The sequence below is a fragment of the Strongylocentrotus purpuratus genome, unplaced genomic scaffold, assembly GCF_000002235.5.
Source record: "Strongylocentrotus purpuratus isolate Spur 01 unplaced genomic scaffold, Spur_5.0 spur5_scaffold_1, whole genome shotgun sequence".
In the NCBI taxonomy this organism is placed as follows: domain Eukaryota; kingdom Metazoa; phylum Echinodermata; class Echinoidea; order Camarodonta; family Strongylocentrotidae; genus Strongylocentrotus; species Strongylocentrotus purpuratus.
This window is the reverse complement of record NW_022145594.1, coordinates 45,156,365-45,228,453: the sequence shown is the minus strand read 5'-3', so window position 1 is coordinate 45,228,453 and position 72,089 is coordinate 45,156,365. Positions and strand designations below refer to the sequence as shown.

At 35.8% G+C, this 72,089-nt stretch overlaps 2 protein-coding genes across 2 annotated transcripts; both read left to right on the top strand.

Moving 5' to 3' along the window:
- Window positions 1-1,824: 1,824 nt before the first annotated feature.
- Window positions 1,825-16,341, top strand: LOC575248 (tyrosine kinase receptor Cad96Ca-like). Its single transcript, XM_030978832.1, has 13 exons — window positions 1,825-1,918; window positions 3,029-3,340; window positions 4,185-4,295; window positions 9,031-9,106; window positions 11,453-11,523; window positions 11,850-12,020; window positions 12,490-12,594; window positions 13,025-13,206; window positions 13,476-13,580; window positions 13,991-14,096; window positions 14,766-14,862; window positions 15,596-15,695; window positions 16,282-16,341. Exons 1-13 carry the CDS (start codon window positions 1,825-1,827, stop codon window positions 16,339-16,341), a joined length of 1,590 nt encoding a protein of 529 aa, XP_030834692.1.
- Window positions 16,342-23,016: 6,675 nt separating this feature from the next.
- Window positions 23,017-51,219, top strand: LOC100892684 (fibroblast growth factor receptor 2). Its single transcript, XM_030978831.1, has 13 exons — window positions 23,017-23,110; window positions 24,854-25,165; window positions 27,683-27,955; window positions 45,044-45,074; window positions 45,634-45,704; window positions 47,107-47,277; window positions 47,832-47,936; window positions 48,250-48,431; window positions 48,710-48,814; window positions 49,044-49,149; window positions 49,850-49,946; window positions 50,357-50,456; window positions 50,668-51,219. The coding sequence occupies exons 1-13, from the start codon at window positions 23,017-23,019 to the stop codon at window positions 50,725-50,727; spliced, it is 1,707 nt and encodes a 568-aa protein (XP_030834691.1). The 3' UTR covers window positions 50,728-51,219.
- The last annotated feature ends 20,870 nt before the right edge of the window (window positions 51,220-72,089 follow it).

Here is a 72,089-nt window from a genome sequence, read left to right as displayed (position 1 = left end):
AAATGTGCAATTTCAACTTTCAATTGAAAATTCCGACATGATCCCAACGTCTGATCAAAAAACAAAGTACACCGTTTTTTTTAGCCCATGGTCTCAGCTATAACATACCAAAATTTGGGATGAAATAGAGCACGAATAAGCGAGATAGTGCTCAAAGATTAATGCCATGTAGATTCACGATGTGAACGAAATTCACCTTCCATAGACAATACACGCAAATGAAGAAAATTCTGACATGTCGCCTTCAATTGAAATTTTCACCATGATGACGTCATCAAAATGAAAAACAATGGACACTGATCTTGTAGAGAATTGTCTCAGCTACAACATATCTAAGTTTGGAAGTAAATTATTTAAAATTTACAGAGATACAATCAATTTTCTATATATATGATGACGTCATCATATGCAAATTCGTTTTTTGAGTTCCAAGGCCATTATGATGATGTCACGATATATATAATGGCCAAATGAGACCTAAAATCATATTTCCAACTCATATTCTATCCAAATATGAGAAAAAATTGGGGGTTTTGTGGACTTCCTAAAGAGCTATAATGGATTTTGTATAGGCATGTTTTTGCCCATATATGCTATGTATTACAAGATCACGCACGTACGGACATGTATTTTAAACGGACGCTAATTCCGTCAATAATGGTCATGAAAAGCTAAACATGGTATCAAATTGTTCGGAAAAAGATAAGGAATACCCTCGTCAAAAGGACGTACTGGAAAATTATGCTTCGTTTGGCCGCTACGAACGAAAACGCGCAAAAATGCGTGTTTTGCGTGATTTTTATGAAATGCTTAAAATGGCCTGAAACGTATCCAAAATGAATTTGAGGCGATTTGGAGTATTTTGAAATTTGCGCGCGCACGGACGCGCGGACGTACGCGCACGCGCGCAGTTTTTGACCTGAAATTGACCGGACTGATATTGACCTTGATCATGGTAAATATGAATGAGAAATGACTTTCAGTTATGAAGTTATGATCATTTGAGATTTTCCAAAAAAAACACAAAATGGCGCCTGGATGACGTCATGAAGACTTGATGACCTTGAAAAGGTTACTGTCACGTCTCATGACAATGACCTATGACTGTGCCAAAATTGAAAGAAATTGACCGGACGGATCTTGAGTTATCCTGTGAACAAAAAAGTGGAAGAAATACAAATAAAGAAATAAAGAAAGAAAATTCTGACGAAAACAATAGGTAGTCTGTCGAAGACAGACCACCTAATAATAATAAAGGCAATTTTAACAAAAATATAAGGTGGTCTGTATTAGATACAGCCCACCTGATTAACGTGATTTGAAGGGAAAATAGTCATTTCAGCTCACATCATCTATGCAAGAGTTGATAGTTATAACGGAAATTCCATTTTTATGAACAATGAAATGTGACACCGTTCTGGTAACGTCATTTAATAGTAGGAGTTTCCAAAGAAATTATGAATTCAGAAGGGGCATAATTTTAAACCTTCTTCGCTTTCCGAAACCTGCATGTGAAACTGGTTTGCTGCTTTAAATCGCCCCTTTTGTAACGAATAGTTCAATTACCTATCTTTATTTCTTCAGATCACAAAATTCTCAAACGGCCAATCTGTGACTCTGACAGGTCCTCCTGCAATAGAGCAAGAGAGTGATACAGTTTACATCTGTACTGGAGGACCATCACCATACGTGTTTTTATGGCAAGACTTTTCAGAGGTGGCTTCTGGTTCTAATATTTTCCTTGCCGGGGAAGTGGCTTACGATCCCTTGGTAAATCCAAAATATGTCAATTTTAATGTAGCAGAAAATGGGGATACATCCACTATGACAATCACTAACACTCGGATTGAAGATGAAGGACAATATAGATGTACTGAAGGACCAGGAAACTTTGATAACGCAGAACTTACGGTAGAAGGTGGGTCATAGAATTCTTATAACAATCTGTTTTACTGAATGTTAATGTAGTTTCCATGGTATAAGAGTTATAAGAAAACAGCTGTTAGTTTAATTTGGAGTGTATAATGTATGCCATGATAATAAAATCCTATTTTCTGTCTCTGCGATGTATGTCACTCTTCATTCCGAGTTTTTGGCTACATCCCTGTACATGTACAAATGTCAATGACTAATACATAATTCATGTGCAGGAACTACTTGGCCGCATTCGTTTCTCAATCAGGCACAAAAGAAAAGGAACATATACATTGAAGGCCTACATGTGTGATATGTACATGTACGTGTATGTAACCATCAGCAAAGCAGATTGTTAGCAGCGACAGCCATATTAGTATTTAAAAAAAATCCACATACTTGGTGATCCATTTTGAGATATGTTATTATTTTAGGCCCGTAATCAAGAGGAAAAAAAGTAAGATTATCAATATTTTTGAGATCCTACATATCTCTTTACAAAGGGCATACTTGTATACTTGTATACTTCTATACCAAAGTTGTTCAGTCACAGTACTTACACACAGCATGGATATGTTGCGTTACGTACCAACTATGCGAAACTACTTAAAACCAGAAACCATTCTTGTGCATGATATTATGATGAAATGTTTGTGAATTTCATGAGTGGTTCATTTCGGGAAAGTTTCATGTTGGAAATTAGTTGAATCCCAGTAAATCTAAGACTAAAAGTCTGCAATGCGCAAACAAATTCTTGCCGTGAAAATGTCTTGTCATTCAGAACTCGCAAAAGTGTCTCCCAGGGGAATAGTCTAGAAAGGCCTAAGCATGTCTACATGTTAAGAGATGGCTAGATCAATACATATGTTTTATTATTACCGAAGTTGTCATTACACAATGGGTTAGAGGGGGGGGGGGGGGGGGGAGTAATTTACCCTGAAGTACACATGGGGATGGGGTGCACATCTTCACCTGTTTTGTAGCATTTTTAAGTCAGATTTATTAACACAATTCAATGAAAGGTTAATGCCTTTAAATCTCATTGTCACACTTGAATGTTCCAAATTTGTTACTTATAACACCTTTAATATGTGTTAATTCTTTTGATTTGCAGTCGAATCGGCACGGACACTTGAGGTAGAAAGTACAATAAACGGCACCATTGACATGTACGAAGCAACATGTGAAGCTGTAGGAGGTAGACCAAATGAAACAATCGCATGGATGTTAGGTGATGGTCCTTCACCTTGTAATGATACAGTAGAAACGCCCATTCCAGCTGGATCAGGTCTATCTAGTAAGGAGAGTGTCTGCACATTTCAAGCTACCAGTCAGAACAATAATGGTCAAACATTGAAATGTGACATCAGCGGTCATCTAGTACCTGACCTCAATGGAGAAGAAACAACTATTCTTCCTATACATAGTAAGTTTAGCGACTTTACACTCTTTTTTTACACTTTGCATAATCGAACCTTTGTACTGAACATAATAATAAATTATATATTTATAAAGGAATGAGATCAATAATATTATAGCTAAATTGTTTGTAGTAAGTCATAGAAACGATTACTTTTACATACCAATATTGCCTCTCTGGGGCCAGAAGGATGTGCATTCGATGTAAAATGATATAAGGTAAGACATTTCTGACTCCACACAGACAATGTCAATACTTCCTCTTAGGATAAGTACTCGTCCATTTAGGAAGCTTTATTTTTAATAGCCAATTACCGTGCAACAGATTATGTACTTTGATTGTACAAGTTCAGAGGTATTTCCTTCACTACTCTACCCTCTCCTTCCCCATCTTCAAATATATATCCCTACAAATGCGGTGATAACATTGGACATTGCTGGCAGCAAGCTGAAAGATACATTGTTGGCTCAAGTATGAATTTTCGGTGAACTATTCTCATTTTGATTTTGGATGTTCTTTTCTTCTCCATCTTACATGTAGTTATGCGAAGTTGTGTATTGTGAAGGAGCAAATTTATATTTGATTTTTTTTACAATCGCTCTCCAAATGGATACATCTTCTTAATGATTGTTAATGATTATAGTTATTAGATCAGTGCATATTTTAATATTCCATGTTTAATTAAATTCAGGTGCCCCCTGTGCTGATATTTTAACGGTGCGATTCCAGTTCCTTGATCCAGGCCTCAGAGTATTATGTGACATTTCTGATGCGAACCAACCTAATCCACGCATAAGGAACTACTACATATTCTCTAATGGTATTCTGATACATCAATCTTCAACGGGAGAAAACTTCGTGGATGCTCTAGAATCAGAATTAGACCTCTATACGGAGTTCAAATGTGTAGCAGGGAATTATCTTGGAAATACAACAACAACAACAAGATATGACCCAATCGGTAAGTCATTCTGCTTGTAGATGGTGTGATAGGTGGACCTTTTTCTTTTTCTCATGTTTTTCTTTTCCCTTTTTCCATGAGTTGTTTCTTAGGGAATGATGTGTCATAAGAGGTGCATTTGCTACCATGGTACACCGTAAATTTGTTAAATCCATTTAGTCTGTATTAATGTATTACACTTTAAGTGATAAAACAATTAAAGGTTTCATTACAGCAATAATCACTTTTCAAAAGGGAAATAGTGCAGCAAGTTCCAACTTGTATCTTGTAAATGACAACTTATATCAACTTGATTTTCATGGTCTGTCTTTATGCACGCAAATAGTCATTTTACCCTTATCTAATAAATTTGCCCCTTTTTAATTCTAAATAATGATATTCAATCTCATTTAGAACTAAAAACAACCAAAGTATTACACCTCTTTCACTTAGGAGAATCTACACCTAGTACTCCAGCAAGTACAACAGAACCCCCAAGTGGTAATTCTGTCTTTTTATTTAGAGGAATATAATATATATATTTGTGTGTAACAGATATAACTTTTTTTATTACTGTATTGTCGTTTTGTATTGTGAGTATAAGTCCTAACCGAAATGCTAACATTTAGGTGCATGAATGGTGTGAAAGAGTATTATAAACTACTATTTGTACCCCAGAAATAAGAAGTGTAGTAATAGAAGCGATGGTAGGAGAAGTGTTAATATAGTGTTAGTACTGTAGTAGTAGTAGTAGTAGTAGTAGTAGTAGAAGGAGGAGTAATAGTAGTAGTGTTTGAAGTAGTAGTAGTAGTAGTAGTGGTACTACTAGTAGTAGTAGTGGTAGAAGTAGTAGTTGTAGTAGTAGTAGTAGTAGTTGTAGTAGTAGGAGTAGTAGCAGTTGTGGTGGGTGTTGTAGTAGTAGTAGTAGTGGTAGTAGTAGGAGTAGTAGGAGTTGTGGTGGGGGTAGTAGTAGTAGTAGTAGTAGTAGTAGTAGTAGTAGAAGTAGTAGTGAGAGTAGTAGTAGTAGTAGTAGTAGTAGTAGTGAGAGTAGTAGTAGTAGTAGAAGTAGTAGTAGTAGTGGTAGTAGTAGAAGTAGTAGTAGTAGTAGTAGTAGAAATAGTATTAGTCGTAGTAGTAGTAGTAGTAGTAGTAGGAGGAGTAATAGAAGTAGTGATTGTGGTGGTGGTGGTGGTGGTAGTAGTAGTAGTAGTAGTAGTTGTAGTAGTAGTAGTGAGAGTAGTAGTAGTAGTAGAAGTAGTAGTAGTAGTGGTAGTAGTAGAAGTAGTAGTAGTAGTAGTAGTACACTCCAAAAAAAAAAGTGCTCAATTTAGCACTTAAAGATTCAATTTTAGCACTTTTTAGGAGCTCGCATAGTGACTGCACTCGAAGTGCTGAGTTAGCACTTGCACCCGGGCTACTTTGCTAGCACCCAAAGGAGCTGACTGTTGTGCTAAATTTAGCACTTAAAGATTCAATTTTAGCACTTTTTAGGAGCTCGCATAGTGACTGCACTCGAAGTGCTGAGTTAGCACTTGCACCCGGGCTACTTTGCTAGCACCCAAAGGAGCTGACTGTTGTGCACTTAAAGTGCCAAGTTTTGCTCTCTTTTGGGTGCTAGCAGAATAGCCCTTGTGCAAAAAGTGCTAACTCATGCGTTGTTTGACATGCCCCATCTACATTTGGTATGTGGTCAAGGTGGATGTCCTTCGTCATTTACCACTTTCAACTCTTACAGGAAACATATTAAACCAACATCCACAAGAAGAACCTGAACCTGAAGTTGTACAGGGTATGGAGGGTCTAGTTGATGCTGATTTGGGTGTTGCTGTTGGTGAAGTGCATAATCCTGCAGCAGATGATGCATTTGATGATGATGATGATAGGATAGGCCTACTACAAGAACAAGATGGAGCAATGCATAATGACAGTACAAGACACTATGAATATGACAGACAATGAAAGCGGACAAAATATACAGTTCCTTAGGTAGACAAAGGAACATCCCTTCACTGCTATTATGTAAAAATGTGTAGAACAGGTGTCACATGCATATTCACCTGTTCTACACATTTTACATAATAGCAGTCAAGGGATGTTCCTTTGTCTACCTGAGGAACTGTATATTTTGTCCGCTTTCATTGTCTGTCATGTTCATAGTGAGACCAGCTGCATTTTTCATTGGTTCTCTTTTATCAAACACCAACATGACCCATGCTTTGTGGTAGGGTCCATGCTATGACAAACAGAGTGTTATCTGCTGCAACAGCTTTGAATACTGATGTTGTTGACAGTTTAAGGAGCAAAGTTATTCAGACTTTTGAGGCCTTGGGTATTGACCTGGAGAATGAAGAATGTAAGAATCTCTTAGCTGAATTTGATTCAAAAACAAATATTCACAAGGTAACAGCTATTATACTAACCGACCAATCAGATCAGGTTATGCAGTCAGCACTCGATGTTAAGTGCTGCATATTGTTATAGCACTCGTTTTCTGCACTCAAATATTCAGCACGTTTCGGTTTCCTTGTTAAAGTTAACCCGTCAAGTGCTGATTTTGGCACTTCAAGTGCAGAATCTCACTCAGCACCCAACATTTAGCACCTCAGTTTTTTGCGTGTAGTAGTAGTAGAAATAGTATTAATCGTATTAGTAGTAGTAGTAGTAGTAGTAGGAGGAGTAATAGAAGTAGTGATTGTGGTGGTGGTGGTAGTAGTAGTAGTAGTAGTAGTAGTAAAAGTAGTAGTTGTAGTAGTGGTAGTAGTAGTAGTAGTAGTAGTAGTAGTAGTAGTAGTAGTAGTAGTAGAAGTAGTAGTAGGAGGAGGAGGAGGAGTAATAGTAGAAGTGTTTGAAGTAGTAGGAATTGTGTTGGTGGTGGTGGTGGTAGTAGTAGTAGTAGTAGTAGTAGTAGTATTAGTAGTAGTAGTGGTAGGAGTAGTAGGAGTTGTGGTGAGGGTAGTACTCCAGCAAGTACACCAGAATCAACAAGCGGTAATGTTTTTATTCTAGTTAGAGGAATAGGAATATTGTTTTGTAATGTAACAGATATTACTTCTTTGATTAGTTGATTATCGTTTTGTATTGTGTGTATACGTCGTAACTGAAATACTAACATTTAGGTGCATGAATTGTGTGAAAGAGTATTATGTATTTCATAAACAACTTGTACCCCAGATATACGAAGTGTAGTAATAGTAGTAGTAGTAGTAGTATTATTAGTGGTGGTGGTAGTAGTAGTAGCAGTAGTAGTAGTAGTAGTAGTAGTAGTAGTAGTAGTAGTAGTAGTAGTAGTAGTAATAGTAGTAGTAGTAGGAGTTGTGGTAGTAGTATCAATAGTAATAGTATTATGGATAGTAGTAGTAGTAATAGTAGTAGGAATAGTAGTAGTATTAGTAATAGTAGTAGTGGTAGTAATAGTAGTAGTAGTAGTAGTAGTAGCAGTAGCAGTAGTAGTAGTATTAGTAGTAGTAGTAGTAGTAGTAGTAGTAGTAGAAGGAGGAGTAGTAGTAGTAGTAATAGTAGTAGTATAAATAGTAGTAGTAGTACTAGTAGGTATTTGTGGTAGTAGTACTAGTAGGACAAAGAGGAGGAACAGGAGTAGGAGGAGTAGTAGTAGGAAGAGGAGTAGAAGTGGTGATGTAGGTAGGAGTAGTCATTTTAATGATAATAATAATAATAATAATAATGATAATGATAATAATACCATTAAGATACTAATAATAATAATGAAAATAAGAACAATATCAAGATATTTTAATTTTATTTTACTTATCATGTAACCATTATTTTGTTTGAACCCATTTGTTAACCATATACAATTTATTTATCTTCTATCTGTATCGGAATACTTCTATACTAAAGGAACGACTACAGAAACTTCAGAAGGTGAATGTGTTTCCTTACATTCGAAATATATGTATCCCCTACGGTTTTGTATACCCGCAATAACAATTATCTAATTAGCAGAATTCTATTATGATGTAATTTGATAAATTCTTAAAATGCACAATTCTAGGCTGCTTCTCTTTCCTTTCCTCGTTTAAATGAAATAATAAGGAAAAAGGATGTAAAAAGTAAATTAAATATGGTTTTTATTTGAAATACATGTTGTTTTTGTTTTTTGATATGAGACATGTCAATGAATACCTGATTTAATATTTTTGTGAAACAAGATGATACAAGACCCTATTTTTTAAAATATATTTTGGGACCAAGGAGGAGAAGGTTGTCAAAAACAACTATTCTGCATATTAACCTGCATGCAATACATTTCCCCCCTTTGTAGGCTTCCTTCCCGAATTCGTTGATTCGCTCTATCAACGCCGGTGCGTACATGTATGTATTCATGAAAAACTGAATACACTGTGTGTAAATATTGATTTGGAAACTCTTTTGTGTATTTTCCAAAGTCTAGAATACACATAATGTCGTGGCGAGGCTTAATTGTTATCAAATACCGAGTCATAGACTACTTATCGAGTTTGTCTGATTCTTTTTCCCTCCGAAGTTCCTTTTTCAATTGTGTGTTTTGGTTTGGGATTTCCCCCTATTGGGTACAATGTATTATAGGTGCTAAATTATTATTTGATTCAATACGAATAGGGAACCTTTTGCTGGTTATATGATGAGTGAAGTAACATCAATCACGAAATGAAGGGGGCAGTTAGGATTCGTTTGCTCTCTGTTTTGATTATTCTTGCATTAACAAAACCAAAAAATCTTATTAATTGTGTTTACTTGATATTCCTAATCGTAACAGGGCCATCTCCTGTTCCATGTGACTGCAATGGTCTGAGTTCTGGTGCCTCTGCAGGCATCGCTGTCTTAGCCATCCTGTTAGTTGTGTCTGTCATCATCAACATCATTCAATTCATTGTGTGGAGAAGACAAGCGACAATATCAGGTTTACACCTAAGCTACCCCCCCCCCCACGAATGCTCTACTTGTGTTTGAACCAGATCCCACCATCTAGATAACAATGAGTATAACTATATTTTCATACAGTTGACATCATTTCCCTATAGTATGAAACATTTTTAGTTAAAAAGAGTCTGGAGTTTGATAGGGGAATAGCCCTCGAACTAGTCCTAGAATTAAAACCCACACAACTATATTTTTCTTAACGGAAAGGTTACCTTCCAACAAATATTGGCAGACTTCGACACCATCGATTGACAATTAGAATAGTTCATGGAAATAAAAATAAAATTACCCCTAAAACATACCTTATATTGATTTGTTCTAGAAACCTGATTATAGGTGCACATCAATAATATCACTTATCAGGTTTGCATATAAATGATGTTTATTCTTCAACTTGTATTAATGATTTACTTAGCTTTCTGTATAATAAATAACGCCAGAATGTATTAAAGGGATCGTTTAACAATGTTAAATCTGAGATACACGGCCCTACGTGTTATCAGTGTCTGTGATATGGTGTAATATTGAAGCCCTAAAAAAAAATTGCGCTTCAAAATGATCAAGAAGTGCCTCAAAAAAGTTAAAATCTTTGAGTGACCGGTTTTACCATACTCGTTTTCCCCCATAGACTGTAGTTCTATGAAAACCGTCAGGCGAACGGTTTTCAAAATTTGTAATTCCAATCATAAATATCTTGATAATCAGACAAGCGATCGGCTTGTAAAAGTCATGGGGTTCCTGACTGACCTAAAGGTTTATAATTATCATTGCATCATGAGCTAAATCCAGAATTTTGTTTCAGAATCTGAGACAAAGTTACCGGATCCCTTTAACAAACAATGCATAGGAATGAAAACTTGTTATACTTCCACAGAAAATCATTCAGAAAAAAGAATGAGGTGCGTAGTAGTCATAGCGACTGCATTACTTTCTCATGGAAATGAATATAAATGTAATGATTTGATTCTACTGTATAATTTTATGGAAGGTTTTTAAGGCAGTTCTTGGCTTTTCACATACATATTCGACTAAGTAAATTCTGATTATGAAATGTGTAAAGAATTTAATCATCAATGATAACCTAATAATGATCAGGATATCCTGAGCAAGCTGACGAAACTAATTGCATGGGCTATCACGAAAAGCCGATTCACGTTATTTGCTTGTATTTACTCTTCATTAACTTAATATTGAACATAATACTGAAAATTGATAGAGAAGTGTTTTTTTTGTGATAATGTATCTATCATCTCCTGAATGTATTGACCCATTCCATATCAATACCTCAGGATAATGCTCATCTACTTGAGACTAAAGTTTACTTCCTTGTTGATAATTGTGCGATATACCTCTTTTGTGCACAGAAAATTTATCAAGATTTCTATATTTGCTTCTTCCTTTTCTGTTTCTTTTTACATGTTTTGAAGAGTCACAGAAAACCAATTCAAGGTTGGTACATAGCAGTTCGTAATATTGATCAGAATATATATATATATATATATATATATTGATATCGACCACACAAACACATGCGTGCGTATGGGTGGGCGCCCACGCTCACGCATGCACACACCTACACATTTCTGGTTTTAATCGAGGACTCATATGTGCACATCAGTACACACACTGCAGTGGCGGATCCATTTTACATTTTACATTTTTGAACGTTAATTTTACTTTTTTTTTAGATGCCCCCCCCCCTGGCGCTCAAGGGGGGGGGGGGCAATTTTTAAAATTTTCGAGGGCCAAAAAAGAAAAAAGGGCTCACTACCCCCCCCCCCCTCCTCCCCCTCCCACTGAGCGAAATATTGGCCGGCGGCACGATTTTCATATTTCAGCACAATAAATTTCAAATTGATTTCAAATTTGGGCCCCCACCCCTAAGAAATCCTGGATCCGCGCCTGACACACAGGTATATATTCAAATACCCACCATCATCACACACATATACACCAATATTCGGATGAAGTGAAATATGAGAAGCCAACACAAGTATGGGTGATATCATTTATTATATGTTTACATGTCAGATATGTTAAAAAGTAAAGTGAAACTCGAGTTTGTACTTCTATTAAACTCTCAACTGAAAATGATTAGCCATATAATACATACACCGAACAAAACTGCTCTGATACATGATTTCGACTATTTTGAAATTAGTACTGTCAGATGGCTATGAGATGGCGCTGTACAATAAACAGGACAATATCTATATAAATGCCTTTTTAAGAAACATCTCACTATTTGTTTTTCACAGAGAAGAACGACACGTATCTCATGAGGCAAACGACAGCATGGCGTATGAAATGATTCAGAACGGAGATAAAGGTGAGAAAATGTGTAAAATCATCCCAATGTTTATAATGAAGAATGCTACAAAGAAAAATCATGAAGTAAAATTATCAAAAATTAACAAAAATAAGTAAAGATACTTATGGCTTTGTACGTGGGAAAAAAAACATAGAAAAAGCTCTCATAATCATAGAAACGCACGTTTTTATCCAGGGGATGCTCAAGGCGCCTACAAAGTTCTATTATTACTCTGGCTTTAGCCCAGTTCCCCGAATGTGCGAAAAGTATTCAGGGAAATATTATACGTGTTTAATCATTCAAGTATTAGAAGCCTCGTTATAATATTTATTTATGTTTTATAGCATACACATCCCTCAAACTCGGTCCATCCCACTCTCCCATCATTGCTCCTGAAAACATGACGTTCTTTACCAGACTCGGTTCGATCGGACGGGTTGACTTCGGCGGGGTATGGAAGGGAGAACTCCGCTCTAAACAAAGTCAAGTAGACGTCGATATCAGGCAGATTCCAGGTGGGGTGTTGCCAACCACACCCTATAACAAAATAACGAGTTTTAAAGACTGACAGGCAAATCGCTTTAATGAATATCAATGTAGCCAAAAATAACTTGGAACATTACCAGATGTTGTGTTATTATTGATAAGCAGAGATGCCCTCAGCTTTCTAGAAAGTTTTTATTTTAGTAGGACCAAAACAAACGTACAAAGTAACACATCGGTTTAAAAGTACACCATGTATTATGTGTGTATATATATATGAATAAATATATATATTTATTTATATTTATGTTTTGAATTTATAAATATAAATATATATATATGTATAAGTATAAATATATTGTATTCACTTGTCTGCACTGTTTTCACTCGATCTTAATAACAAATGAATGATTAACTTGTTCTGCAACGACTTTAACCCACCACTCCCTTCGAAATTGAAAGCAAATGTGGTATTTATATATAGGATGTATCTTTTCTTAGATCAAGTGACCAAATCAAAGAACGTTTCTGAAGCTGTCAAGGTCCTTTCTGAGCTACCGGATCACCCGAATGTTGTCAAGTGCATGGGATATTGTCAAGAACAAGGTAAAAACACCTCCTCCCGCAATTACATTTCTTTTTTTTGGTCTGCTCAATTTAATACATATTAATATGATCATTAGCATTTTTGTCCGAATTATTTCGAACGACCTTTGAAAAAGTCACTATAGCTAACTTAGAAGGGCGTGACGTTTAGAGCAATTCTCGCAATCAGTTGAATAAGAGTTATACACAGTCCAGTAAAATTAATGATTAATGTAGAGGATTTTCCTGAACATAGAGTGGAGATTGTGCACACAATGTGTGCGGCAAGTATGAAATCTAATGACCGGGGTAATGGTATATCTGTAAAGCGCTTAGAGACATTTGAATTATAGAAGCTGAATATTATATAACATGATGTCTAATGAAACATAATGTTATATATCAGTTTCATACATTATTTCTTTAAATGAACAAATTTCCCATAATGCAGGTAGCATTCTGTATGAGTTCATCTCTGGAGGTACCCTACTCACCCATCTACAGACCACAGGGGTGCAATCCCAACCCACATACGGCAATCTCAAACCAGAGAGGGTTCGCATCGATGAAGGTAGTCTACTCAACCTGGCTTGGCAAATTGCAAAAGGGATGCAGTATCTTGCATCAAAGAAGGTAACCTGATTTCATGACTTGCAATAGAAGAGAATTAACAAAGGAAAGGGGGAAGGGAGGGGGAGAGGACAGAGAGGATACAAGAAGGATGAGAATTAAAAAAGCGGAAGAAGAAAGTGGAAGAATAGGAGAGGAGGAAGCCAGTATTGTACGAGGTTGGTTATGGTGATCAAAGGTGAATTAAAAACATCCAGATTATGTTATTGTAGTTTTTATTTATTTATTTATTTATTGTTGTCATTATTTCATCTCTTTTTTTGTTTACAAAGATCATCCATGAAACTCTCTGCGCTCACAATGTGTTACTAGCTGATAGAAAGCAATGCAAGCTATCAGATTGTGGACTATCTTCATCAACGTTTAGCGGCAGAGGTGTGAGTATATCAACTTTTTTAATGATTATAATTATCATCAGTATAGATATGGATGGCACATCTTTAATTATGACCACAATATATTTAATCGACAGAATATATCGAGAAATCTTGAAACTACTAAAAAGTGATCATGGAATTATGTGTTTCATGATTAATCACGTAAATGATTTAGCCCATAATGGTATATTTATTCACCCCGATCAGCAATTTTACTGACCGTGGTGTTTGTATAATTTTGGACATATGCAATATTGTTTTATTATGCATTTTCAAATCTGCTTGTAAATTGTCAACAATTCAGCCATTGGCTGTTAATTATGATTTGTTTTAAACCATGAACAAATGGTTATAAATTTTAATTCAAAACACAATTGTAAACCTTTTTTTAAATATTTTCAACATCTCAGAAACCAACACGATGGAGTTCGCCTGAAACCATGGTTACTGGTGACCCATCAACAGAAGGAGATAGCTGGTCTTTTGGTATCGTCTTGTGGGAAATTGTGACATTAGGTAAAAAAATAAAGTTATTATCGCATATAATTTTGTGTACCATCTCAAAGACCCTAAAGTCATTCACGTAAGAAGCCCTTTTAAGCGTTACAGCTGTTCTTCATCAGGGCCCTGCAATTATTATTACCCTTGCAATATTATTCCCAGGTGGGGTGGAGTGGGTGGAGGTGGCAAATATGAATTAATGTCTTGCCAAAGGAAGTAAGTGCCGAGTTGGGATTCAAACCCTTAAACCTCGGATTTAGAGTCAAGAGAACGAGACACTATACCACGACCTCTCCACTTCACGTGTATCATATGGTGTTATAAAGAAAAGTGAAGTAAATTCTTGCACTTAAATGATAAAGATAGACCATGACTAATACTTGTATGATGCATTGTAGAGGTGAAGAATTCAAGCCACTTATTCCACTCTATACGACTCACCAATAATATTTACGATTTTTTATTTTATTTATTATTATTCAAATACAGGTTGCAGATATGAATAAAATTTAGTCTAAATTTGTCAACTTTCATTCCGCTTGTACTATCAAGGGTCGATGAAAAATTGTATATATATATATATGATAGATACATATCATTTCTCTCCACAGCTTTGGATGTCAAATATTCGTTTATTGAAACAAATGTTTTATTTCTTTAATTATTTTTCTTCGATTCTTTCAGGGGCGAGGCCATACCCTAAAATGACCTTTGACACTGTCCAAAAAGAGGTTGCCAATGGTTACCAGATGCCACGCCCTCGCCATTGTGGACAAGAAGTGTAAATATTACTCTTTCAAGCGAATTGTTCTGTAAATGTCATAATTTGACTCACTCGATGCAATATTTATATTTCCTATATTTCATGATGATGTTTTGTATCAAATGCAGATATGTTTCCAAACAATAAGAAACACGATTACACTTGATTCTGCAATCTTTCCTTTGAATCTGATTCTGAAGCTGAAAATAATACGTCTAAACACTCAACAGAGAAATGATAGAATGATAAAAACCATGAATAACATAAGATAAGGTGATAGAAGGAAAAACAAAGAATAACATAAAGAATGGTAGGAACAAAGTGATAGGAAAAAAACAAAGAATAAAATAAAGAATGGTAGAAACAAAGTGATAGGATAAAAACAAAGAATAACATGAGAGAAGGTGATATAGGAAGATACAAAGAATAACATAAGGAAAGACAGAAAGAGAAAGTGAAAGAAGGATAAAAAACAAAGAATAACATAAGAGAAGGTGATTGAAGAAAGAAACAAAGAATAACATAAGGAAAGACACAAAGAGAAAGTGATAGAATGATAAAAACAATAAGGTGTAGTAAAACGACTCGGACTGGTTGCGCACATAAAATAATGAAACAATAGTGATGAAACTGCTGTTGCACATGAACTTTGAATTTGTCGGAATTTTGTATTTGTCTTTGTATTAGATTCATTTAGGTATTTTTTATTAAATTTATATTAGATAAGGATCGTCTCTTTCATATTTTTCAGGTATTCGGTCATGTCAGGTTGTTGGGAGAAGGAAGCTACAAATCGGAGTAACTTTGATCAGATCCTCAAGAGTTTGGAAAGGATTCTAAAAAAGACTCACGTAAGATGTACTTAAATTACCCTCTTCTTACATGTCTAATGCAGAATTAAGTTTATTTATTACATATTAATTTATATAACTCTGCTACTATATTAACTTCGGTCCAACAAGTATTATGAAAATGACCTTAAATCCTAACCCAGTAATGATCTTTAAAGCTTCTTTTACTTAGATTTTTTTTTATTACACCATTAATTTATTCATTTACCATTTCCTTCACATTCATATTCGTATGTTTCATATTCATCTATATTATTTAATATATATACTGTATAAATATAATCCTTTTTTAAAATATATTTTCAATAGAATTATGAAGAAGAAAAAAAAATCCCGTTTGGATTTTTTTCTTCTTATTTTTCATCATAGAAACTACAATGTGAGAGTCCTTGTAGCAGCTGTACTTTATTCCTTAAATTCTTTCAACGTATAAAAAACAGCTGGGCTAAAGCTCGTGTAGTAATACACTTTCTACCTTGTACGCATCTTGAGCGTCCCCTGATGGGAAAATGGACGCGATTTAAATGCAATAATAATAATAATTATTAAATATTACTATTATCTTAATTACTTTTAATTTTCATAGAATTACCTGTCTCTCAATGACTTGGATGAAGGATTGTATGCGTCTACACTGGATATGTGAAATTGACTTGTTCGGATGTGCAGCGGTCCTACAATACATTTACATCTTGTACACTGTACAATGGTTGGATCCGAGCTGACTGGGACTATGGAGATAGTATAGGGACATTAGAGGGACTAACTAGTATTAAACTTAGCCAAGAATGATGAATCAGGCTAGATCGCATCAAGTATATGTCTGTTTGAAAATTATTTTTTCTTTCAAGATCATTTGGTAGAGATTTGTAAAATAGTTACTTAAAAAGGATAAGTTTACAATGTCTAGAGGTGCAGCTATTCTAGAAGACATGAAATTTGCGAATATCAAGGTTATAGTTACCGATCTCAAACATACAGCAGCACATTCTCATGATTTCTTGTCGATTTTTCTTCTTCTTCTAATTAACCTTGCAACGTTTGCCAATGTTTGTGTTATTTCATAGTATTGTTGTATGTGGATGACCACTTACCTCTCCTTTCTTTTTTCATGTCATCAACCCCCCTCTCTATCTCTCTCTCTCTCTCTCTCCCTCTCTTTTCCTCTGTTTCCCGTCTACCTTTCTTCCCCCCCTCTCTCTCAATCCATCTATCACTATCTCTCTCCACTATTCGCCCCTCCTCTTTCTTTTTCGGTCATCCTTTACATCACACTATACTATACTAGTTTGAACCTTCATCTTTACATTTAAAACGTACTACTCACTTAATAGTAGTATCATTTTACTGACTAGGGCTATCAAAAGTCTAGCATAATTATTTAAGATTTATTGAATAAGATATTGCTGATGCCAAACGTGTAATTGGCAGTTATTGAGATAACTAAATCCGATAAATGAGATGATTCTATTTAGGTTTCATTGGTCTGTTTTTAAATAATCAAGGGTTATTAAAAATGGTTGATTTGAATGTTCTGTTACAAAGTTTTATATTAAAGTGGATATTGCACTACTTCTCCCACGAAAACTCAAAGTGGAAAAAGATAATTGATGGTTTCTATAAAAAAGTGGGCAATTTACAATATTTGTTAAATAGTAAATGTACAAAAGATGATATGAAGTTTTGTTTAAAGAATATAAAAATGCCCTAATATTACAAGAATATGGTATATACTTGGTTTGACTTTAAAAAGATAGTAGAAAGTAAGACGCCAATTGATTTACAATGTACTAATGTTCGAAGTGAAAACATATGGTTTAACTCAAATATAAGAGATCATAACAAAAATGTATTATTTATTAGAAAATGGTTCGATGTAGGCCTTTTGAAAATTAATGATGTCGTAACAAACTCTAGATTTATGTCTTTGAGAGAAATTGAAGAAAGACTTGAGAAAAAACATGCTTCTTTGCTTCAAGAATATTACATCATAGTAAATGAGATTCCCAAAGTTTGGAAACAGAATATGTTAAGACAGGTACATGTATATGACGCGAAACAAGAAGAAAATGAAGGTGTTATGAAAAATGTTTTAATGAATGTTAACACTAAACGACAGTCGAAGTATTTTTACTCTACGTTGTCTATTCATTCAATTGTTAGACCTCAAATCAAAGAGAAATGGGAGGAAATGTTAAATAGTACAGAACAAATTGTCTGGAAAAGTCATATGGTCATTTAATTTACAAGCTATGATGAAAGAAAACAAAATATCAGAATTCAATGTTAAGTTATTACACAACTTATTACCAAATAGGTATAATTTATTCAAATGGAAATTGTGTAACAATCCCTTATATTTATATGATGATCAGTTACACGACAATCTCCATTTATTTGTAAAATGCAAGCACACAAGATTGTTTTGGTTAAAATTTGGAGACATGATTCGAAAACTTTACAATGTTAATTTTTCTTTTGACAAGTTCGTTTTAATCGAAGGTTATAACTTGAAATACAAAATATTTAAAAGTTTAAATTTTCTTATCATATATGCAAAATACGCAGTTTATTGGACATTTATGCAAGCAGAAAATCGCAAACCCATGTTTCATGAAGACTCTATTCTTTGTATTTTCAAAAGATTAATCCACAACCGATTAAATATCGAAAGGAACTGTAAAACAAAAAAGCTATGCATTTTTGAAAACACTGTTATTCAAGAAAACGAAACATGTTTTATTTGAACTATGTTAAGATGCTACGATGTTATTTCAATTGATTGTGTATGATTATTTGATTTGTTCAAAAGCATATATTTATCAATAAATTCATTTTACAAAAAAGAAGGAAAAAAAAGGGTTATTGTCTTTACATACTTATTTTATGGATAACGTAACACAAAATGCACACTAATTGATACAAGTTGAATACATAACCTGAATAAGAATGAGGGCATATGGAATTTATGTAGGAGCTTACAAAAAGCTGGTTTATCATAATCCCGCACTACACAGGAGAACATTTGAAACGCGGTAAGAGGCATGAATATAATGGAAGAGGCCCTATCAAGAAGAACAAAAAAAGTTATAAACGGAATGGAAGAGAGAGAGAAAGAGAGTCGGACGAGCGATGAGGGAGTTGTTTAATTCTATATTAAAGGTGAAATTCAAAGAAAATCACAAATATGTCAACTAATGTATCACTAGAAACTGGTAAGCTAACAGATGGCCATCGTACAAGTTTTAGGTCAACTACATATCGGGTGATTTATAAAAAAAAAATATATAACCACCTCCATAGCAGCTGAGAGATTCGCCAGAAAAATAACGATGTTTTAATGTCGTCACAATATGTACCGATACTGCCCAAGCAGACGACATCCCGTAAAGAATGAACATAATTGCAAAGCTATTATTTGTCAAATTATAATGACTTTATATAAATATAATGGCATGTCAAACCATTCAAAATGGGATATGACCCGATTGTGATAACTACAGTCTTTTGCTTGAAAATACACAGGATAGGGGTTAATTAACAATCAAGGAAATCAGACTTTCAAATTGAAAAAAACCCGGAATGATATTAAGGACGGCATTTGTTCCCTCTTGAAACGCCAAACATACCGCGGTGTGTGCAGCTGAATATACAATGGCGTGTTATTTTGTTTACAAGCGACAGATTCCTTTATTTTTGTATCGCTGCATTTGTCATCAAAATAAAACCATGCGCGGGGTTTAGAGTGAGGCAATATATATATACATTTAGCCTGACGGTAGTGAAGTAAGAGAAATGTGTGAGATGTCATGGAACATCGTCTGCTTGTGCAAATCATGTCCATACTGTGATCTCACACATCTCAGCAGCGTTCGGAGAGCTCTTCAGGTGCTATGCCGGGGCTGTATTTAAGCGTTTTGTAATTTATAATAATCATTACTTCGAATGTTTCCAAGCATTGAAAACCTTGTCGAATCAAGGTTTCAACTTTGCAATAATGAAAATAAAGTTAGTTTTTAGTTTTTAAAATCAATGAATATCTACTTCAACATTTTATAATTTATTTGTATTATTTTACAATAATACACCGTTCAGCAGTTTTTGGTCTGTCCCGTCAAATGGTGAAATCAAGAAAAAGAGAGATGTAGGAAAGATTCTTTCTCTTCCAAAAATGAACAAGCGAGAGCAACGTGAAAGAAGATAATACAACCTCGTTCTACTCGCGTTCCATCTAATCTCGGGTGCACAACCCCTCCCCCAACCCAATCATGTACCTAAAGAACGGACCTACACTGCTACTCAGGGTGATCCATAAAAGAAAACGCTTACTAGTCATAATTTGGGGCAAATATGATTGGTTCCAGGAGAAGGGGAATGTTTTTATAAGAAAAATGATACCACATTTGCCAAAATTGGTTGAGTAATGACAAGTTACAGTACGTCCTACTAACAAAGTTTGGTGCATGGGGTAGTTGAGGTGAAATCGACCCTGCTTTGCGATCTGTCAAGGGGGCTCTGAGTGCTTCACCCGACAGCTATAGTCGGACTGGCAATATTTTAGGAAATGAGTTATGTGGATTAGGTATTTACATCGGATTATTTATGTAAAATTCATGAACTTAAATTAGCCTCTATCATTTATGAAGGAGGTAATTGATTTAGTCCACGAGAGAAGAGCGGTAAAAAAAAGAAAATCAGTTTTATATACTGTTGCTCAACATCAACGGTCTTATTTACCCAAAGTAGTCACATCAGTAGGCCTGTTATTACCATGATTCCTTCATTCTATAATGTGTAGTTATTGAAAAAGTATAGCTCTATACCGCCCTCAGTGTTAATACATCCTCAAACAGTATCGGTCTGCTTCCGCGGCATGTACGCTCAGCAGCATTGGTAGATAAGGCAGTTGGCTGTCCAGAATGTAACATATCTCCAGCAAGCATCGAGTATATCCGTTGAAGTGAATAATAAACCTATGTTGCTGTGATCCGTTTGTGTAAGCTCAAGACAGGCTACAGGTGAGTAAACATAGCTAAAATAATTTCAATCCATCAAATCAAACATTTTGTAACTCTTTGGACTCTGAATCGATAACGCATAATTTTTTCTTTATAATTGATAGTAAATTCTTCTATAAGAGAAAACAAAACATGTCTAAAACGGAAACATTACAGTGATTTCTTTAACAAAATGAAGCAGCCATACAGATTCAGATGGTTGATGTTGGGTCCAACATTATATTTTTCAGTTATAGTTTACATTACATTATATATAGACCTATAATAATTGTATTTGCTTAATATATAGCGCCTAACATTTACTTTATCAGAAGTCTCTAAGCGCTCTACAATAATGCAGCATAATTACCCTGGCTTTAGCAGAGCAGCTGTCACGCGCTCTGTAATTTCAAGGAATAAATTACTACCAGGTACCCAATTACATCACCTTGGTTGAGTGTGGCAAATGTAGATCAATGTCTTGCCAAAGGACATTAGTGCCGCGGCGGGACTCGAACCGCGGACCTTGTGATCGACAGTCCGGTGACCTATCCACTCGACCACGACACCTCAAGAAGGCCCTATAACATTTGGATGTTGATTAACTTTCAGTGCGGGTCTTGATTGTATTGAACTTCCACTTTAGCTTTATAGGCTAATGAACGTCTGAGCACTTCGTTTACATTCCTGTCTTATTAACCCACCTAACAAACAAATCGTATGATTGGTCATTTGCAGAAGTCGACTAGCCAGCTCTAAAATGGATATCCAACTTATGAGAGCCATTTTGCACTTTATTGGATTTTTAATGCTGGTAAGTTGTTTGCGAAATTGCGATTTGAAAACAATACAAAATATTATTACCAATCAACTATAGACACATGCATACAGAGTATGTATGGTTTCATAGCGCTCACTTCTGGCACAATGCCATACTATGGCGCTCCGTTATTATTACCCAGGCTTTCACACGGCTGCCATAATACAGCGCTCGCACATTTTAAGGAACTAATTCCTGCCAGGTACCCATTTAATCTCACTGGGTGGCGTGTGGCAAACGTGGATTAATGTCTTGCCAAAATTGGAATTTTCATTGTAGAAAATGTAGGAATTGAATAGGACATCACACGTATCCACCAGGTGGTGCTCAAGGCGCTTATATAAACGTTTTAAATGTCATCACAAAATTACTCTGAAAGTGCTTACAATAAAACATAACTAAGTAACTTTAAGGAGAAAACCGAGTCATTATTTGTCTATTTTTTTCTTGTGAAGTCTTATAATCATAAAACAGATAAATAAAGTATTAACATTGACGTATGAGGAGGTGGCTGGGAGGGGCTGCATGCAGTCCCGATAAGATTTGTAAAATACCAATATTCGTGTAATATAACTGGCACCTCACGTTCGGACACCTCGTTGCCTTTATACGGGCAGTGATATTTCCACATCAGTAATTAATTTTGATACCTTATGTAGTGCGTTTTGATGAGTAAAACAAAATAATAAGTTCCATAACAAAGTAAGTGTTACTATGATTATTCTTCTGCTCAAATTAGAAGATTGAGCAGGAGACATTAATCCTCTAGGAAACAAAACAAAACTCGCACAATACTGCCAAGATATATATTTTTTCTGTTCGAAAGTCTCCCGGCAGGTTATTCAAAGGGTAAAACAGAATATAAATGGACTCTTTGTAAATAAATGGAATTCATGAGCAAACGTCTTCTTTATTAAATTAACATATTCAAATATTGGTTCTTTGGAAACTATAAGCGGTAATGACGTAAAACAAGAAAAACAAATTAACGTGATTTGAAGTGAAAATAGTCATTTCAGCTCACATCATCTATGCAAGAGTTGATAGTTATAACGAAAATTCAATTTTTATGAACAATGAAATGTGAAACCATTCTGGTAACCTCATTTAATAGTAGGAGTTTCCAACGAAATTATGAATTCAGAAGGGGCATAATTTTAAATCTTCTTCGCTTTCCGAAACCTGCATGTGAAACTGGTTTGCTGCATTAAATCACCCCTTTAGTAACGAATATTTCAATAACCTATCTTTATTCCTTCAGATCACAGAATTCTCGAACGGCCAAACCGTGACTCTGACAGGTCCTCCTGCCGGTGCAATAGAGCAAAGGACTGATACAGTTTACACCTGTACTGGAGGACCATCGCCATATGTGTTTTTATGGCAAGACTTTTCATTGGGTACAGGTCTTAATATCTTCCTTGCCGGGGAAGTGGCTTACGATCCCTTGGTATTGCCAAAATATATCAATTTTGATGTAGCAGAAAATGGGGATACATCCACTATGACAATCACTTCTACTCTGATTGAAGATGAAGGACAATATAGATGTACTGAAGGAGCAGGAAACTTTGATGAGGCAGAACTTACAGTAGAAGGTGGGTCATACAAATCTTTGAACAATCTGTTTTACTGAATGTTAATATAGTTTCCATGGCATAAGAGTTATAAGAAAACATCTGTTAGTTTAAATTGGAGTGTATAATGTACGCCATGATAATACAATCCTATTTTCTGTCTCTGCGATGTATGTCACTCTTCATTCAGAGTTTTTGGCTACATCACTGTACATGTACAAATCTCAATGACTAATGCATAATTCATGTGCAGGCACTAATTAGCCGCATTCGTTTCGCAATCAGGCACAAAAGAAAAGGAACAAAACAAAACAAATATTCTACTATTTTACCAGGGTGAGCATATACATGTACATTGAAGGCCTACATGTGTGATACATAAATGTACGTGTAACCATCATCAAAGCAGATTGTTAGCAGCGACAGCCATATTAGTAAAACAAGTCCGCATACTTGGTGATTCATTTTGAGATATGTTATTATTTTAGGCCTATAACCAAGAGAAAGAAACTGAGATTATCAATATTTTTGAGATCCTACATATCTCTTTACAAATGGCATACTTGTATAGCTTCACTCAAATCTATTTTGCTATACCAAATTTGTGCAGTCACAGTGCCTACAAACAGCATGGATATGTTGCGTTACGTACCAACTATGCGAAACTACTTAAAACCAGAAAACATTCTTGTGCATGATACGATGAAAAGTTTGTAAATTTCATAAGTGGTTCATTTCGGGAAAGTTTCATGTTGCGAATTAGTTGAATCACAGTAAATCTAAGACTAAAAGTTTGCGATGCGCAAACAAATTCTTGCCATGAAAATGTCTTGTCATTCAGAACTCGCAAAAGTGTTTGGTTTTTATAGTAGCCTTATATTTCAAGTATCTACATCCCTTCTCCTAGGGAAATAGTCTAGAAAAGTCTAAGCATGTCTACATGTTAAAGGTACTATGTCCCATTTGCAGGCCAAAAAAATGAAAAAGTTAAATTCCAACTGCATTTGAAAGATAATACTAATTTAGAACTGCCCTAAAAAAGGTGAGGCTTGAAAATGTCTTCAAGTGGGAAAATAACGACTATTAGTTGTCAAATCGACTTTAGGGCTTTAGAGCCCAAAAGTAATAGTCTTGATTTTCAGACAATTGTACCGAATGGTCTTACGTTTTATGCTGCGCAAAGATTCAATCAGTTTAATCTTGGCCATCACAAGAAGTGGGTTATTGATGTAGACAAATGCTCATGTACCCTTTACAACTCTTTTCATGTATGTTATTACCAAAGAAGAAAAAAAGCCAGTCAGTCACTCAATAGTGTCTGACAGTGAAGTCTAGCAAGTAAACGGGTTTCCTTGCATAATTTGAATATGAGGACACTGCTAACGTTTAAATTTCACAGATAGGACATACATGACATATTCATAATTCCTGCAATGTTCTACAGCATTTGAGGTTGGCTGCAAAAGGGACATAGTACCTTTAAGAGATGGCTAGATCAATACATTTATGTTTTATTATCACCGAAGTTGTCATTACACAATGGGTTAGAGGGGGGGGGGGGGGGGGGTGGGAGTAATTTACCCTGAAGTACACATGGGGATTGGGGTGCACATCTTCACCTGTTTTGTAGCATTTTCAAGTCAGATTTATTAACACAATTCAATGATAGGTAAAGGCCTTTAAATTTCATCGTCACGATTTAGTAATGTTCCAAATTTGTTACTTATAACACCTTTAAATTGTGTTCATTCTTTTGATTTGCAGTCGAATCGACACGGTCACTGTCAGTAGAAAGTACAACAGAGAACAACAGTGACATGTACGTAGCAACATGTGAAGCTGTAGGAGGTAGACCAGATGAAACAATCACATGGATGTTAGATGATGGTCCTTCACCTTGTGATAATCCAGTAGAAACGCCTATTCCAGCTGGATCAGGTCTATCTAGTAAGGAGAGTGTCTGCACATTTCAAGCTACCAGTCAGAACAATAATGGTCAAACAGTGAAATGTGTCATCAGCGGTCATCTAGTACCTGACCTCAATGGAGAAGAAACAATTACTCTTCCTATGCATAGTAAGTTTAGTGACTTAACACTGTTTATGATAACACTTTGCATATTTGCAATGACGAACCTTCGTCATTGCCTTGTTTTCGTTCACATTCTGCCCCATTAATCTTCTCCTCCTTATAATTATATTCCTCGTCAGAAAATCGCATTCGTTTTACACATGGTGCTTGTGATTCCTCGTTCGGTGCTTTCCTTATGTTCTTTTCCTTTCGAATTTCATAGGCATCATCTCTAGCATCTCATCAAGGTCACCTACTTTTTCGATTTTCGAAATCAGTCATGCATGACCGTCCAGGCGCCATTTTGTCCGTTTCTGGTCCATTTTAAGGCCTTTCTTTCTTCCTTCCTATCTCCACTATCCTAGATCCTACAAACTTCTAACAAATTCCTCTAGAAAATCAAAGAGATGTTCTTTCATCTGCGACATATGACTTGACCTTCAAAATGCCATCTTCGTACTCAAAATTTAAATCTGAAACTGACTCCGTCAAAAATCTCTCAAATTCTTGAAAAATGAACCCCTAAAAATCTAAAACTGCCATAACTTTCTCATATAAATTCCGTTTTGTATTTAAATCTCACAGTATCTTTATCTCATAATTGCACATAGCCATGCCAAATTTCACGCTCTAATGGCTTTGCAAAACATAAATAGCGCCCTCTAAAGTTCTGGGAATTGGCTTTCTTTCTATGGCCGTATCTCCATTATGGCTTGGCAAATCCGTACCCTTTTTTGGATTTAGATACTTGAAGATATGCCCTTTCCAGCCATATACAAAATTATATACCCTTACACTGACTGACTTTGAGAAAAATGCCCTCCAAATTCGCCATTTTCAAGAAAATTCAAAAATAACTTAAACTTGCTCTAAAATGGCGATCTTTATACCTACACCAATGAAACTTGGCACACATATGTATCCATATACGTGACAACTGTCTGCCAAGTTTAATAAATTGTAATGCCCTCGTTGCAAAGTTATCGCCAAAAATGATGAATTTGCTATGCATTACGTAATAGCGCCTTTAATGCGTGCAGTACATTGCGTGCAGATGACAATGGTGTCAAACTGACCGCAATGAAGTGCCCTTTCAAATGATACCAAGTATGGTATATGTTTACACAGAAAATTGTGAGTAAATCGCATTTGAACAAGGGTCACTATACGAATTCCGCCCGATTATAACACTTATCGGCCATGACGTCATTTTTTCAGACTACTTTTCGCCCCCTAAACATCCTTTTTTTTCCTTGAAAATTTGCAATGACATTCCGAGATGCAATACGCAGGGCACCTCTTGGCCGGATTTTTGAAATTGGTCAAGGGGGCCATTTAAGACGCCATTTTGTCCTTTAAATCTATTTTACATCACATGTTTCGATAGGATTATCATATAAAAAAAGAGAGTAGTTTACAATAACGACCATGAAATTCTCTTTCCAATGATACCATATACGGCCCATAAAGAGACATAAAGAGAGAGAGAAAAAACAATTTAACTCCGGTCATAATACAGATCCTGTACGTTTTCCGCCCATGCATTACACGCATTGTCTATGGGGGCAAATCGGGTTCACGCTTTTGACCCCTAGAACGATCTTGATTGCAATGACGAACATGCAACTAATCCCATTTGTTTTTGCACGTAGTGCTTGCGAGCCCTTTCTAGGTTCTTTCCCCTATCCCAATTTCTTTCAAACATCGTAGGCATAGTCACTACCATCCCATCAAGGTCACTATTGAGGCCTTTCTTTCGCCCTACCTGTCTCCAATATTACAGAAGCTAAAGACTTCGTACAAATTGCTCTGGATAGTCCGAGAGAAGCTCTTTCGTTCGACACGTAGAAACACGGCGTCATTGCACGCATATCGTTGTGACACGATTGCATTTCTAGTTGAAATTTGTTACTGAACAGAATAATAAACTATTGAAATAAAATTGAGATAAACTATAGCAAAATTGTTTGTAGTAATTTATAGAAACGATTACTCTTACATACATGTACCAGTATTGTCTGTTTGGAGCCAGAAGAATGTTCATTCGATATATAATGTTAAATGTTAAGACCTTTTTGCTCCACACGACAATGTTAATAATTCTTCTCAGTATAACTTGGATTTATTCATCAATTTAGGAAACTTTATTTTTAATAGCCAATTGCCGTGCAACAGATTGTGTACCTCTAACAATTTAAGTTTCAATGTAATATTGACAAGATTGAACAAGTTCAGATGTATTTCTTTCACTACTCTACCCTCTCTTTCCCAAACCTCAAATATATATCCCCACATATGTGGTGATAACATTGGACATTGTAAAGGCAGCAAGCTAAAAGATAGATTGTTGGCTTAAGTATACATTTTTCGGTGAACTATTCTTAAAATTTGTTTTATGTGAAGGAGCAAATTTTAAATTTTTACAGTCGCTCTCCGAATGGATACATTTTTCTAAATAATTGTGAATAATTATAGTTATCTCATCAGTGCATAATTTAATGTTCCATGTTTACTTTAATTCAGGTGAGCCCAGTGCTGGTATTTTAACGGTTGGATTCCAGTTCCTTGATCCAGGCCTCAGAGTGTCATGTGACATTGATGTTGCAGACCAACCTGTGCCAAGCACGAGGAACTTTTATATACTCTCCAATGATACTCTGATACATCAATCCTCAACGGGTGTCAACTTTGTGGTTGTTCCAGAATCAGAATTCGACCTCTATACAGAGTTTACTTGCGTAGCAGGGAATTATCTTGGAAATGTGACAAGTCTACCAAGAAGTTTTGACCCAACCAGTAAGTGATAGTGCTTATACATGTACATGTACTTGAAGCTGTAATTGACTTTTTGATACAGTACGAAATGCATGATATACATCTATAACATATTTCCGGTATTAGTTTGATCTTTTTCAATTATTTATTTTCTTTAAAAAAATATTTGTACACTGTCTAGTGATACGTAAATGCATTTAAAAAAAGATTCCGAGGCCATGTGCCCTCTCGTTAAGGTGTTCTGTGTTAAAGGTAATACAAAGTTTTGGTTTGGGGTCATGAATTTGGTTCAAATGAACATATTGGAAGCATATACGATCCTACAATATTCAGTGATCGTTGTCGCGGTCGAAATCTAGTCTAAAGTTATGAAATTGTAAATATTAAACTCTTCATTTTGTTAAGCTCCCTCTCAAGGTCAAAGTAATAATTAAGCTATAAAACAATGTTTCTTGACTAAAATCGACCGATTAGCTATTTCCGTTTGGAAATTATATATCACAACTACATACTCTGAGATGTTTATGGTCGCAGCTAGCATTGTATGGCCGTAAGCGCTATTTGAAATTTAACAAAATTTACCGGGAGCACCGGTAAATCTGTATATTCAATTTTTCTCGAAAGCAGAAGTATTTTAATGGCAATTTTTTTTAGTGCTTATAATACATCAACATGGGCATCCAAATATATCAAAAATTGTAAGGAATCACTATCCACCATATTTTCAAAATTTCCTTTAACTTTGTTTTACTTTTAACGTGCTGTAAAGCCCCGCCAATTTTCTTTGCTCATTCATTAATTGCATTCATATTTTCAACTGTGGATGTGTGTGTGTGGTTGTGTGTTCAATTCTACATACAAGTATGATCTCAAATAAAAGTGAAATTTACTGTACAATTTAATTTGTCCTAGAAACAACATGGCTTTGAAAATCTAATGTCTGGGCCCTGTTTCATAAAACTTGATATCAATAACAAGTTACAAGCTACTGTTATAAGCTACTGAAATCATGGCATGTGATTAGCTGAGAGCAAATTTGTCATAGAAATTTAGCAGTTGTTACAGATAACAAGTTTTATGAAACGGGCCCCAGAATCCATTTCTGCCAGATTTTAGTAAAAAACGTTAGTATTACACGCATAAATAAGGGTACATAACCGAAAACCTATTTCTGGGATGAAAAGAGCATACACCCTTGAGCGATGACACTTTTTCCTTTTGGGATTGAAAAAACTGCCCATTCTGAGTGAGAGGAAAATAACATAATTTGATGATTAGTTTTTCGCCTTATGTGCCCATTAAACTAAATATGCATCCTCATAGGTTGCCATATTTTAAAGAATGGTGTACGTTCCCTGCCCCCTCCCCAATTCTCTCTATCTCTCTCAACTTCAATCTTTTTAGCAAACCACATCTCAAAAGATTCCCTCTGCACTTTTACAAGTTTTTAATGTGTTTTGGCTTCTCAACAGTATCGTTCCGTTACATTCGATTCTGATCCTTAAATGAATGTAATGAATGCTTACAGTTACATTACAGTCACAATATGCACTTTTAATAATGATAACGTAAAGGCCATTACTGGAAATGTATTTTCCAAGGAAGTAGTATATGTAATTGATTTTTTCAAGGGGGGGGGGGGGGTAGGTTCTCAAAAAACATACATATACACAAACTGAAGGGTGGGGGGTTAACTCCAACCCCAACCCCCCCCCCCCACACCTGCGTACGCGCCTGTGTTTACATACCAAACACGGATTAATGAATTAGGGAATCGTCATTCAATCAATTTCAACATAATTTTTCACAAAATGAAAAGCAAGACAGATTTGAAAATTTACCTCCAAATGCATGAACGTTTAGAGTAATCTTTTTTTAAGCAAGGGTTCGTTTCTTGATGTAAATTGTAAGAGAGAAATTCTTATGGTGACTTAATGACGAATTATCTACATTTCAATCTGTTCTTTAAATGTTCTGCTCAGGGCTACAGGCAGACCCAGTTCAAGGTAATTTTGAAAGAAATTTTTTCAAATTTTACTTAAATTACTGTCTATACATGCACGTATATTCTTGAATTGAATTAGCATGCTTGTCAGACTTGCCTACATTTTACTTTTGAATGTAGTTTTAAAACCATACACTTACAATAACAGTATTTTCCTTAGTATCATATCTCAACACAAAAAATACATACACGAATGCATCATGCACGTGCATCCATAGGACAGAGGTTCCCAATTTAAACTTGTCGGCCCGAATTCACAAAGGAGGTTTGTCGACAAACCTTGGTTTTCGTACGTCATATGACGCGTTTTACGCGTTTTTTACAAACCTGGTTTGTAAAGAACAAAAGGAGGTTTGAGCTCAAACCTTGGTCTGAGCTCAAACCTTGCTTTGTGAATTCGGGCCGTCGTGTTTGGTTAGCCTTAAGAGTCAAACACAATACAGATTTGTATACATGTAGCTGATGAATTGTATGATTTGAAGATTTTGTTTTCTCCAGCTTTCCCCTTTGTCAGTCCAAATTCGGGTGTGCCTATAAGAGGAGGCAATGACGTGCATACGCAGGCATGGTTGTGAGGTGTGTACATGAACGTGATGCAGTAACACACATGTAGTTGAATTAGAATTGTGGCTGAAGTCAGCAAGCAGTTCAAATGACCTTTGCAGGACCCACACTAATGTAGCTTTCATTTAATTAACCTCTACTCAATATCTGGACAAAATAGAAAATATTTTTGTGCTGATTTGAAATCTGCTGTCAGTATCCATGCCAGATTTACATGGACCTAGTAGAGCATTATAGCGTTAGCGATTTATAGCGAGATCATACAGTGCGTCTCAGAAGAAAACGAACCGATAATTATCGATGTTTCATGATAACTTAGTCACATTTATAATGAATAAATGACACATATTTGGAAAGCTTAGATCCTCCTCTTCAATTTAATGCAATCTATATGATGTATATTGCATGCATGAGTGATTAAAATGAATTTGAAGAGAGGAAGCCAAAAAGTCATTTGGCGGACGGTATCTAAATTTAAAAGAGAAAATCACATTTCTAGAAAGTTGAGCTTCTGCCCTTTCTTATGACACCTCAATAAGGAAAAATGATCAGGAAATGACAAAGTTCTGTTTATTTAAAGTAGTGCTTGTATTTCCATAATTTTATGAAACGAATTCGTTTTCAATGGCTGCCTGCCGTAGCCAGAAGCAGAATCGACAAAAGACTTAACTCCGTTTCGTTGACAATCAGCCATGCATGAAGTCTTTCGTCTACGGCTGATTGTCAACGAACGATTTCAATGAACCATCTCTTTAAAGGGCCCGTGACATCGAAATACAAGTGTATTCATGTTGGTGTGCAGTCCTGCATACGTCTCATATTTTGATATGTAAACTACTGATTCTTTTTCATAGATTTTAAAATATTTTTTTGCAATAATATTGTGTTTTTCAGACTTGCTAAGCTCCACCCCCAAAACCTCCAGATCTCATGCCCCTTGTGACACCATCTGTCAGTCGTGAATGCAGTCCTGCATACGTCTCATATTTTGATATATAAACTTATGATTCTTTTTCATAGATTTTAAAATATTTTTTGCAATAATATTGTGTTTTCAGACTTGCTAAGCTCCACCCCCAAATCCTCCAGATCTCATGCCCCTTGTGACACCATCTGTCAGTCATGAATGAGCTAACTTGAGAAAGTGGCATGTAACTTTGCCAAAGTTGACTACCTGTTACAATACCACAAACAATAGCAACATATAAGTTGCTATGTCAGACATGTCAGACTAAACAAATATTCTAGAATAGACAATGGTATGTAGTTTTCCCCAGCTTAGCCCACATTCATAATATAATTGCATGCTTCCATACATATGTACAATACATCATTATTGCCTTTGTCTTCCGGGTGATACTATGAATGTGTCTAACATAGCAACTTGTATGTTGCTATTGTATTACGTATTGTGACAGGTGGTCGACTTCGGCAAAGATACATACCACTTTTTAATCACTAATGCGTGAAACATGCATGATATGAGTTGCATCAAAAGAAAGAGGTGGATCTAAGCTTTAAAAATATGTGTCATTTATCAATTATTAAGTTATAATAAAACATCGATCATTCTCGGTTTCGTTTTTTTTCTGGGACGCACCGTATAGTACGGACTGTCTTAGCCTGAGCGCCCCACTTTATATTGATTAGCTTCCCGAGGATACTATTCCTTGATCGCACCTTCGCCTTAGTCTTGGCATGGACCTATTACGGATGGACATTCAACGTGATTCTTTGTTTGATCCAATGATAGTCACCGCCTTCTGATTATGTGCATATTAATGAGTACATTCAGCTGTTTTAACAATAACGACTGCGTAAGCATTTTCGGTCATTGACAAAGGAGCAGTTTCCCTCTCTTGGGTTTTGTTTGGATGATGTGCTCTGTAAGAGTGTGTCTTTAATAAAAACATTCCCAATGGGGAGCAGCAAAGTTGAAAAGCAGACGATTTTGGTGATATTAAATGTATTATTACTGTTTTGCACACTTTCGCATACATCCATGACCTTATAAAACAATTAGAAGCCATGTGCGTTGTAACTCTGGAATACTATAAAGGAAATTAGGGAAAACGGGATTTCAAATCACAACCAATCCAAATATAACCTATATCTCGTAATATCAGCATGTTTGTAAAAATAAAATACAGTACACGGAACAACAATTTCCGATTATAAACCAGAACTGCACATCGATTTTCCATGATTTAAGCGAGTTATTATCTTCTGCGCATGTATATTAACATGTGCAAAAATCACTATTTTGATTCTGTCCCGGCTATTTGGCGGTGACCATCATGAATTCAAAGTGAAGTGAATTCTGGGTAAGCTCTGAGATGATTGGTGAAAGGGTTATAGAAAGGGATGAGACCGTCCAGTGCATTGTTAAGTGAAACATCTACTTCTTAAAAAAAAAATTGCTTCTGAGATGCAGTGCATAAGCATCAGCATAGAGGAAGCTCTGATGATTGGGTACATGGGTTGGTCATTGTGTAGATATTAAACAATAGAGAAGAAAGGACACTCCCTTGTTAGGAGCCAGTTCTTCTGTGTCCGCAATCTTCCCTGTCTTTTAGATTAGCTTCACATTGTCTTGGGTTTCTGTTTTGCATATGTCGTATAAACGGCTTTCCCCCTTACATCCTCTGTTTTTTTTCTCCACATACCATGAACAGGCACAACTACCCCTACCCCAACGGCCGGTAAGTCTATACTCTTTGTCTTCCGTTCTATTTTTATTCATTTAATTAATTTATTCTCATGATAAAAACAAAACTTTTGATGCGTTATCATCTACACAAATGCTTATTGTCAGTTACCAACTAAATTGTACTTAATTTATAACCAAGTTAGAATCAAACTCAAATCAAAACTGTATATGAAACTTGGCTTTACTTGGCTGACATATACTTTTTCTTTCTTTTTCAGAAGTAATTTATTTATAACATATATATATATTTGAAATTCCCTATCATTGGTTTTCCTGTCACCTTTTGTGTCAGCATTTTCTGGTTTCTTCGTTTCCTTTGTCATCTTCTTGACATACATGTAGCTGTTCACCCTTTTTCATGTGCATTAACCTAATGTCAATATTCCTTTTAATAATTATTCATCATGCATGATATTTATATGCCCACAGAAATATGCATGAACTAATAGGCATGTCCCCCATTATTAGTAAGTGACTATTAGTTACTATTTGTACCATTTGCCACTATTAATAGAATGTATATGAGCTTGAAGTTTCGATACTAACTGTCCTGTAACTCTATTCATGAGTATTATGAGGATTCCAGAACACATTTCAGTGGATTTCAGTAGCCTTTCACATTTATTTACCTTGTCTTCGAACATTTTAAGTAGAATATATTGCATATTCAACTGTTACTTACCCACAGTAAACAAAGTATTGTCTTTACATATGTTTATTGTATTATTTTAGAATTGAACTATGTAGGAGAGTAAAAAGGTCTAAATTCTTAAACCTACCCCTCACCCAACTCCTTCTTTCACTTGTCAATAGATAAAACATTTTGCATTTGCCGCATTGAAATCTGGTCAAATAATGTTTTTTTTAATATTTGTTTAAATACATATTCTTCATACTCTTCATACATCTATATTAAAACCATATATTTATATTTAAAATATACATGAACGTTCTGCTTTAAAACATAACTTTGGAACTAAAATGAATGTGAGCATTTAACTTCCTATTGTGTAACTTGTAAAGAATAAACAAACATTCTTAAAGTACACACAATTGATGTAGTACGGGCACTCTGCAGAGGTAAATTTAGTATGCCTCAATATATGGTTTTATTTGGCACTATTACAGCCGCCATATGCACTTTAACAACAGGTGCCAAATAAATACCCTTTAATTTGAATCATTTTAGACATAATTATACTCGTTGAATATTTTCTGTTGTTCTGGACTTAGTAAGCTTTAAAAATAGGATGCTCCGTTTTCTTTTTGAAACTGACAATTACCAACAAAGACAATTATCATCCATATACAGTATGACAATTCTAACGTTAACTTTTATGCTCTAACAACACTAAAACCAATTAAAACAGAAGGAACTTCGACAAGTTCGTCAGGTGAGGGGACATTTTTGTTTTAAGATATTTGAATTAAATTTCAAAAGTGTTATTCTCATTTTTTATTAATTTGTATTGTATCCTAACCTTGTTTTCTTATGTTTGATAATTTTAATTTTGTTCTCTTGTCATTACTCTCTTTAGTTTTACCTGCATCAATATTGTAAAGCGCTTTGATAAATGTTATGTGAAAAGAGCTGTATAGGTAGAAGCTATTATTAGGTGGTCTGTCGATGACAGATCACCTATTGATTTCGTTAGAAATTTCTTTATTCTTTATTCTTTATTCTTTATTAGGTGGTCTGTCAACGACAGATCACCTATTGATTTCGCTAGAATTTTCTTTCTTTCTTTCTTTATTTTTATTTCTTCCGTACACTTTTTTGTGCACACGTTTACTCGAAATCGACAAGGTCAATTTCCTTTGAATTTCTGTCAGTCATCAAGCCCTATGATTTCAAGTCTAATTAACTTTTTCAAGTTCATGGGGTCATCGTGACGTCATCCAGGCGCCATTTTGTAAAAATCAGGTCATTATCATATCTCGATAACGAGTCATCAAAAATCAACCATATTTGGTATACATCAACTTCAGGTCAAAGGTCAACGAAAAATGTCAAAAAATTCTGCGCGCGCGCCTCGACGCGCACGTACGCGCGCATTAAAATTTTAAAATGGTCAAATTCGTTCTAAATTAATTTTGCATACGTTTCAGGCCATTTTAAGCATTTTGCAAAAAAACGCGCGCACGCACATGCGCGCGCGTTTTCGCGCGTAATTGCATCTTTCAACATAGAATCGCCAAATTTTTTCTGTCATCATATTTGGCACATTTTTTCAAGCATTTTGATACCTTGTTCAACTTTTTCTGCCCATTAATAACGGAATGAGCGTCCGTTTAAGATAATTACCGTGCGCGCGAGCTTTTGTAATACATAGCATACATGGGCAAAAACATGCCTGTACAAAATCCATTGTAGCGCTTTAGGATGTAAGGTGACTCCAAGTTTTTTTTCATATTTTGATAGAGTATGAATCGGAGATATGATTTCATGTTTCATTTGACCCTCAATTAACTCATGACGTCATCATAATGGCCTCCAAACTCAAAATTTCAATTTGCATATTATGACGTCAGCAGATTTTTGGAAAATTGATTGTATCTCTGTAAATATTGATCAAATTTCTTTCAAATTTTGATATGTTTTACCTGAGAATATTCTCTACAAAAACAATCTCCACAAAATTTCATTTTGACAAAGGTATCATGGCGTTTTTTGCGATTAAAGGAGGCATGTCAATTTTTCACATTTTGCGTGTATTCTCTATGGGACATGACTTTTTCTCAAACTGGATTCTACATTCTCGTCTTTCGCAAGCAATATCTCCGTCGTTTTATCTTTGTTTACGCTGAGCTTTGAGTATGTTGTAGCTGAGAAAAAAAGCTATCACAAGTGTTCCCTTTATTTTTCGATCAGATGCCGGGATCATGCTCATATTTCACTTACAAAGTGGGATTTGATAATTCCATTTTCCGTTTACGTGTAATCTCTATTGGAAACGTTTTGGTATATCGGTAACGCACTTGACTTCCGACCTCGAGGTCCCTGGTTCGAGTCCGGGCGTCTCCAACAATTTTTTTTCTTCACTTTTTTTTCTTTTTGACCTTTCACTCTACCATCTCCTTTGAATATTAAAACATGTACAATCGCAAATAATGTAATAAAAAACCATATTTACTTTATTATTACCCTATTATCACTTGATCCAATATTTTTTGCGTGTAATCCTTATGGGAGATGACTTTTTCTCAAATCTGGATTCTACATTCTTGTCTTTTGCGAGCAATATCGCCGTTATTTCGGCTAGATTTTTGTTGATTTTTGAGTATGTTGTAGCTGAGACTATATGCTATCTAAAATGTTCTCTCATTTTTTTCAGTCTGTCATCATGGTCTGTTAATGATAATCATCAACATCATCATCATCATCATCGTCATCACCATTACTATCAAGATCATCATCATCATGATCATCATCATGATCATCATTGTTTACATGTCTATATAACTTCTCCCTTTCCCAATATAGTAAATATTATTAGGTGGTCTGTCAACGACAGATCACCTATTGATTTCGCTAGAATTTTCTTTATTCTTTCTTTCTTTATTTTTATTTCTTCCGTACACTTTTTTGTGCACACGTTTACTCGAAATCGACATGGTCAATTTCCTTTGAATTTCTGTCAGTCATCAAGCCCTATGATTTCAAGTCTAATTAACTTTTTCAAGTTCATGGGGTCATCGTGACGTCATCCAGGCGCCACTTTGTAAAAATCAGGTCATTATCATATCTCGATAACGAGTCATCAAAAATCAACCATATTTGGTATACATCAACTTCAGGTCAAAGGTCAACAAAAAATGTCAAAAAATTCTGCGCGCGCGCCTCGACGCGCACGTACGCGCGCATTAAAATTTTAAAATGGTCAAATTCGTTCCAAATTAATTTTGCATACGTTTCAGGCCATTTTAAGCATTTTCAAAATTTGCGCGCGCGTAATCATGCGCGCGCGTTTCCGCGCGTATCCGCGCGTCTTGGCATTTTGCAACATAGAATCGCCAAATTTTTTCTGTTATCATATTTATTACATTTTTCCAAGCATTTTGATACCTTGTTTACCTGTTTCCGACCAGTAATACCGCAATTAGCGGCTGTCAAAGTTGAACGCACGCGCCGACCTGCGCTATCTGTATCCACAATACATGGGCAAAAACATGCCTATACAAAATTCATTTTAACTCTTCAGAATTGATAGATAACCCCCAATTTCTTTCATATTTAAATAGATTATGAGTTGGAGGTATGATTTCATGTCTCATTTGACCCTCAATTAACTCATGACGTCATCATAATGGCCTCCGAACTCAAAATTTCAATTTGCATATTATGACGTCAGCAGATTTTTGGAAAATCGATTGTATCTCTGTAAATATTGATCAAATTTCTTTCAAATTTTGATATGTTTTACCTGAGAATATTCTCTACAAATACAATTTCCACAAAATTTCATTTTGACAAAGGTATCATGGCGTTTTTTGCGATTAAAGGAGGCATGTCAATTTTTCACATTTTGCGTGTATTCTCTATGGGACATGACTTTTTCTCAAAACTGGATTCTACATTCTTGTCTTTCGTGAGCAATATCTCCGTCGTTTGATCTTCGTTTACGCTGAGCTTTGAGTATGTTGTAGCTGAGAAAATATGCTATTGTAAGTGTGCCCTTTATTTTTCGATCAGATGCCGGGATCATGCTCATATTTCACTTACAAAGTGGGATTTGATAATTCCATTTTCCGTTTACGTGTAATCTCTATTGGAAACGTTTTGGTATATCGGTAACGCACTTGACTTCCGACCTCGAGGTCCCTGGTTCGAGTCCGGGCGTCTCCAACAATTTTTTGTCTTCACTTTTTTTTCTTTTTGACCTTTCACTCTACCATCTCCTTTGAATATTAAAACATGTACAATCGCAAATAATGTAATAAAAAACCACATTTACTTTATTATTACCCTATTATCACTTGATCCAATATTTTTTGCGTGTAATCCTTATGGGAGATGACTTTTTCTCAAATCTGGATTCTACATTCTTGTCTTTTGCGAGCAATATCGTCGTTATTTCGGCTTGATTTTTGTTGATTTTTGAGTATGTTGTAGCTGAGACTATATGCTATCTAAAATGTTCTCTCATTTTTTTCAGTCTGATGTCATCATGGTCTGTTAATGATAATCATCAACATCATCATCATCATCATCATCGTCATCACCATTACTATCAAGATCATCATCATCATGATCATCATCATGAATTCATGATCATCATTGTTTACATGTCTATATAACTTCTCCCTTTCCCAATATAGTAAATATTATTAGGTGGTCTGTCAACGACAGATCACCTATTGATTTCGCTAGAATTTTCTTTATTCTTTCTTTCTTTATTTTTATTTCTTCCGTACACTTTTTTGTGCACACGTTTACTCGAAATCGACATGGTCAATTTCCTTTGAATTTCTGTCAGTCATCAAGCCCTATGATTTCAAGTCTAATTAACTTTTTCAAGTTCATGGGGTCATCGTGACGTCATCCAGGCGCCATTTTGTAAAAATCAGGTCATTATCATATCTCGATAACGAGTCATCAAAAATCAACCATATTTGGTATACATCAACTTCAGGTCAAAGGTCAACGAAAAATGTCAAAAAATTCTGCGCGCGCGCCTCGACGCGCACGTACGCGCGCATTAAATTTTTAAAATGGTCAAATTCGTTCTAAATTAATTTTGCATACGTTTCAGGCCATTTTAAGCATTTTCAAAATTTGCGCGCGCGTAATCATGCGCGCGCGTTTCCGCGCGTATCCGCGCGTCTTGGCATTTTGCAACATAGAATCGCCAAATTTTTTCTGTAATCATATTTATTACATTTTTCCAAGCATTTTGATACCTTGTTTACCTGTTTCCGACCAGTAATACCGCAATTAGCGACTGTCAAAGTTGAACGCACGCGCCGACCTGCGCTATCTGTATCCACAATACATGGGCAAAAACATGCCTATACAAAATTCATTTTAACTCTTCAGAATTGATAGATAACCCCAAATTTCTTTCATATTTAAATAGATTATGAGTTGGAGGTATGATTTCATGTCTCATTTGACCCTCAATTAACTCATGACGTCATCATAATGGCCTCCGAACTCAAAATTTCAATTTGCATATTATGACGTCAGCAGATTTGTGGAAAATTGATTGTATCTCTGTAAATATTGATCAATTTTGTTTCAAATTTTGATATGTTCTACCTGAGAATATTCTCTACAAATGCAGTTGCCAAGATATTTCATTTTGACAATGGTATCATGGCGTATTTTTGCGATTAAAGGAGGCATGTCAATATTTTACATTTTGCGTGTATTCTCTATGGGACATGACTTTTTCTCAAAACTGGATTCTACATTCTCGTCTTTTGCGAGCAATATCTCCGTCGTTTTATCTTTGTTTACGCTGAGCTTTGAGTATGTTGTAGCTGAGACAATAAGCTATCACAAGTGTGCCCTTTATTTTTCGATCAGATGCCGGGATCATGCTCATATTTCACTTACAAAGTGGGATTTGAGAATTCAGTTTTCAGTTTACGTGTAATCTCTATTGGAATTTTTTTGGTATATCGGTAACGCACTTGACTTCCGACCTCGAGGTCCCTGGTTCGAGTCCGGGCGTTTCCAACAATTTTTTTTCTTCACTCTTTTTTCTTTTTGACCTTTCACTGTACCATCTCCTTTGAATATTAAAACACGTACAATCGCAAATAATGTAATAAACAACCATATTTACTTTAATATTACCCTATTATCACTTGATCCATTACTTTTGGCGTGTAATCCTTATGGGAGATGACTTTTTCTCAAATCTGGATTCTACATTCTTGTCTTTTGCGAGCAATATCGCCGTTATTTCGGCTTGATTTTTGTTGATTTTGGAGTATGTTGTAGCTGAGACTATATACTATCTAAATGTTCTCTCATTTTTTTCAGTCTGTCATCGTGGTCTGTTGATGATAATCATCAACATCATCATGATCATCATCATCATCATCATCGTCATCCCCATTACTATCAAGATCATGATCATCATGATCATCATGATGATCATCATTGTTTACATGTCTATATAACTTCTCCCTTTCTCAATATAGTAAATATTATAATCTATCATAAGACTTGAAGACAGACCACCTTATTCGTCCTCGTGACGAATTAAATTCTAGTTTATTTTTATTTCTTCCGTACACTTTTTTGTACACACGTTTACTCGAAATTGACATGGTCAATTTCCTTCAAATTTCTGTCAGTTATCAAGCCTTATGATTTCAAGTATAATCAACTTTTTCAAGGTCATTTGGTCATCGTGACGTCATCCAGGCGCCATTTTGTAAAAATCAGGTCATTATCATATCTCGATAACGAGTCATCAAAAATAAACCATATTTGGTATACATCAATTTCAGGTCAAAGGTCAACTAAAAATGTTAACAAATTTTGCGCGCACACCTCGACGCGCACGTATGCGCGCATCAAAATTTTATAATGCTCCGATTCGTTTAAAATTAATTTTGCATACGTTCTAGGCCATTTTAAGCATTTTCAAAATTTGCGCGCGCGTAATTATGCGCGCGCGTTTCCGCGCGTATCCGCGCGTCCTGGCATTTTGCAACATAGAATCGCCAAAATTTTTCTGTTATCATATTAATTACATTTTACCAAGCATTTTGATACCTTGTTTACCTTTTTCCGACCAGTAATAACGCAATTAGCGGCTGTCAAAGTTGAACGCACGCGCCGACCTGCGCTTTCTGTATCCACAATACATGGGCAAAAACATGCCTATACAAAATTCATTTTAACTCTTCAGAATGGATAGATACCCCCCAATTTCTTTCATATTTAAATAGATTATGAGTTGGAGATATGATTTCATGCCTCATTTGACCCTCAATTAACTCATGACGTCATCATAATGGCCTCCGAACTCAAAATTTCAATTTGCATATTATGACGTCAGCAGATTTTTAGAAAAGTGATTGTATCTCTGTTGATATTGATCAATTTTCTTTCAAATTTTGATATGTTCTACCTGAGAATATTTTCTACAAATGCAGTTGCCAAGATATTTCATTTTCACAATGGTATCATGGCGTATTTTTGCGATTAAAGGAGGCATGTCAATTTTTCACATTTTGCGTGTATTCTCTATGGGACATGACTTTTTCTCAAAACTGGATTCTACATTCTTGTCTTTCGTGAGCAATATCTCCGTCGTTTGATCTTCGTTTACGCTGAGCTTTGAGTATGTTGTAGCTGAGAAAATATGCTATTGTAAGTGTGCCCTTTATTTTTCGGTCAGATGCCGGGATCATGCTCATATTTCACTTACAAAGTGGGATTTGAGATTTCCATTTTTCGTTTACGTGTAATCTCTATGGGAAATGTTTTGGTATATCGGTAACGCACTTGACTTCCGACCTCGAGGTCCCTGGTTCGAGTCCGGGCGTCTCCAACAATTTTTTGTCTTCACTTTTTTTTCTTTTTGACCTTTCACTGTACCATCTCCTTTGCTCAATAAAACACGTACAATCGCAAATAATGTAATAAATAACCATATTTACTTTATTATTACCCTATTATCACTTGATCCATTACTTCTTGCGTGTAATCCTTATAGGAGATGACTTTTTCTCAAATCTGGATTCTACATTCTTGTCTTTTGCGAGCAATATCGCCGTTATTTCGGCTTGATTTTTGTTGATTTTTGAGTATGTTGTAGCTGAGACTATATGCTATCTAAATGTTCTCTCATTTTTTTCAGTCTGATGTCATCATGGTCTGTTGATGATAATCATCAACATCATCATGATCATCATCATCATCGTCATCACAATTACTATCAAGATCATCATCATCATGATCATCATGACGATCATCATTGTTTACATGTCTATATAACTTCTCCCTTTCTCAAGATAGTAAATATTATAATCTATCATAAGACTTGAAGACAGACCACCTTATTCGTCCTCGTGACGAATTAAATTCTAGTTATTATAATTAATATTTTGTTGTTGCTGTGGACTTTGCAAGCTTTAAAAATAGGATGCTCCGTTTTCTCTTTGAAACTGACAATCACCCAAAAAAGATATTCCTCCATAAACAGTTTGACAATTCTAACGTTTATGCATATGCTCTTACAACACTAGAACCAATAACAACAGAAGGAACTACGAGCAGTTCGTCAGGTGAGGGGACATTTTTGTTCAAGATATTTTAATTAACTTTCAAAAGTATAATTTTCATTTTTGTTAATTTTTTTTAAAATTGAACATATTTGTTGAAACAATGTCTTTGTTTTACTTCAAAGAATATAGCTTACTTTTTAACGTTTCAAGGTTATAAACTAAGGTATATTATTTTGATTTTTAACTCAAAAAATCTAAACAATGATGAATAGGTATTATGTATACACTTGCTTGTTAACGATTATAGCTGCGTTAAGCTTTTAAAGGATTTGTGCACGTACGCACACCTGTATGATATTATTTATATTAATATATCTTTTTCATTTTCATGAATACATTGATGATTTTATTTGTTCAAAGATTTTTCTCCTTTCATTATAATGCTTTAACACTTAAACTCTTTTTCTTCGCCATTTTAGTATGTAAAAAAGTTACATGAAACTGTATTATTTTGTTGAATATATGTAAATACATAACAAACAAGTTTTACATTCATATGTATAAACAAATTAACAGAAAAACATCTTGCCAAAGAATGGAACTAGGCTCGACTAGCACTTGTGCTAAATTTTAGTTCACATTGAACAACTTCACCTAAATAATAGTGATACACATATTTACGTATATATCTTTTGTACATTTAATAGTATGCAGATGTATCTCTAAATATCGTTTTAAAACCATTACTGTTCAATTGACATTACTCTTATGTTATGTATACATGAATCAGTATTATTTTTTGCATTGTATGATTGTTCATATGTACTGTCATTATTGTGATGTGTTGTTGTTAATAAATTGAAATTGAAATTCAATTCAATTCAATTCAATATAACAGCGTTTACAGTAAAACAAGTCGTATCTCTTCAGGAACTGAATATAAACGACTCCTCATGAAGAGAGAGAGGGAGAGATTTATCGGTCACAATATTTCTGATGAACTCTTTGTACAAGTAATTCATCACTTTAAGCACCCCATGAATAAGCCATTGTTATAAACTATGCCAATATAAATTATGATATGTGATATACAAATATCAGAAAGATCAATATCAAAGGATGTGAATTCATCCAAGCAATGTTTTTTCCCCCTAGTTACTTCAGCAAATATTAACTTACAGTATATTTGTGTACACGGACAAGAGTCCAAAGTTCTGTTATTGCAATGGTTGAAGCGAGGCTTCATAGTATAGGTGGATATGCATACCAAATTGTTCCTTATTTTCGTCAGGAGGTTCCTGTTTTGATCGCAATGAATTCAATAGGGAATTCCCCTGATTATTTATTTTATTCAGTATCTGGAAGATATACTACTATAGAAAGATTCAGGGTTGCTGTCGGTAGAACGTGAACTGATTTTTTTTTAAATTTTTAGTATATTTGTTTTGAATGGCTTAAACACGGTGGTTAATTTTTGTTTTAAATTACAGTTATTGGGTATAAATTTGATTCTTAAATTTTTTTATATATCTATAGATACCTGTATGTTATAATACTGGTATGTGATCTTACATTTGCTCCGGCAAAATCTTTTTGTATCCTTGTATTTTTTTCGTCAAAAGTATAGGATAAGGGTTGCAATTAGGTTTTAAGTAGGGTTTAGAGTAAGGATTAGTGTTATGGTTGCGATTGGGTTTCAGGTTAGGTTTAGAGTAAGGATTAGTGTTAGGGTTGCAATTGGGTTTTAGGTTAGGTTTAGAGTAAGGATTAGGGTTAGGGTTGCAATTGGGTTTTAGATTAGGTTTTAAGTAAGGGTGACGGTTGCGAATAGGTTTTTAGGTTAGGTTTAGGATAAATGTTTGGATTAAGTATAGTATTTAGTCTAGGGTAGAAGCAAATGATTCGGTTAGTGTGTGTAGTGAATCTGGATCAATCGTCCCATTCGCATGTGTCATATGACCGCTGAGTATTTGTTGAAAACTAATCATAGGTTTGATGATTTCATCTAGAAGCATGTGTCTTTAGATCTTGTATGAAACATTGCTCGTAATCCAGATCCCACACCATGTACATGTGTGCCAACTGGTCTGAGTTCTGGAGCTTCTGCAGGTATAGCTGTCTTAGCCATCCTGTTAGTGGCTTCTGTCATCATCAACATCATTCAATTCATCATGTTGAGGAGACAGGAGACACGACCAGGTGACTATATTCATCTTCTACTAGAACAGTTGCACGATGGAATCAGAACGATTATAAGATATGTAAATGTTTGTTTCATGATTGTTTATACCTGACTGTTAAATATCTATGTGTATGCTTGTAAATAAGCAACCGCAGGACTGACATCTTTAAGTACTCTTCAAGGGACTTTGAAACGAGGATAAATGCCTTACCAAAGAGATTGAGAAAACATAATATCGGAAATTGATAGCGAAGATATTTGTCCTTGCATATCATAACATGTAACGCTTTCCTGAATGTATTCACCCATACCATATTAATACCTCAGGATAGAGATTCATTTACTTAAGGCTAAATTTTACTTCCTTGTTGATAAATTTGCCAGATTCCTATTTTCTACACAGAAAATATCCATTAAAGTTTCTATATTCGCTTCTTCCTCTTCTTTTTCTTTCTGCAGGTTTCGAAGAGTCATCGAAAACCGTTTCTAGGTTAGTATTTAGCAGTTCGAAATATTGAACAGAATATAAATACTGTATATCGATCTATAAATATTCATACAAACACCCTTCCCCTCACACACATTCTCACACACACCAATATTCGGATGTAGTGAAATACGAGAAACCTCTAAAGTTAAGCATGATATCTTTATTCACGTGTTTACGTGCCAAATATGTTAAAAAGTAAAGTGAAACTTGAGTTTGTATCGGTATAAAACTCTGCACATTCAAGGGAATTGAAAAGTAGTTAATTTGAAAACAAAAATGAAGACATATTTCGTAATGTAGAAAACGAAAATGTTACCTATGTACTATAACACAAAAACGAGCAAAACTGCTCTAATACGAGTAATTGAAAATTAGTTCGATGAGATGGCGCTGTACAATAGGTTAGGGCAGTGCTATTGATTAGGAGAGTTTGGCCAACTTGTTTTCACTGGGTCACAACATGGCGTGACAACCTCGAACCGACGTGGCCAAACTCTGTACATAGATGGCTATGGGCTAGGGCAGAAAGGTAATTTGTTCACTATCGCTTTTTTCACAGAGAAAGTAGACACGTATCTCAGGAGGCAAACGACAACACGGCGTATGAGATGATTCAGAACGGAGATAGAGGTGAGAAAATGTGTAAAATCAGTCAAGAGTTTAAAACGATGAAACCGTTAGTACCACGAAGATTAATCACGAAGCAAAATTCACCCACAAAATAAGAAGGGTAGATGAATGGCTTTGTAAATTGCCATAAGAACGTTGAAAAACGTTTCACAACCAAACAAATACTATCGTACTATTTGATTATCATTTTGTCCCAAACTGCACAATACATTGTAACTATCAACTTGGATAGATAACTCTCTATTCAATAACCATTTTGATGTAAAGAATCTGTTGTTTTTATTCAAAATGTCAAAATTGAAGAAAACAAATCCCAAAATATAGGTCACAAACTTTACGTTTTAACAAACCTTTAAGTCTCAATGAAACAATGTACATTGAGACAACTTTAGACGTTATAAACGTTGAATGAACTAATGCGAAAAGTTACAATAATTTAATGCTAGAAAAGAAAAAAGAGAAAGTTGGTTTCCATTTCTGGCAAAATATTTTAGGCCTACTAGAAACATTTGTTTGAGAAGATGTATTTCAGTTCAAATTAATTCATAGGATATTGCCCTCTAAAAAAAATTAAGAGTTTTCTGGAAAATTATCTCAAGAATTATGTATTTCATCTTTAAAATAGAAATTGAAATTGATATGAAAATGTTATTGATTGGATATAAAATAAATAACAGAAAATTTACTTTACTTAATAAAAAACAAAATTATGCTCAACTGGTAATATAAAAGATTACGTAAAGCGGCACTTTTGGGAAGTATCGACAAATCCAAAGAGGTTAATAAATAATTTTATTTCATCATTAAAATGTTATTTGAAATACAAAGAAAATATAAGATACTTCGATAATGAAGAAATTACAAAATTATTAGAAATGTTATAATGATCATTTTAAGAAATTATGTTGATCTTATATTTAATTCATATGTTATATTTCACTTGTTTGTAAATAGTCTATATGTATTTTGAAATGGAACAATAAAGTCTCTCTGAAGAGGTAAAGAAAAAATAAAAACAATAAATATCAAGGGTATTACTTAATTTATTAAAGTAGAAGTATATATTCCACAGAAAACATTATTAGCTTAATCATTCTCAAAGATCAGATTTTTGCTAGGCCTACTCATTAAACAGGGGTTTTAAAACTTAAATCTAATAACAGCCGCTTTATTAAATCGCAAATTCACCTCGCCCTCTCTCTCTCACACACACACACACACACACACAAAATTATGAATTTATGGTGAATACTCTTTCACTTTCGGTTTATATTTGAAAGAAATCTAGAAAAGATTATCCAAGGGTAGCCTTATCCCTGTTTTAGAGTGTGAAATATTGCTTGTATTTGATCTTTCAAGTAGTAGAATCGTTTTAATAATAATCTAATGTTTGTTTTTATAGCATACACATCCCTCAAACTCGGTCAATCCCACTCTTCTATCATTGCTCCTGAAAACGTGACGTTTTTCACCAGACTCGGTTCAATCGGACGCGGTGACTTCGGAGGGGTATGGAAGGGAGAACTCCTCTCGAATCAAAGTCAAGTAGCCGTTGCTATCAGGCAGATTCCCGGTGAGGTTTTGCCAACCACTCCCTAAACAAAATTAATTATTCAAAATGACCGACATGCAAATCGCTTTCGTAGATAACAATGCAGCTTATAAACTTGAACATCATGAGAGGTTGTATTTATCATAAATAAGCAGAGATGCCCTCAGCGTTCTAGAAGTTCAATTTAAGGATGACCAAAACAAACGAATACAGTAAAACATCGCTTTAAGAGTAAACCAAATACTTGTATTTCCACGTCTACACAGTTTCTCCTAAATCTTTTTAACAACTGAGTGATTGAGTTCTTCTGCCAATGACTCACGACTCTCTTCGAAATTGAAAACATAAATATATAGTTATATTATTAGTTAGTTATATATAGTTCTCCTTAGAACTATATGCTATAAAGAAAGATAACACACATTCCTTTTCAAGACTACACACCCCCAAGAAAGATTACCGAGTCAGAGTCCTTTTCAGGACTCCTCAACCCTCTTTTTCTCTCTCTCACATGGTGCACCAGTAACTTACTGTATAAAAATATATAGTTATAAATTAGATTTATTTTCTCGTAGATCAAGTGACCAAATCAACCAACGTTCTTCGAGCTGTCAAGGTTCTTTCTGAGCTACCGGATCACCCGAATGTTGTCACGTGCCTGGGATATTGTCAAGAGCAAGGTAAAAATTCTTCTCTGCCAATTAATAATCTTTCGAGTGTGTGCTTAATTCTATATATATTAGTTGGAATATGAGCGTTTTCCCTATTTATTTGGAACGGCTTTTAACAAAATTACTATAGCTAACCTGAATGTGCGTAACATTTTGAGCAATTCTCGCAATCGGTTTAATCATAGTAAAACAACAGTTTATTAAAATTAATGAGTAATGTACAGGATTTTCCTTCGCTATAACATGATGTCTAATGAAACATGATATTGAATATCAGTTTCATACACTATTGTTCTCAATTAACGAATTGCCCACGATGCAGGTAGCATTCTGTACGAGTTCATCTCTTGGGGTACCCTACTCACCCATCTACAGACCACAGGGGTGCAATCCCAACCCACATACGGCAATCTCAAACCAAAGAGGGTTCGTATCGATGAAGGTAGTCTACTCAACCTGGCTTGGCAAATTGCAAAAGGAATGCAATATCTCGCATCAAAGAAGGTAACCTTATTTCATGACTTGCAATAGAAGAGAATTAACAACGGATTAGGGGGAAGGGAGGGGGAGAGGAAAAAGGGGATACGAGAAGGATGAGAATTACACAAATGGAAGAAGAAAGTGGAAGAATGGGAGAGGAGTAAGCCAGTATGGTATGAGGATGGTTATGATGATCAAAGGTGTATAAATAACATCCAAATTGTATAAATTTGGATTTTATTCATTTATTTACTTATTATTGTTATAATTACGTTTACTATTTCTATTTTTTGTTTACAAAGATCATCCATGGAACTCTCTGCGCTCACAATGTTTTACTAGCAGATAGAAAGCAATGCAAGCTATCAGATTATGGACTATCTTCATCACTATTTAGCGACAGAGGTGTGAGTATTATCGCCTTATTTAATGATATATCATCATCATAGATCATTCAATTATTTAATCCATAATGATACATGAATACACTATAATTATGTTATTGACCGTGGTGTTTGTTAATTTTTTTTCATATGCAATATTGTTTTTGATATGTTTTCAAATCTGCTTGTAATTTGTGAACAATTCAGCCATTGTCACGATTTTAAACCTTCTTTATATTTTCCAACATCTCAGAAGCCAACAAGATGGACTTCGCCTGAAACCATGATAACTGGTGACCAATCAACAGAAGGAGATAGCTGGTCTTTTGGTATCGTCTTGTGGGAAATTGTGACATTAGGTGAACAAATAATGTTAATATCACAAGCTATTATTGGTTCCATCTTAAAGCTCCTGAAATTATCGTATAATGATAATAATCATAATAAATAATAATAATAATAGTGACAATAATTTTGTTTACATAGGAATCCTTATCATCCTTACGGTTGTTCTTCCTGAGGGCCTTGTCATTATAAATACCCTAGCAATATTATAGCCAGGTGAGTGGAGTGGGTCAAATATGGATTGATGTCTCACCAAAGGACGTTGATTCCAGGCTGGGATTTAAAACTTCAACCTTCAGTGGAGCGAGAGTCAAGAAAATGAGCGTTTCCTCCACTTCACGTGGATCATATGGTGTTATTAAGTAAAGTGAAATAAATTGTTGCACTTAAATAATCAAAATATACCATGACTAATACTTGTTTAATGCGTTTTAGAGTCAAACAATTCAAGCCACTTATTCCACTCTTCATGACCAACCGATAATATTAGCGATTTTTAATTTATTGCATTATTCGTATTTAAATACATGTCCCAGATATGAATAACATTTAGTCTAACAATTTTCACTTAATTCCGCTTGTACTATCAAGGGTTGAGGAAAAATTGTATATACATTTTATGATGAATATAATTTTTTCCCCATATCTTTACATGTCACATATTCGTATTATTGGAAACAAATGTTTAATGTTATTTATTTTGTATTCTTAAAGGTGCGAGGCCCTACCCTAAAATGACGTTTGATACAGTCCAAAAGGAGGTTGCCAATGGTTACCAGATGCCACGCCCTCGCCATTGTGGACAAGAAGTGTAATTAATGCTCTTTTTTATAATAACAGTCTTTACCGTCAAATACGGATTGTTTCGTAAATTTCAAAATTTACTTGACTTACTCGATGCTATAATAAGTTGTAAGATTTCATAATGATGTTGATTATCACATGCGGATATGTTTACCAACAATACATGATGGAATTTGATTCTGCTATCTCATCTTTGAATCTGAATCTGAATCTGAATCTGAAAATAATACGTCTCAACACTTCCGTTGGAGTAAAACGACTCGAAGTACATAGAGTGGGTACGCACATAAAATAATCAAACAATATAAATAAAACTGCTGTTGCATACGAATTTTGAATTTGTCTTTGTATTAGATTCATTTAGGTATTTATATTAGATTTCCATTAGATAAGGATCGTCTCTTTTGTATCTTTCAGGTATACGGTCATGTCTGGTTGTTGGGAGAAGAAAGCTACAAATCGGACTAACTTTGATCAGATCCTCAAGAGTTTGGAAAGGATTCTAGAAAAGACTCATGTAAGATGGACTCAAATTCACCTTCTTCTCACATGTCTTATGCGAAATTTTGTTTCCTTATTACATATTCATTTGTATTATTCTGGATTTTTAACCTCTGTTCAACCTTGGACCTACTAAGAATTCAACAGGTATCGTGAAAATAATTCTAGTCCTAACCAAATGATTATCTTGGCTTCTTCTTTTCCTTCTTTTCTTTTGATTTTCGCAGAATTACCTGTCTCTCAATGACTTGGATGAAGGATTGTATGCGTCTACACTGGACATGTGAAATAAAGCCTTGTTCGAATGTGCAGCCATACTACAATGCATCTAAATCGTGTACGCTGTACGATGGTCGGACCCGAGCCAACTGGGACTATGGAGATAGTATAGGGACATTAGAGGGACTAACTTGTGTTAAACTTAGCCAAGAATGCTGTATCGGGCTAGATTGCAAATACTTGTATGAATCTTGCATCAAGTATATACGTCTGTTTAAAAATGTATTTTTCTTTTAAGATCATTTGGTAGAGATTTGTAAAATACTTACTTAAAAAAGATAGAGGTGCAGCTATCCTAGAAAACATGACATTTGTGAATATCAAGAGGTCCTAGTATAGCAACCGATCTCATACATTTAACAACTCATTCTTCTAATGTTTTAATTTACCTTGCAACGTTTGCCAATGTTTGTATTATTTCATAGTATTCTTGTATGTGGATGACCGCCTACCCCATTTCTTTTTTTCATTTCATCAACCCCCTCCTCTCTGGCTCTCTCCCTCTCTTTCCCTCTGTTTTCCTTGTACTTTTCTCCCCACTCTCTCTCTCTCTCCCAATTCATCTCACTATCTCTCTTTCCCTCTGTTTTTCCCTCCTCTTTCTTTTTCGGTCATCCTTAACATCACACTATACTATTTTGAACCTTCATCTTTACATTTAAAACGCACTGCTCACTTAATAGTAGACTCACATGTGTATGTTACACTCACGAGTAATATACAATTGTAGTAAGATTGTTTACTCGTGTTTTTATGAATCTACTTAGTGTATTTTCGATCATGTAAATACTCTTGTAAAAATATTGTACAATTTAGCCACAGGGCTGCAATGCATATTCTTTAAACAAATAAAGCATTATTATCATAATGCTTTAACTCTCGATTAAAACGAAGTAGCTTTGCGATGGCCTGAGCTGGCCTGACCCCATATGTACATGTATTATGCCCCAAAATTTGGAATAATCTTTTTTTACCGTGCCTTTTTTCATGAAATGATTGTGAAAGTATCTTTTATTGTCGATAGATAACGTTTATACCTTCTTAGAACTGTATTGATTAATCTAAAGGGTCATTCAATAATAAAGTTCTGAGAAGATATAAACTGTATCTGTCAAGAATAAATCATATTGCCACAATCTTTTCACGAAAAGACGTAAGGACAAATTATTCCAACTTCGTGAGCAACAGAGCAACAGTGTATACATGTGTGCATATGTGTGTGTTCTAGTGCGTGCGTGGGCGTGTGTGTGCGTGTATGTTTGTGATGATTATAAATATGAAGGGTATATTTTTAATGTCTAGTTTACAATACCTGTGCTAAGGTTATGTCAATATTTTTAGGTGACAAAATGTCACCGGATGGCTCGATGTTTTTGATGTTCTCTATGCAATTGTCAACAATTTCCATGTGAATGAATCACATTTTTATATTTACATAATTATGCAACGTGTTATAATATATCACTTAGCACATATTAATAATAGAAAATAATTGCCAGTCTATTATTTTTCTAACCATATCATTCTGGAGTGTACATTAGGTTATTTGACAACGCAACAAAACTGGAAAAAGACAAAAGATATTCTGTATTGAAACATTTGTTTGAAAGAGAAATCAGAAAAAGAATAGGAATACAATACAGCAAAAGTCAAAATATAAAAACGAAACGAAAAGATGACTTACCAAAATGAATTGTACATGTACAAGTACATATGAAAAGTTGAGTGATATCTGTAAGTTGAATTTTATGTTTATAGTTACCTTTTGTGTTATTTATGTAAGATTAATGTTTTATTGACTAGTAAGATTTGAGTGTGAAATAAGTCGGCATATACAGTATTTACATACATATAAATGTATTATTTCGATGTTTATATAATCCCTATCTTTTATTTAAATCGCAAACCTTTATGTTTAAGCATGCTATTGCAATGGATTAAAGGAAATCACCGTTTTCTTCTTCATAAGCTTATTTGGTAAAGAAAATCTGGTATGATTGTGAATCTATTTGATATTGTTTCTTTTTCATAGTGAGAAGTACTATCATTCTAGAAATATTAAACTTTAATCAACCTTTCACACTAATGATTTAAATAAAACTGACGATGATTTGTAAACAGTTCATGATATCATATTACTGACTAGGCCTATTAAAAGTCTAGTATAATTCATTGTAAATTACATCAATTGTAGTTTTTCAGAGAATTTCAGTTCAAGGTATTAAATAATATTCTGAATTTGAATTATAAAACTGTATAAAGTAAAAGTCATTAGTTCCCCATCATCTTCTTTTTGTGACCTAGAAAATGAAACGATTGAACATTTTTTTTGGAAATGTACAATAGTACAAGATTTTTGGAATCGGCTCGGAAAAGAGCTGACTATGTTTGATTTCTAGATTTTAACCGAAAAACGGTAATTCTTGGTATATTGTCGAAGAATTATATTCTTTTTAATTATATATTAATAATTGCTAAGAAAACAGTTACCTAAATAGATGCAAATTAGTTAAACCAAATATTTCTAACTTCTTTTCCTTACTAATTAAATCGTATAAAATGGAGAGATACATTGCTATACGCAATGAGAAAAAAGCGGCCCATGACAGCAGGTGGCAGGGGATTGCCCAATGGATAACTACTGTCAGATAAGAAAGAAAATAAGATTTTTGATATTTTAATAAGCTGTATAGCGTTCAATGTATTATGTAATCAAATTTTCATTTTCACTGGTGTGTGAATCATTTGTCAAATCAATTTACCGTGAAGTGGCCAAAAAATAAAAAAAGACAATTTCAATACAAAAAGAATAGTATAATTCTTTAAGATTTCTTGAATATGCTGATGCCATACGAATAATTGGCAGTTATTGAGAAAAATAAATCCGATAAATGCAGATGATTCAATTTAAGTTTCATTGGTCTGTTTTCAAATAATCAAGTGTTATTGTCTTTACACATTTATTTTATGGATAACGTAACACAATATGGACAATCATTAATACAAGTTGATTGCACTACCTGAATAACAATGTGGGCATAGGGAATTTATGTAGGAGCTTAACACACAAAAAAACTGGCTAATCATAAGACTCCCGCACTACAAAGGAGAACATTTGAAACGCGGTAAGAGGCATGAATATAATGGAAGAGGCCACATCAAGAAGAACAAAAAAGAAGTTATAAATGGAATGAAAGAGAGAGAGAGAAAGAGAGAGAAGGACGAGCGATGAGGGAGGTTGTTTAATTCTGTATTAAAGGTGAAATTCAAAGAAAATCACAAATATGTCAACTAATGTATCACTAGAAACTGATAAGCTAACAGATGGCCATCGTACAAGTTTTAGGTGAACTACATATCGGGTGATTTATAAAGATAAAAATACAACCACCTTCCTAGCAGCTGGGATATGCGAGAGATTCGCCAGAAAAATAACGATATTTCTGACGTCTTAATATGGAACAATACTGCCCTAGCAGACGACATCCCATAAAGAATATACATAATTGCAGAGCTATTATTTGTCAAGTTATAATGAGTGTAGTGTATATAAATGTAATGGCATGTCAAACCATTCAAAAGGGGATATGACCCGATTGTGATAACTAAAAAAAAATGTTGCCTGTAAATACACAGGATAGGGGTTAATTAACAATCAAAGAAACCAGACTTTCAAATTGAAACAACCCCGGAATGATATTAAGGACGGCACTTGTTCCCTCTTGAAACGCCGAACACACCGCAGTGTGTGCAGCCGAATACATAATGGCGTCTTATTTTGTTTACAAGCGACAGATTCCTTCATTTTTGTATCGCTGCATTTGTCATCAAAATAAAACCATGCGCAGGGTTTAGAGTGAGGCAATAGATTATAAATTTACTAATAGCCTGACGATAGTGAAGTAAGAGAAAGAACTCAAGAAAAGATGAAAACACAGGCACTGAAAATGTGTGAGATGTCATGGGACATCTTCTGCTTGTGCAAATCATGTCCATACTGTGATCTCACACATCTCAGCAGCGTTCGGAGAGCTCTTCAGGTAATATGCCGGGGCTGTATTTAATCGTTTTGTAATTTATAATAATCATTACTTCGAATGTTTCCAAGCATTGAATTTTGATAACCTTTTCGAATCAAAGTTACAACTTTGCAATAATGAAAATAAAGTTAGTTTTTAAAATCAATGAATATCTACTTCAATATTTTTATAGTTTAATTGTATTATTTTACAATAATACACCGTTCAGCAGTTTTTCGTCTGTCCCGTAAAATGGTGAAATCAAGAAAAAGAGACATGTAGGAAAGATTCTTTCTTTTCCAAAAATGAACAAGGAAGAGCAACGTGAAAGAAGATAATGCAATCTCGTGTACTTTCTCGTTATACTCGCGTTCCATCTAATCGCGGGTGCACAACCCCTCCCCCGACACAATCCTGTACCTAAAGAACGGACCTACACTGCTATTCAGGGTGGTCCATAAAGAAAACGGACTTGCATACTTTCCATAGTGTGGGGCAAATTTGATTGGTTCCAGGAGAAGGGGAATCTATGTATAAGAAAAATGATACCACATGAGCCAAAATTGGTTGAGTAATGTCCAGTCACACTACGTTCTACTGACAAAGTTTGGTGCATAGGGAGTTGGGTAAAATCGACCCTGCTTTGCGATCTGTCAAGGGGTCTCTGGGTGCTTCACCCGACAGTTTTAGTCGCGCTGACAACATTTCAGGAAATGAGTTTTGTGGATTAGGTAATTTCGAGAGGTGAAATATTATAGGTAAAATGTGGTCACTACTTCGGAAAAGGCTCTTGGCCTAATCCATTTACATCGGATTATTAATGTTAAATTCATGAACTTAAATTAGCCTATATCCTTAATTGATTTAGTCCAGTAGAGAAGAGCGAGAAAGAAAAAAAAAAGTTTTATATACTGTTGCTCAAAATCAACGGTCTTATTTACCCAAGGTAGCTCATCAGTAGGCCTGTTATTATCATGATTCCTTCATTCAATAATTTTGTATATAGTTATTGAAAAAGTATAGCTTTATATCGCCCTCAGTGTTAATACATCCTCAAACAGTATCGGTCTGCTGCCGCGGCATGTACGCTCAGCAGCATTGGTAGATAAAGGCAGTTGGCTGTCCAGAATGTAACGAGATATCTCCCGCAAGCATCGAGTATATCCGTTGAAGTGAATAATAAACCTCTGTTGCTGTGATCTGTTTGTGCAAGCTCAAGCCAGGCTACGGGTGAGTAAACATAGCTAAAATAATTTCAATCCATCAACTCAAGCATTTTGTAACTCTTTTGATTCTGAATCGATAACGTATAACTTTTTGTTTATAATTTGATCGTAAATCCTTCAATAAGAGAAAACAAAACTTGTGTAAAACTGAAACAGTACAGTGACTTCATAAAACATGAAGCAGCCATACAGATTCAGATGGTTGATGGTGGGTCCTACCTTTATTTTTTTCAGTAATAGCCTACATTACATCAGACCGCCTCAAGAAGGTCCTATATCATTTGGATGTTGATTAACTTTCAGTGCTGGTCTTCCATAGCTCATGTTTCGCTGTTTACGTCTTCAACTATTGTTGACCTTTCTTTCTGTCTAAATAATGATATGATTTCATCTGATTTAGCTAGAGCGCCGTATGGCAGCCGTGCTAAAGCCAGGGTAATAATCGGGAGCGCTAGGAGGGTCAAATCTGACTGACATGAGCGCTATAAAGAATTAACCCACTATTATTATTATTTTTATAAAAACAAACAAAGTGCATAGTTTTACACCTCATTACCAAAGGGGGATCTACACCCAGTACTAATTTGGCTATAAGCGATTACACAACATGTGTGAACAGGCGCGTACGCAGGGGGATGGGGTTAAACCCCCTTTAGTATTTGTTATGTGTATGTTTTTTGAGAACCCTCCCCCCTTATGAGTTTTGATTTGTTTTACTTTATTTATTTTTAATAAAAACATCCTAATAATAAAAAAATCCTAATGGATGACCTAAAAAAGATGACCTTACCCCCCCCCAACGAAACGGAATGTCGATCTGTCAAATTTTCAAATTTCGGGACCGAAAAAAAAAATGTCCTCTTACAGTCCCCCCCCCCCCCCCCCCCCCGCTTATTCAGCGGTTGGCTAAGTCGTTGCGAAATTTTTGGCTCGATTTCAAAATGTTAACCCCCCTTCCTTGAAAAAATCCTGCGTACGCCACTGTGTGTGAAACAGAAAAATATTACGGAGATTCTGAGGTAGGGGTAGCAGGTTTACAGTAGGCCAATAGATTCACATGGTTAATGGTGATTCTTGTATTATATTTTGTCAGCTATAGCCTACATTGTAATTATATAAACTAAGAAACAATGGACCTCAAGAAGGCCCTATCACTTTTGCCGACATTTAGATTTTCACTCAGGTTGAGTGTAGGCCTATCGTATGTCGTGTGTCATCACAGTAGTCTTTGATTGTATTGGACTCTTCCGAAGCTCCTGTCTTATTAACCCACCTAACAAACAAATCGTATGATTGATCATTCACAGAGGTCGACTAGCCAGCTCTAAAATGGATATACAACATATGAGAGTCATTTTGTACTTCATCGGATTTTTAATACTGGTAAGTTGTTCTGCGAAATTGCAGGTTGAAAGCAATACAAATTTTTATCACCAATCTATAGACACAAGTGGACTGTGTGGGCTCATAGCGCTCATGACTGGCACAATGCTATTCTATTCTATCTTAATAAAATAATTCCTGCCAGATACCATTTACCAAAAGTGGAATTTTAGAAAATGTAGGAATTGGGTAGGAAGTCCAACATATCCCCCATGTGATGCTCAAGGCGCTAACATAAAAGTTTTAAATGTGATGACAAAATTAAAAAATAATATTGAGGAGGAAACGCATGACTGTCATCTTAAAGTCATCTCGAGTCCTATAATCATAATACAGCTAAACAAAATTGGTTATTAACATTGACGTATTAGGGGTGCATTCAGTCCCGAAGAGATTGGTAAAATACCAATATTCGTGTACAACTGGCACATCACATGTGTATGTTGATGAGGAAAAACAATACGGTCCATAGTAAAGTAGGTGTGACTATGATTATTCTTGTGCTCAAAAAGTAACATTCGTCCAGGATGCATTAATTAATATAAATCCTCTCGGAAAGAAAAATTTTGCACAATACTGCCAATATATTGTATGTTTTTTTTCTTCTGTTCTAAAGTCTCACGGCAGGTTATTTAATAGGTAGAAATAGATTATAATGGACTCTTTGTAAACAAATTGGAATTCATGAGCAAACGACTTCTATATAAAATTAACATATTCAAATATTGGTTCTTTGGAGTTTGGAAAATAAGTTTTAATGCCGTATAGCAAGTAAAAGAAATTTATCGTGAGAAAAAAATAGTCGTTTCAGTTCACAACTTCACATCATCTCATTTTATTCATGAGTTAATAGTCATAATTTCAATTTAAACAAAAAATGAAAGGGAAGACCGTCCTGGTAACTTGATTCAAGATTATGGAGTTTGCTTAACTCCAACAAAATTAATAATTCAGACTAGGCAAAGGTAATTTTAAATCTTCTTCGCTTTCCCAAACATGCATGTGAATCTGGCTTGCTGCTTTGGATCGCTTTTTTGTAACGAATAATTTAAATACCTATCTTTATTTCTTCAGATCCCAGAATTCTCAAACGGCCAATCTCTGACTCTGACAGGTCCTTCTGCAATAGAGCAAGGGAGTGACACAGTTTACACCTGTACTGGAGGAGCAGCGCCAAATACCTTTATATGGGAAGACCTTTCAGTGGGGGGTCTTAATATCTTCGTAAATGGGCAAGCGGTTACCGATCCCTCTGTTTATCCAAAATATGTCAATTTTGATGTATCAGAAAACGGGGGTACATCCACTATGACAATCAGTAATACTCAGATTGAAGATGAAGGACAGTATAGATGTGCTGAAGGAGCAGATAGTGAGGATTCAGCAGAACTTACAGTAGAAGGTAGGTTATTTTATAGAAATCTTTTAACAATCTATTTTGTTTGTTTAACTTATTGTAGTTCCTGCCTTTGTAGCTCTACATTGTACTTTAGCTGGGGGTGATCCATGCATATAACAAATCATCTGTGAGGTTAATTTGGGATGTATTCTTGTACAACACGATATTGAAATCCCATTTTCTGTCTCTGCGGTGTATGTCACTCTTCATTCAGAGTTTTTTGTTACATCCCTGTGCATGTTCAAATGTCAATGTCTAATGCACATGGACTACTTGGCAGAATTAATTTGTCAATCAGGCACAAAAGAAAAAAAAATGAAAAAACAATCAAGTATTCTACTATTTTACCAGGGTAAGGAAAGAGTTGTTCTGGTATTCTAAAAAGTGCATGATATACATGTACATTGTAGACCTACATGGCTATGTGTACAAAATGGCATGAACATGAACAGTGTATGTACAAATCAGGATAGCAGATGATTAGCAGCGACAGCAATTATGTAAAACAATATCGCATACTTGGTGATTTATTTTTTTAGATATGTTACTATTTTAGGCCAATAACTAGGAGCAAAAAGTAATATTACCAACGTTCTGCGATCCTACACTGTCGCTCATATAGTTGGAATATTTTTTTTTTACCACGATTTATGGAATTATTTTGACAATGATTTATTCCTAATAGATATAGATAAAAGTATACATTCTTATACAAAATTTACACTGTACAAATAAAAAAAATATTGCATTTTCTTTAAACGAGCGACAGTGTATAATTATATCTCTTTACAATTTGCTTACATGTAGGCCTACGGCTTCATTAAGATCTATTTTGCTACACCATTTCTATACAGGTTTTTTTAAGTCACAGTTGTTACGTACCAACTATGCGAACCTACCTAAAAACCAAGAAACCTTCTTGTGCATAATATTATAATGAAATGTTTGTGAATTTCACGAGTTGTTCATTTGGGGAAAGTTTCATGTTGTAAATTAATTGAATCACAGTTAATACAAGACTAAAATTTGCAATTCACAAAAAAAGCCCTGTCGTGAAAATGTCTTGTCGTTTACAACTCCCGAAAATTTCTGGTTTCTGGTTTTAATTACAATACATGTATCTACATCCTGCCTCCCAGGGAAATAGTCTAAACAGACCTAAGCATGTCTGCATGTTGGGAGTTGGCTACATCATACACGTATGTATATTACCAAAGTTGTCATTACACATGGGAGGGGGGGGATTATTTACCCTGAAGTGCACATGAGAAGGGGGTGAACATCTTTATCTGTTTAGTAGCATTTTCCAGCTAGATGGATTAACATATTCCAATGAAAGGTAAAGGTCTTTGAATGTCATTGTCCCACCTTATATAGCGATGTTACTAAATGTATTACCTAGCACCTTTAATATGTGTTAATTCTTGTGATTTACAGTCCAAGGGACATGGAGTGTATCGCCAGCTAGTCCAATAAAGAGCAACATTAATGACACGTTTGAAGCAACGTGTGAAGCTGAAGGAGGTAGACCAGAGGAAACAATCACATGGATGTTAGGCGATGGTACTTCACCTTGTGATGATCCAGGAGCAGCGAACCCCACTCCTGCACCAGGTCTGTTTAGTAAGACGAGCGTCTGCACATTTCAAGCTACCAGTGACAGCAATGGTCAACCATTGAAATGTGTCATCAGCGGGCATGAAGTATCTGATCTCAATGGAGAAGTAACAGCTACTCTTGATACGCATAGTAAGTTTAGTGACCTCTTTGCAAATTTGATCATTTGTACTGAACAGAATAATTTGCTATAAAACAAAAGAGATCAACTATAATTGTTTGTAGTAATTCATAGAAACGATTAATTTTACATACCAGTATTTTCTGTTTGCAGCCAAAAGGCTGTTCATTTGATGTAAAATGATATAAGATAAGACCTTTCTGGCCCCAAACAGACAATGTTAATAATTCCTCCTAGGATAACTTGGAAGTTTTCATCAATTTAGGAAACTTTAAATATCTCCTGATATACATGTACGTGTATGTAATCGCTGATTGTCTCGCAATAGATTATATACCTTGAATATTTTAGATTTTAATGCCAGATCGACAAGAGGGTACAGGTTCAGAGGTATTTTTCTCACTCTACCCTCCCCTTCCCCCATCCTAAAATGTATAGGTATATCCCCATAAATGAAAAGGTTACATTGGACATTGTAAAGGCAACAAGCTGGAAGATACATTATTGGCTCAGGTATGCATCTCTCAGTGTCATTCTTGAATTGATTGTTTTCATTAGTTTCATCCTTTTTTAGTGTACATTTTTTAGTTCCATTTTTTTCACTTGCTCTAAAAAAAAAAAAAAAAAAAAAAAAAAAAAAAAAAATCCCTATGAATTTTCTTAATAATTGTGAATACTGACAGTTATCCCAACAGTGCACAATTTAATTTTCCATGTTTACTTTAATTCAGGTGCCCCCAGAGCTGATATTATGACGGTTGAAATCCAGTTCCTTGACCCAAGCTACAGAGTGTTGTGTAACATTTCTGAAGCAGACCAACCTAATCCACGTATAAGGAACTACTACATAAACTCCGATGATACTCTGATACATCAATCCTCAACGGGAGTCAACTTTGTGGATGTTCCAGAATCAGAATATGACACTAATATTGAGTACAATTGTGTAGCAGAGAATTATCTTGGAAGTACAACAACATACCCTCCCAGTAAGTCATTATGCTTTTATATCATCAGTGAAATGAGAGTTTGTTTTTGTTTGTTTGTGTTATTTTGCTTCTGTGTACGTATTCTATTTCAAATCTATCATTGTTTCTTGGGAAAGGTGATACACTGGTGACTGAGAAGATCTTCATGTGCATTCATGTCCCCTCTATATATGCGTAGATAACCATGTTTGTATTAAATGAAATACAAGAATAAATTTGTAATCATACAAAACCAATAATACGCATGGATATTTTACACTGTCGCTCATATAGTTGGAATATTTTAGTTTTCCCACAATTTATGGAATTATTTTTAAAATAATTTCATCCTTATAGATATAGACAATAGTATACATTCTCATATTTTATTGAATAATAATTTGCCAATGTGTGTTTTGCGTGACTGCTAAAGCATATGTATGCTACTATGCCTATCAACTAGGGGACCTACGCCCTTAAGTCATCCTGGGGCCTCACAGTAACGAGGCCATTGCTTTGTCACTGAACCATGACTGTACGCAGCTGGGCTAGGGTAGGGGCAGTTTCCATAAATAAAAAATAAGAAAAGAAAATGCAATAAATTTTCAATAATTTATTGCATTTTACCCCGGTCCCCAACATAAAGAAATCCCCTGGACGGCCATGCTTTATGGCTCAAGGCATGGGCACATAGGGTGCATAACCGAGTACCTATTTCTGGGATAAAGGAGCATACACCCTTAAATGGGCACTTTAGGCAAAAAACTAATCATCAATTTATGTCATTTTCCTCTCAGGAAAGGCGCTTTTTGTTTTAAGTTTTGCGCTTCTTGTTTTATGTTTTGCCCTCTGAAGGAGAATACTCCCTTAACTAAATACGACCCTCAGAGGTTGCTATATTGTAAAGTGCCACTCTAACCAAAACGGGCAAAAAAATGAAGGGAAAAAAAATGTAGAATAATTTTTGACGGAATTTACGAATATTACAATTATTTTTCTTAGAAATCATCGATAATTCTGGAATCTACCTTTAAAAATGACGACTCAGAACGCTCAGAAAAAAGCCCAGTTTCCGTGCTGTATTGTGCAATAGCATATGACGTCACTGCAGGCGCCTCTCCGGTGAAAAGGAAGGTGATTTAGGCATTAAAATGGCTTTAAAAAGGCAAACTATGATATTAATTGAAGAAAAAAAAAAACATTTATTCGAAAAATAATATGCACTTGATAATCACAGTACATTTTTGGTATTTTCGTCATTCCTAATGTAAGATCTTTAGTGGAAGGACGAATCGGACATGCCCGCAATGACGTCAAATGCGCTTAATCAAGGCCACGTGACCGTATTACCTGTCTCCGAGGGGCGTAGCCCAGCAAGCGTGATAACTGTGAATTGATGGTTATAATCATTTTTTGGTCAATGAAGAGATTTTCTGAAAAATCTGAGTCTGGAATATTAATTATAAGTAGAGGAGTATTCATGTTTTGAAAGGCTATGTTGGTTGGGTTAGAGTGGCCCTTTAAAGAATGATGTCTCCCCCCTCTCTCTCTCTCTCTCTCTCTCTCACTTTCAAAATTATTCAGCAAACCCCATCTCACCAGATTCCCTCTGCACTTTTACAAGTTTTGAATGTGTATTGGGCTCCTCAACAGTATCGTTCTGTTACATTATATTTTGCTCCTCCAATATAATAGAGTGCTTACAGTTACAGTACAATCACGATATGCACTTTACATACCAAATACGGTTAAATGAATTATGAATTGTCATTCAATCAATTTAAACACAAATTTTCACAATATGAAAAGCTAAGCAGATTTGAATTTTTTCCTCAAAATGCATGACAGTTCAGAGTAAATTTTTTGAAAGCGAGGATTATTTGTCTTGTTCAGTGTATGGGAGAAATTCTAATGGCTACTTCAAAGGAATCTCACTCTAAGAAATTACTTTACTTATTCTGAGAGATATATTATATTCTCGCCCACCAATCTAAAGGATTACCTGCTAAAGTGAGAGGGATAAAGCAAGAATTATTTACAGTTTATCAGCAAGACATGGGCTTCGCCATTTTTCCGATATGCGAAGTCGCTTACCAAGTCAATGTATTCAAATTTATGGATGCTTCCTTCCCAGGTGTGTGTCCTGATGAAGCATTTTAATCATATGAATGATATGGAGTCACCTAACGATATGGTCCGATCTCTTCAGAATGTTCTAGATCAGGCATATCGTCAACATTTCCCTCTTGTTGTTCGTAAGCGTTCAGCGAACGACAAACAATGGATCAATGACAAGATAAAAACTGACATCCAGAAGAGACAACGAGCCTTTGAAAGGGGTGAATTGGCTTCTTTTAGGAGTATCCGCAACCAAATTCAGCGCGCAATTGTGAAACTGAAGTCTACGTTTTATCGCTCAAAGATCGCAGCGATGAAGAACTCAAATCCTGGCTCCTGGCACCGTCAAAGACGCTCTCTTGCTGGTTTGAGTAAACGTATTTCCTACAGTTTTCCAGATGACTTCGGCATGAGCCATTCTCAGCAGGCAAATCATATCAACGACTTCTTTGCAGGTATATGCTCTGAACTACCTGCCCTTGATACCACGACTAGCCCGGCCTACCTACCTGCCAGAAGACCACCACCCGACATTCAGCGCTTCAGGGTCTTTCAAGCGCTGAAGAAGCTAAATCCATCTAAAGCTATCCATCCTGAAGATACTCCGGTTCGACTAATCAGAGAATTCGCCCTAGAGATCTCTGCTCCGTTATCTGCCATCTTCAATTCCATTCTGAAGTCGGGTTCTTTCCCATCGCGTTGGAAACGTTCCGTTGTAACACCGGTACCTAAAACCTACCCAGTTAGAAGCTGTTCTGATTTGAGACCCATATCGATAACTCCGATATTTTCACGAGTGTTTGAAGGTTTCATTTCACTGTATCTGATGAGAGACCTCACACCCCATCTTGACAATCGTCAGTTTGGCAACATTAAAGGCAGTTCAACAACCCACTACTTGGTGAGCCTAGTGGATACAATCCTCAAGGGCTTAGATAGGCCTGGCTACTGTGCGTCCCTTTGCACGATAGATTTTTCTAAAGCCTTCGATCGTGTCAACCACAATATAGTGATTCACAAACTCTTCACGTATGGTGTCAATGAAGCAGTTCTTCAGACCGCGACCAGCTTCTTAACTGATCGCACCCAGGCTGTTAGAGTTGGATCTTGTATCTCCGAGGAAAGGCATTTGACGTGCGGAGTTCCGCAGGGAACAAAACTAGGCCCGTTGATGTTCCTAGCTCTGGTGAATGATGCCGCACATGATATCGAGCATCATTGGAAATATGTTGACGACCTAAGCCTTCTCGAGATTCGCACGACATCGGCACCACCGAAACTACAGGACCATCTTGACGAATTTGAAAATTGGAGTAAAGACAATGACATGAAATTCAATACCACCAAGAGCAATGCCATGTCTGTCAGCTTCACGAAACGTCCCATCAACACTCCTTGTTTGCGTCTCAATGATGAGCCTCTGAAAACAACGGAATCCCAGAAAATACTGGGCGTGCACTTACAATCCAATCTCAAGTGGGACAAACAAGTTGGTGATATGGTATCAAGAGCGGGAAAGCGAGTATTTATGATAAGTCGTCTTCGAAAGGCATCCGTCCCAAGTTGTGACCTAATCAACATCTACTCATCCTACATACGTCCTCTTTTGGAGTATTCATCTCCCATTTGGTCTCCAAGCATCACTGCAAATCAGTACAATGAAATTGAGAAAATCCAGAAACGTGTCTGCCGCATCATTATGAAGGACCAGTATGTCTCTTACGACCATGCTCTAGAGCACCTCTCCATCTGTCGTATGTCTGAGCGTCATGAACAACTACTGGATTCCTTTGCTCGTAGTCTGTTGAAATCTCCCCGGCACCGTGATCTTCTCCCTCCCTTACGTAGTGATATGTCCTCTCGTCGCTTACGCTCTTCAAATCTTCTCAACGCCCCCCCCCCCTCTGTCGGACTACCCGGTATTATTCCTCAACGATACCCACTATTGTTAGACTGCTTAATTCACCTTGAATCTTTGAACTAAAACTAACAAAGATCGAGTAAACAAAACAATGTATTTGATTATATTCCCACATGCATATTCATCTACTGATTGCTACTTTTGTATCTCCTCTACTATGTGCAATATCAATTAATAACAGAACTTGAGAATGTTTCAATCAATGTGAAATAGCCTTTTTACTTGTTAATATTTATCTTTGTCGATTTCAACATTACATCTTTATCATAACTATATTTAATTAATTCAAGGTTTCTTCACTTTATACTCTCTGATGTAATATTAATTTGCCAATTTCGCTGAATTCAGGACCATCACCTTGTTCATATTTATCTTTGTCGATGTCAACATTTCATCTTTATCATCACTATATTTAATTCATTCAAGGTTTCTTTACTTTATACTTTCTGATGTAATATTAATTTGCCAATTTCGCTTAATTCAGGAACATCACCTTGTTTAACCAATATTGAAACTTAGCTTTAATATCTTATCTTTTATCGTATTTTATCTGTATAAACATCTAAATGTTATCCCACCTACGTATCACTGTTGCAATGAACCTGTAAATTGTTAATTATCAAGTTTCTATCTCATGTAAAACGAATGACAATTTTATATCATCAATGAAACTGTAAATCCTATTTAAATATACACAATATTTGTTAAGTGCGCTATATATTTTAATATGTTATCAATGCAATGTTATGCCATGTACTTTTTTACTCTGTAAATTGAACAATTTCAGCTTTTAGCTGCATGTCCGATGATTTTTATCTCAATAAACCAATACAATACAATACAAAAAAAAATCGTTTGAAATATCATTGCCAGAACACAAATTGCATAAATATGTTGGTGCTCTTCAACTGCTATATTTTAGTATTTTAGTTACAAGTAGTCCCCTGTAAAATGATTTTCACCAAATATAATTTGTATCTCCTCAACTATGGTTTTTCCTCATCTAAAAGTAAAGGTTTTGTTATTGATTTAAAAATTCTTTTCAACTAAAGCCCCTTTCACACCGCATCTGCGTAGAGTTGCGTAGTGTTGCGTACCGACTACACCGAAGTTAAGCTGCGTACTTATGAAAAAATTGATGCTTCGGAGTAGTCCCTGCGTAGGTTATGCGTAGACTTGGGTACGATGGCGTATAGTTATGTACCCTGTGCGTAGGCACCGCGTACCTACGGCGTAGGGTTACATACGCTTGCGTAGGCCTGGCGTAGGGTTGCTTACGGTTACGTACGGTTGCTTACTGTGTGCGAAAGTGCCATGTACAAATGCAATAGATGCTCGTAGGAGCCGCGAGTGTAGCGATTGGCGCTTTATAAACCTAGTTTTCTGCCCCTCAATCCACTGCTGCCTGCTGTCCAGAACACATCAATGCTGTTGGAATTACAGTTGACTGTTGTAATAACACAGGCAGAAAAAGATCATGAGTTGGCTGGGCCCTCGGCAAAAAGGTACAATACTCCAGCATCTGGATGCCCTGGAAAGACTAATTAGTCATGTGGCAGAACATGAACGATCGGGAGAAGAACAAGAACAGAAAAGGCAAGAAGCTAGAAGAAGAAGTGTGTGGGTAAAACCTTGGATCCAGCGCAGGCCCCTGCAGGGGCAATATGAACAGCTGATGAAAGAACTGCAAGCTGAGGATGTTTCTGCATTTACCAATTTCATGCGGATGGGACCACAGGATTTCCATGCACTTCTGACACGAATTGCACCGATGATTACCAAACGAGATACTAACTACAGGAAGTCTCTGGAAACTGGTTTAAAGCTGACTGTCACCTTGAGGTTTCTGTACCTCGGCCAAATCTGAAGATGAGATACCCCGCTTATTGTATGGCCCTCCCTTACTTGCGGATGCCTTGCTGGAAGCGGCCTTCCATGGGTTCCATGGGTTCGTCTTCATCGTCATGGTCAGTCTCAGCTTCAGCTTCTTCATATTCTCTCTTTCTTCCTGATGTAGGCCTGCCTACCGTTCCTCTCTGCATCAGGTAAAAGGCAAAACATGCCTTTCGTTCAAATAATGACAGAAAAGTACATGGCATTAATGCACAAAAGACACCAGCTTGCTTACTGTCAGTTGTGTCCATAAGTGGTATAAGTGATATAATATATATACATTCATATATCACTTTTGAGTGATGTTACCTCTGTTCCTTGCCCAGCGACGGATGGCCCTGTATAGGAACGCCCTACAAACCACTGTCAATGGAGAAGGTGAAAGAAGTAAAGTGCTTATTATTTTTTAAGAACTTGTTCACATGAACCTGGCATAAGAGAAGGAAACAATAGATGAATAATAATAATGAGTGAGATGGGGACAAAACAAAACCCTAGGCAAGAGAAGGAAACAACAGATGAATATAATAATGAATGAGATGGGGACAAAACAAAACCCTAGGCGAGAGAATAATGAGTGAGATGGGGATAAAGGCATCATTTGGTGTAAAAAATACATGTATCTATCACTACATTGTAATGCTATAACACAAGGAGATATGACAATGAGAACTTACCAATCCAGCTACACTGGGGGTTCCGACGTTCTTGATATTTCGGTATTGATGGATCCAGCTAAAGCGTTTTAGGAAGCGATCGTCCTCTGCTGTTATCTTGACAGTTCCACTTCCTAAGACTCCTTTGGAAATTTTCATTAGCCTGCCAACTTTATCACGTTGAGCTTTTACCCATGTCAGTAGACGATGGCCTCGTTCGTCATCTGTGCCCTCCAAATCCAACTCCCTGGTCTTTTGTTGATAGAGGTGCTTCTTGGCCTCCCTGTTATTGTAGTCTTCGCACGCTTTGTCATAGAGCATGGGATGTTGCTGGACCCACTCCATAATGTCCACCCTCTCGTGGTCAGTCGAAACTTTAAAGGGGGAAGCTTGGGCTGCCTCTTCCTCTTCTGTGAATCTTTGCTGGCAGCTGCATCACTATTTTCAGATGGTGGTGCAGGTAATTCCGCCTCTTGATCACTGGAAGCATGCGAAGAAGGTTTCTAGCCTCGACCACAACCCTTGCCCTTCCTTCCTGGCATTTTTGCAGTAATTAAAGCAGAAATAATAAAACAATAGAGTCCAGCGGGACGAATAAAATGTAGCACTGCAGGAATAGTAATGAAAAGTCCAGCAGGGATCAAGCAGTCATTGTGGCGAGGCTGCGCGCAGGTTGGATATAGGACGTCTGTATACGTTTATAATGCTTCGTCGGACTGGCGTAGGGTAGCGTAGTGTTGCGTAGACTTGCGTACAAATTGCGTACTCTCTGCGTAAAGTGTCTACGCCGAAGGTAGCGTTCATCTCGCGCACCCATTTGCATCCCTCCGCGTACAGTAACGTAGGGTTGCATACGATCGGCGTAGTCGGTACGCAACTCTACGCAACTCTACGCAAGGCCCGGTGTGAAAGCCCCTTAAAGCTTGGTCCATGATTAACGTACAACTTCACCCGGTACGCACATTTTCAAAACATTGGAAACGGCTGCGCTCATTTTATGCTAAAAGGCATTACATCATGCCAATAATATCTCCATATTTTATTTAACTTACTATACACGTTTATACATGAATTGAATTAGATATTTGTCAGAGTTGCTTACATTATACATTTTGCATATGATTTTAGAACCATGATACACTTACAATAGAAATATTTTATTTAGTATCATATCTGAAGGTAACCCGACACATGCTCCGCCGACGATTGCTCCGCCGACATTTACTCCGCAAAACGCGACAATTGCTCCGCGACATTTGCTCCGCGACATTTGCTCCGACGTCAAATGCTCCGCCGACAGTTGCTCCGCCGACAGTTGCTCCGCCGACAGTTGCTCCGCCGACAATTGCTCCGCCGACAGATGCTCCGCCGACAATTGCTCCGGCGACAATTGCTCCGCCGACAATTGCTCCGCCGTCAATTGCTCCGCAAAACGCGACAATTGCTCCGCCGACATTTGCTCCGCCGACATTTGCTCCGCCTGAAGCGACACTTGCTCCGCCGACATTTGCTCCGCCGACAATTGCTCCGCCGACAATTGCTCCGCCTGAAGCGACAATTGCTCCGCCGACATTTGCTCCGCCTGAAGCGACAATTGCTCCGCCGACATTTGCTCCGCCGACAATTGCTCCGCCGACAATTGCTCCGCCTGAAGCGACAATTGCTCCGCCGACATTTGCTCCGCCGACATTTGCTCCACCGACATTTGCTCCGCCGACAATTGCTCCGCCGACAATTGCTCCGCCTGAAGCGACAATTGCTCCGCCGACATTTGCTCCGCCGACATTTGCTCCACCGACATTTGCTCCGCCGACAATTGCTCCGCCGACAATTGCTCCGCCTGAAGCGACAATTGCTCCGCCGACATTTGCTCCGACGACATTTGCTCCGCCCAAAAAGTGTCCCATAAACTACAAATGCTACTAGTACTACGACAAATGCTTCGCCGACAATATTTTCTTTACACCTATTTTTTTCGTTTCTTTTTTTCTTCTTCATTTTCTGAATGCATTTCTTGAAATAATGTAGATGAAATGAAATGAATGAATGTTGATGAAGTGGGAGGAAAAAGGAGTTACCTAAAAGTCATTTCGAATATACTGAAATAACTTTCCATCTATCACTGTACGTCCCATATAATGTATACTAAACACTCATTACATGTCGTGGGAAGTTTTTTAAAAAAAGTAGAGCAGCAAGCCACATTCCCCAATACGCGCATACCTCCTAGTTAATTTCAAGTAGCTCATCAATATGTAATACCTGAAATTACCTCGATCAATGCATCTTACTAGGTAAAGCATTATACAATGTAATAGGTCATCATGGAAGTTTAGAAAATAAGTAAGGGGGATTTACCAAGTGTTGATCTTTTTAAGAGTTTTATAAAGAAACAAAAAGATATTGAATATTTCTCAGCGAAAAAAAGGAACAAGCTTGTTTCGCATTTTAAGAAATGGCGATTTGACTTATGATACTCATGTTGATTTAACTTTTATTCCTGTGCCCCCTCACTCCCCTTTATGCACTGGAGTTCAAACTATGATTTATATGTGTACAGTGTATTTTTTTTTTACTATAATGTTTTTTTTTTATAACTTTCTTGTCCTTTCATTATTGTTAGTTGTTCTTATACATATTGGTTTTTTTGTTTGTCTAATTATTACCAATGACTTGTAAATATGTAATTTTTATATGATTGAAAATTTAATAAACACACAAATATTAAAAAAAAGTTTAGAAAATAAGGGCACTTATATACGTAAGGAAGAGAACCCATTCAGACGGGAAAATGAGATGGCAGCCTTTCTGCTTATTCACATTTATACAAATCATTTTGTTGCAGTTTGATGTTAGTTCTTCATGATAAGCCAATTGCTCTTCTTCCGGTGGCTTCGTGAGTCCCTTAAATTATTTAGTGAAAACAAAGTACTCGAATGAAACGGAGTGTTTTGCACACTAACATATATATATTAAAGCTACATACACTTAACTAAAGGAAAGAAACCTTTAGAAAATGGACTGGATATTATTGAAAATATTGTTCTAAACAAGAATGTACTACATGATTGTATTACTTTACGTTTCAATTTCACGAGAGAAATAGAACTCGAGAGGGGGAGCAGAGAAGAAGTGATGGAAATGAAAGAAGACTAATAGCATGAGAGGAAAGAAAAGAGCAAAGAAAACAAGAAAACGGTGTAAACAGGAAAAGGAGGAGCATGGGAGAGAGAGAAAGAGAGAGAGAGAGAGAGAGATAGCCTTGAGCTTTGGATCAGCTAATGAGTAATACATGAAACAGATTTTGAGCGGAGTAATTATCTTTCGCCGGAGAACTTGCGTAAGGAGCTATAATTTTATTTTTTATTTTTTTAAATCAAACATTATGGGGAATAGCAAAAAACGGTTGTCTTTTTTGCTCTTTTCTTTCCTCTCATGTTATTAGTCTTCTTTCATGGAGGTAATTTCAGGTCTTACATATTGATGAGCTGTTTGAAATTAACTAGGAGGTATGCGCGTATTGGGGAATGTGGCTTGCTGCTCTACTTTAAAAAAAAAAACTTCCCATGACATGTAATGAGTGTTTAGTGTACATTATGTGGGACGTACAGTGATAGATGGAAAGTTATTTCAGTATATTCGAAATGACTTTTAGGCAACTGCTTTTTCCTCCCACATTATCAACATTCATTCATTTCATTTCATTTACATAATGTCATGAAATGCATTCAAAAAATGAAGGAAAAAAAGAAGAAACAAAAACAACCCGTGAAAAAAAAATATTGTCGGCGAAGCGTTTGTCGTAGTACTAGTAGCATTTGTATTTAATGGGACACTTTTTGGGCGGAGCAAATGTCGTCGGAGCAAATGTCACCGGAGAAAGTGTCGCTTCATGCGGAGCAAATGTCGTCGGAGCAATTGTCGGCGGAGCAAATGTCACCGGAGCAATTGTCGCTTCAGGCGGAGCAATTGTCGGCGGAGCAATTGTCGACGGAGCAATTTTCGGCGGAGCAATTGTCGGCGGAGCAAATGTCGTCGGAGCAATTGTC

Bases quoted from the DNA above. Each gene is read 5' to 3' on its own strand.
- LOC100892684 (XM_030978831.1), top strand. From the start codon at position 23,017: ATGACAATCACTTCTACTCTGATTGAAGATGAAGGACAATATAGATGT. The intron at 23,111-24,853 runs GTGGGTCATACA...TTTGATTTGCAG, and splicing joins GGCAGAACTTACAGTAGAAG to TCGAATCGACACGGTCACTG. The intron at 27,956-45,043 runs GTAAGTGATAGT...TTCTTTCTGCAG, and splicing joins AAGAAGTTTTGACCCAACCA to GTTTCGAAGAGTCATCGAAA.
- LOC575248 (XM_030978832.1), top strand. From the start codon at position 1,825: ATGACAATCACTAACACTCGGATTGAAGATGAAGGACAATATAGATGT. The intron at 9,107-11,452 runs GTTAGTTGTGTC...TGTTTTTCACAG, and splicing joins ATCGCTGTCTTAGCCATCCT to AGAAGAACGACACGTATCTC. The intron at 12,021-12,489 runs GTGGGGTGTTGC...ATCTTTTCTTAG, and splicing joins CGATATCAGGCAGATTCCAG to ATCAAGTGACCAAATCAAAG.